The 67,500-nt window shown below is 43.0% G+C and overlaps 3 protein-coding genes and 1 non-coding gene across 4 annotated transcripts in view; 3 read left to right on the top strand and 1 right to left on the bottom strand.

The window, feature by feature from the left end:
- Positions 1–6,640, top strand: part of LOC145417406 (ectonucleotide pyrophosphatase/phosphodiesterase family member 1-like) — a 42,691-nt gene extending 36,051 nt beyond the window's left edge. Inside the window, exons 11-14 of the mRNA XM_080286085.1 lie at positions 1,336–1,548; positions 2,959–3,175; positions 4,850–4,991; positions 6,204–6,640. Of these exons, the coding sequence (XP_080142211.1) occupies positions 1,336–1,548; positions 2,959–3,175; positions 4,850–4,991; positions 6,204–6,347 (716 nt within the window). The 3' untranslated portion in view covers positions 6,348–6,640. The remainder of the gene's footprint in view (positions 1–1,335; positions 1,549–2,958; positions 3,176–4,849; positions 4,992–6,203) is intronic.
- A 5,890-nt stretch (positions 6,641–12,530) lies between these two features.
- LOC145417323 (cryptochrome DASH-like) lies at positions 12,531–29,331 on the bottom strand. The gene is made up of 13 exons (XM_080286002.1): positions 29,197–29,331; positions 27,193–27,285; positions 23,751–23,923; positions 23,167–23,275; positions 20,395–20,522; positions 20,076–20,224; positions 18,264–18,426; positions 17,527–17,652; positions 16,654–16,757; positions 16,133–16,290; positions 15,592–15,711; positions 13,817–13,990; positions 12,531–12,728 (listed from the first exon to the last, which is right to left on the bottom strand). Exons 1-13 carry the CDS (start codon positions 29,284–29,286, stop codon positions 12,621–12,623), a joined length of 1,695 nt encoding a protein of 564 aa, XP_080142128.1. The 5' UTR covers positions 29,287–29,331; the 3' UTR covers positions 12,531–12,620.
- LOC145417688 (5S ribosomal RNA) lies at positions 18,583–18,701 on the top strand. Its single transcript, XR_013900551.1, has one exon. It is a non-coding gene; the product is annotated as a 5S ribosomal RNA (ribosomal RNA).
- Positions 29,332–34,845: 5,514 nt separating the features above from the next.
- On the top strand, positions 34,846–55,398 carry LOC145417405 (epoxide hydrolase 1-like). Its single transcript, XM_080286084.1, has 10 exons — positions 34,846–34,891; positions 42,663–42,848; positions 44,754–44,932; positions 46,082–46,302; positions 46,850–46,982; positions 48,503–48,705; positions 49,813–49,975; positions 51,315–51,395; positions 54,471–54,575; positions 55,290–55,398. Exons 2-10 carry the CDS (start codon positions 42,663–42,665, stop codon positions 55,396–55,398), a joined length of 1,380 nt encoding a protein of 459 aa, XP_080142210.1. The 5' UTR covers positions 34,846–34,891.
- The last annotated feature ends 12,102 nt before the right edge of the window (positions 55,399–67,500 follow it).

Raw genomic sequence — 67,500 nt, 5'->3', positions numbered from 1 at the left:
AAGCCGCCTTTGTCCTTAACCAGTATCAATGCACAACTTTTATCATTGTTCTTAATTTCTGTTGCTGTAAGTGCAGACAAGCAGTCTGGACATGAAATATTTCTCTTTACCATTTTAACTGCATATCCGGCAATGTAACCTACTGCAGCTTCCTTATAATCTGACACATCTGTAAAGTTTGGACAGTCTACATAATCATGATCTTCTTGGGCAGGACTGCGAGGAATGATATCATATCTTCTTGCCATCATAATATCTTCAGTTTTATCCTCTAAAGTTTTCTTCATGACACTGCTAGATGTTGCAGATGTGAGCACTTCAGTGAGGTCTTGTGCAGAGACATTCCCGTTTGACGTTTTTATTTCATGCCTCAGAAGGAGTCTCTTGTATGCTGCCATGAGGTTTAACGCAGAAGGGTTATTTCGAAAGCCACCAGATGCTCGAATTGCGCAGAAAAAGAGTTCTAAGTTATCCTGTGACAGCTTATAAGTTAGAAAGTACTGGAGTGGCTTATTTACACCTACAAACTGTTTATAAAGTGCCTGAGCACTCTTAATGGCATCCAAAAACACAATGAAAGGTGTCTTTCTAGAAGTTTTGTACATGAGGATGTCATCAGAATTAGTGATAGTCATTAGATAAGCAAATGCTTGATCTAAGAATGACATTGAAACTACTTCTGTCTCAGGTTGAAGTGCTGCTTTCATTCCTCTAGCAAATTTGTTTCTCGAGTTCAGTACATCAAAAAGTTTATCAGCCATTTGCAGAAATTTAACTGTACCCTGACAATCCTTAAACTGTGGGAGATGTAATGAATCCCGACAGAAGATTAATGCATCTGCTACACTAGAACTCAGTGTTTGCGCAGCAAGTTTTACTTTCATCTTTTGAGTGTGCCATGAAAGATGGATATCCCTGAGTTTATTTCCTAAATGAAGGCCCTCCTCTTCTTGAAGTTGATGCAGTGCTTGAATATATTTCCATTCTATTTTATTTCCTGATCACAGAGAAACGAGAACATCTTGCCTGTTTTGAATTGAGCGTGAGACTGGGCATCCCAATATGGCCGCTGAGCCACTTCCGGTTGCGTCACTTTCAAACCAGGGTGGCGCACTCTATATGTATAACTCTGTGTTGCAGCCCCCCTAGAGCCCCTAGAGCTGTTAGCCTTGATGATCCCCGCTGTCGCCATATTGTAGCCTGCAGAACCGTTATCGTTGATGATCCCCTCTGTCGCCATATTGCACTATAGCCACGAGAGTCGGCATTCATGTAAGAGTTGAATATCTTGGTAATTCTCCCTTCCCCTCTCTTTTATTTATTTTTTTTATTCAGGTTATTCGCAAGAACTGAAGATTCCCCTGTGGACTAGTTTTTCTCTCCTCCCACGTGCTTCCGCCTCCGCCCGCGCCACCCCCATTTCCACCTCTGCCGTGTTCCCTGCTGCGTGGTTGCCTGATCCTCGGCTGGGCGCTACCAACACTCCCGCCTGCGCCTCCATCACCACACTGCCACCCAACACCACGGCACTGCCACTCTTCCCACACGGTACGTAAGTCAGATACAAAAACTCGCTCGCTTTTCCTGCCTGCTTCATGACTGCATCTTGAACGTTTGAGTGTGGAGTAATGTTTTCCTGCCTGCTTCATGACTGCATCTTAAACGTTTGAATGTGGAGTAATGTTTTCCTGCCTGCTTCATGACTGCATCTTAAACGTTTGAATGTGGAATAGATGAGGCGCCTCTCATTCTCTGTTTATAGGTGAATATATGCACCTGTTTCCACTGCATATCGCTCAAACATGTATGACATCCTTGTTAAGAGAGACAGGAGAGGCCTACGATCTTCTTTATCTGACAGCAAAACAACTCATGCCAGTTTTTAGTTGATGGTTTTAAGATAATGTTGATGTTTCAGGATAGTTTAGGAGAGTGAGAGACTGACGAGGAGTGTATGTGAGATGGAGGGGGTAGAGGGAGGGGGAAGCCGAGGATGAGATGGAGGGATGGAGTGGAGAGGTATATGAGAGAGGGGGGTGTGAACTGGGAGCGGGGCAGTGAAATGGCGGGGTCGACATGGAGGCGATTTTTTTGTGTCCACCCCTTACGGGATGAAGGCGTCTTGCAATAGATAGATGGATAGATGGTTTGTAGGGTATACAGTACAGCACAAAATACGAAGTGGGTATATTCCTGTAAAAAAAAAAAAAATGCCGATAAATTACGGTAATGAAAGCTTAATTCAAACCTATAAAGCGTCTGTTAACTGAATGAGACTATATGGTATTTAAATAGTACTATGTGGTATTAAATAGTACTATATGGTATTAAATAGTACTATATGGTATTTAAATAGTATACTACCTAAATACGAAAAGAATAGCGGAGGGTTTGAGATTTATAAACTGTTCGGCATTTATAACGTAGATAAATTTGACTACAGCCGTGAACATAGAGGTAGGATTAGGGTAGAGGCGGCGTGAGAAGGCTCCGGTGAAGCCAGAGAACTGTCAAACGGCCATATTGGTCAAGTCAAGAGGTCACGGCAACACCTACTTGACGAAGAAGAAGATTGCTGTGCACTTCTAATCCTACCTCTATGGCCGTGAAGGATTAGATATACATGATGTTATAAAACTGCAGTGCTGTTATTGGTTACAGTGTATGTGAGGAGTGTATGAGAGGGTGTATTGTGTTGAGGTATTATTTCCATGGCAGTGTACGCGGGGTGTGTATATTAGTGATATTTCTTGAAGTGTGTAATACGTTACTTCTTTAATAGTGTATGCAAGGAGTGGGTCAGAGGTGTGGGTGGTGAGGTGTGTCCATTGTTACTTCTGAAACAGTGTATACATGAGGTGTGTAGTGTTACTTCTAGAGTGTGTAAATGAGGTGTGTACAGTGTTACTTCTGAGACAGTGTGTACATGAGGTGTGTACAATGTTACTTCCCTGACAGTGTACGACAGGGGTGAGTCAGGTGGCGTAAGTAGTGACGTGTGGCGTCTGGTGAGCAACAGTGGTGTGATGAGTGACGCGGCGGTGGGGAGGTGGCGGGAGCTGACGGAGGTGCTGCTGCCCCGCTGGCTGGGGGAACACGGCCCCCTCAACGTGGTGCTGGGGCCTGTGTTTGACAACGATCGCGATGGCCATCCAGACTCTCTTGCCAACAACGGGTAAGCAGGGTTCGTCAGCAGTATGTAAGAACTCTACTTTGTCCTCTGGTTAGCCATTTTTCTACTCCTATGCCTTCCACTCTCAACACTGTCCTAGATCCAGAGACTGACTGCGACCGCGATGGCCATCCGGACTCTTACGAACAACAGGTAAGCAATATTAGCCATTATTTTCTGCCCCTGGTGGTGTACTGTTCTATTGTTATGATGTTCTGCTCAAACATCTCATTCATTCACATAAAATCGCCAGTCTTGTCCTTGACCACGACCACGAGGGGCATCCTGACTCACTGCAACAAACCCCCTCCCTTTTTTTTCCTTCTTTACATTTCACTCCACCACATCATCCTTACGTACTTCATAGCCACCTTGTTCCCGCCTCATCCTTGGACTTCATCTCTGGGTTGAAGTTCTGTAATCATGGTGCACTGCAGAAGGGACACCAGCGCATTTGTTCTCACTTAACAAGGATCCGTGACCCTTTCGGCTTGGTTGATGGGCAAACATTGTATTTTCGTTGAGTTAAGGAGATCTTTATCACCTCGTCCCTAGCGATTTAGGTTTGTCCATTTGATATCAGAACTCTTTTCCTTGCCTAATGTCTACTACTACTGCTACTACTACAACTACTGCTACTACTACTACTACTACTAAACATAGCAGGCTGCACATCCTGTTATTTGGTTGTATGGTTACCACCCAGCATTGTAAATGGTTTCCTGGGTTACAGAAAACCATTAGGCTTGTCACTCAGTACAGAGCCACCTGAATTGGAAAGCTGTGTAATAAGTAAAGTGACACGAAGGAAGGGATAAATAGGAAGAGAGGAGGGCAGATACAGGAAAAACAGTGATAAAGATGATGGAAGAAGTAGACGACACTATGAAGTGAGCGTATGATGGTCGCCACCACCTGTCACCATCATGTCCTGAAATATAGCATGCAGTATAATGACCAGCTGTACTACGCGGAATAACTCGTAAAGAAGAGGCGCCAAAAGGCCGCCTGAACCGACAGAATCTGATCTCTGAACTCAGCTGATGCCTCTGTCGTTATGATCTCCTTTTCGCCATCTTCATCACACCACCACCACCACCACCACGACGTTATGTGCTCATGATCTTTTCATCACCACCACCATCACCAAGTTCGATGCTCATGATCCTTTCACCACCTCCATCACCACCACCAAGTTCGATGCTTGCCACCTTCCTCGTGTGGCGTATGATAAACTGAAACTGAAATACGTAGACCAACATTACAAAATAATTCAGTGTCATGAAACCAATGGGAAACGGTGGGTCTTCACTGATTACATTTATGGACCGAATTTTTGTCAGAGTAGGTGATATATTACCATTCTTTTTTCTTTTCTTTTCTTTCTTTTTCTTTTTTTTAAATTTCTGTTTGACGCCTTAATATTAGATTGTAGTGTATGGTGCGTCTGTAAACTGTCTCGATATGATGATTATTATCGCTAGTATCGTTATTATTATTATTTTTATTATTATTATTATTGCTGTTATTATTATTATTATTATTATTGCTGTTATTATTATTATTATTATTATTACTGCTACTACTACTACTGTTTTCATTGTTATTCACTTCGCATTAGTCTAGATGAAAAAAAACAATACTGACTGTTATTCCGCTCCCCCTCCCCCGGTACAGAAGTCAGGTCACTCCATCTGACTACTTCATGGTGGTGACGGGGTGCCGAGACCGTGTTGGTGCCGTACACGTATGTCCTGAATACCACCTTCGCGCCATCGCATTCGTATACCCGCACACTCGCCACCCCTGGACCTGTGCTGTGAGTATTGTACATCCTTGTGTTAGTAGGTAGGGTAGGGTAGGGTAGTATAGTAGTGATAGTAGTAATAGAAGAAAAAGAAGTGGCTTTAATAGAGTATGGGCATTTTAGACAGTTTAAAAAGCTAGTGTTAGTAGTAAATGATTTTCTTTTCGTAACGGCCTATATAACTGAGACTATACATACATGCATACATATATATATATATATATATATATATATATAGAGAGAGAGAGAGAGAGAGAGAGAGAGAGAGAGAGAGAGAGAGAGACTGCAGTGCGTGCTTATCACAGTAAATTCAAGTCAGGTAATGTATGAGTAGCTGCAGTACCGTCAGAAGCGTAGCCAGGATTTCGGTAAAGGGAGGTTTGGGAGGGCTACCTCTGCTTTGCAGAAGTGCTAAGTGTCACGTATTACAAACGTTGGTATTAACCAGTATACTTTCATTTTCCATTTATGTCTGTTGCATTTAGTGCTCATACTTATGATCCCACAGACCCGTAGCCAGACTTTTCGAAGGGGGGAGGGGTCGTTTTCTGCTGAATCTGAACGTGCATAGCTGCCGACTGGTCAAAGGTCTGCTGTCTGCTTCCTGTGGGGGCCTGGGTGCATTCATAAGCGACGTTGAGAAGCACCACAGCTTCTGAACAACGAAGAGTGACTCTTTTTGCACTGATTAAAAAAGAAAAAATCAGACCGTGAGAAAGTGAACCTTTAGACAGGTGATGGGGGGGGGGGGACGTCCGAACCTCCATACCTCCCCCTCCCCGGGCTGCGGGCCTGTTTCTACACATATACAGTAGGCTAGACCTGTACGTAAAAGAGGCAGCGTAAATATTTTAGAAAGTATCATATATGGTGACGAGGAGAGTAAATGTGATAAGTTTGACAGAAAAAAAAAAAAAGTCAGTGAAGGCGGGTTTATGGTAGCTGGATTAGACTGATATACATAATCCTGTTATATCACATCCTCGATATTTTATGAAATTGTAAGTGGAATGGTACGAGCCTCTCCTAGCCTACTTCCTCCTCTCCCGGCTGCTATCTTGGTTATTATTATTATTAGTTTTTCTGTGCTCTGGTTACTAGGGAGTAAATAGATTTGATCAAGAAACAGAAAATAGTATTAAATTTATTTGTATCTTGTAGTCTACATGGTGTCACTGTATTTTTTTTTTTTTTTTCACTGATGAGTTGGCTCCTCATTGTCAGAACGCGGATGAGTATGCCAGGGAGTACAGTGCCAGGGTGAGAGACGTGGAGCTGGTCACTGGCCTCTCCTTCTTCACCAAAACCACCCTTCCCTACCGCCTGGCCATCACCACCGCCATCCACTCCAACCTCTGGCAGGAGTAGACCGTCCCTCCACCGTAGCGTCATCACCAGTGCCATCTACTTCGGCCTTTGGCACCACAAACCCGTCCTTCCACTCCCGCATCCAACCCCACCATATCGCCGTCACCACCGCCATCCACTTCAGTCATTGGTAGCACACGTCCATCCTTCCAAACACACACCCACACTTATACTCACACACACCGTCTACCTGTCACCTCTGCCACACACCCCAGCTTCAGGCATCATTAGCCCATCCTTCCGCCCACACCCACTACCGCCATCTAATCCTGTATCACACCCATCCCTCCCTCCCACACCACCACCCATCCCTCCCTCCCACACCACCACCCATCCCTCCCTCCCACACCACCACCCATCCCTCCCTCCCACACTACCACCCATCCCTCCCTCCCACACCACCACCTATCCCTCCCTCCCACACTACCACCCATCCCTCCCTCCCACCACCTATCTCCCACACCACCACCTATCCATCCCATCCCTCCCTCCCACACTACCGTCTGTCCACCTATCCCTCCCTCCCACACCACCACCTATCCATCCCATTCCTCCCTCCCACACCACCACCTATCCACCCATCCCACCCTCCCACACCACCACCTATCCACCCATCCTGCCCTCCCACACCACCATCTATCCACCCATCCCACCCTTCCACACCACCACCTATCCACCCATCCCTCCTTCCTACACTACCATCTATCCACCAATCCACTGTCATATGCCAAAGGTCACCCAAGGCGGCCGCGATTTTATTTTCTTTATTCTTCTGTCACAACCAATCACTGCTCTTTCCAACTATTTCAAATTTGCCGGTTTGTCCGTTCACTGCCTGATCCCAACGTTCATTAACCTGTTCATTTCGGTAACTTATTTTTTTTGTCCCATGTTGTTTATCATGGTACTTGAAGCCCTTTCACGTGACTTTAGAAACGGACTCCCGTGGGAGTTGTTGTATGCTGATGATTTGGTGTTGATTGCAGAGAATGAAAGGGAGGCGGAGGAAAGGTTTAGGAAGTGGAGAGATGGTATGGGGCAAAAGGGTTTAAGGGTAAATGCAGATAAAACAAAAGTGATGATATCTCGGGTTGGTGGCGGTACTGTCAAAGACGAGGGAGAGTGGCCATGTGCAGTTTGCCACAAGGGCGTGGGAAGTAATTCCATCTTGTGCAGTGTGTGTGATAAATGGGTGCATAAGAGATGTAGTGGTATCGGAGGTAGACTGCGAGATAATGCTGATTTTATGTGTACGGCGTGAGCAGGTGGAGATTGTCAGACGTGAAAGGATTGAACTTGCTGGTGAATCTCTTGAGTGTGTGGAAGAGTTTTGTTATTTGGGAGACATGTTGTGTGCTGGAGGTGGGGCTGGAGCTAGCTCTGTGGCTAGGGTGAGAAGTGGTTGGAAAAAGTTCAGGGAGCTCTTGCCTCTCCTGACACTGAGAGGGCTCTCCCTACGTGCTAAGGGGTCTTTGTATGCAGCATGTGTTAGGAGTGTAATGCTGTATGGCAGTGAGACCTGGACAGTGAAGGAGGAAGATATTCGCCAGCTCAGACGTACAGAAATGACAATGATTAGGTGGATGTGCAGTGCGTCCCTGCGTCCAAGGCCTGGAGGGGCTGGGTTTACAATGGAAGAGGTGAGAGGTGGGATGGGACTAGAGTGTATTGGTGTTGTGATGAGGAGAGGTAGATTGAGGTGGTTTGGACATGTGGAGAGGATGGGGGATGATAATTGGGTGGGGAAGGTGAGAAGTGTTAATATTGGGGGTGGGGTTATGAGGGGTAGACCGAGAAAGACATGGGACGAGGTCATTAAGTGTGACCTTAGGGTTAAGGGACTGAACAGGGAGGCTGCAATGGATCGTGCAGCGTGGAGAGCCGCCATTAGGTGACCAAGGCCGACACATGCAAGCATGTTGGAGCCTTTAAAAACGAAAACGATGCTAAAAATGATACATGATTAAAAGCGTTACGTTATTGAAAGGGTTGAATACCTCATTGTGTGTGTGTTTTACCGCATCACCATCTTCCACACCCACTGCACACCACCCTCCATCATGTACTCTTCCATGCAGTCTGTCCAAGCATGAATTTGTCCTCCTCCTCCTCTTTACATCATCTTCCTTTCCTCCTTTTCATCTCTGCATTTTTAGACTGTGCCTTAAATTAGGTAGTTTTAATACTGTTTTTATTACGATTAACACAGTACAAGACTATGCAGGCGGAATGTGCTTGCAGTTCCTCTTACTCTTGTTAGAATTGCTGTTAGGTTTTAATTTTTTTTACAAGAGTAGCCATCTAGTCTGTATAATTAGCCTTCATCCATCCATCACTCATTCCTTTACTGACCCACCAGGAGTGTAGGGATCCAGGGCTAGGTTACTCAGTCCAGATATTGATAGCAAGAGTGACAAGTTGCTCTTCCCTGAGTACCATCATATGAGCAATGAACCCCAACTGTCCCTCGGACTAACCTCAATGGGACACATCCACTTGGAGCGCCTTAACTTACAAGACTACCAGGCGTCCATTTGGTCACATGGTTGCCACCCAGTGTAGTAAAAGGTTTCCTGGGTTACAGTAAGCCAGTTAGCTTGTCACTCACTTGTCGCCTGAAGGCAGCACTACATTGAGTGAGGGGATGGTGGACGCCCTCACCTACCTGTATATTATGCTTTCCCATGTGGAAGTCCTCAGACAATTCTGTATGGCTCTAAAACTCCAGATTACTTATTTGAAATAAGTGTATTTATTTTTAATACAAAATAATTGATGTTTTAATTATGTGTGTTAATTATCAGTATTTGACAAGTGAACATAAAATAAATGTACCATCAACCTGTTAAGTCTCTTTTCACTGTAACCGCCACTGTAACATCAGACAATGATTTAAAATTACAGCTGTGGACATACATATTGATACACCACTACAGTACGTGACAGTGAACAACGATCTTCAAAAGCCAGTAATGTGAACTTCTGAACTCAACACACTTCAGTATATCGTGTAAGCATTTTATAATTGCACGACGAAGTGGAGCAATACAGTATATGAAAACATTTATAACGTTAGATATCTGAATGCAGTGAAGACAGAACCAAAGGCTAGAAGACCCTAAAGTTGTTCTTTCTCAAAAAAAGAAAGAAAAATTCAAAATAAGTTTGAATACATCTTTCTCTGCCTAAAGTAAACCAAACTTATAAAAGCAATGTGTCTTGACACCTTAAAATGAACAGACCTTGATTCTGACTTTCTTTTGTTGAAGCTTCCTTGGAATGAACACATTCTGCAGGCTTTTGGCATTTTTTTCCCCTTTCTGAAAAGAAAAATCTACTGCAGACAGAAAGGACACCTACTGCCTGATCCAGAATTAGACTCATGCCTGCTTTACATATTGTAATGACATTCATACTGGATGCGTATGCTATGCTAAGCTTGTGCACTGCCAGTATGCCACACATTAAATAGGACTTATCTGATCATCCCAAAGCGTGCGCGTGCACGCACGCACGCACGCGCGCATACACACACACACACACACACACACACACACACACACACACACACACACACACACACACACTCTCCTTTGAGCCACCAGGGTCTATATGGCTTGTCAGTTTTACCATATACTCCTATGTGCCCATTAACATATCTGATTCAATCATCACACCACAGAAAATTCTCAGGTAACCATTACCTTTTAATTCATGGAGGTATTTTAAGGATGCACAAAATCACTGGCCTCTACCATGATGACAGGTGAGAACAAACACTACCTATGTATTTCCACCAGGTTGTACAGAAGAGCTAAAAGAAATATTGGAGGGGACTGGAATCCTCTTGCATTATGATTTGACAAATGGATGTGGTGATGGAACTGCCCTATATTTGTGTTGCAAGAAACAAATTACATCCTACGGCACAGGAGGTGAGAGGTGCTTTGTACATATGGTATCCCTACTCCTCTAATTCAAGTTCCCAGAAAGATTACAGAGCTTTGATCTGAACCTTCCCACCTCAAATAACATGGAAAACTGGATTATAATTCTGATTATAACAAGGAAAACTGAATTTTGATGATAATGATGATGACAACAATGATGATGATGGTGATGATGATATTGATAAAACTCTGGACTGAAACAAAGATTCTCTAAGAATATGATGCAAGGCCTAGGATTTGTAGCATATTATAATACATTCTCACAATCTGGCCTTGGGAAGTGAAGAAAGTATATAACTGAAGAAACCCCAAACAATCAAGTGGTTTGAGAAGTGGGCTGTTGTATGGAAGCATGTGAGTTCAATCCCAGCGGAGGACAGGGAACAGTCCGAGGACTGAATCTGATAAAAACAACCCACTGATCTTCCACAAACCCCACTAACATGTTATATAAACACTGCTGCCAATACCATCCCATCAGTCCTGAATGAGTCAGCCTCACCATTTACTCTATCAGGATAGTGATTATTAACACAGAAGTGGTGACAAATGAAGGTGTGAAACATGGAAGAAAAATACCAGGCCTCAGGGAATAACCATCATGTCTATGTCCAAATCTTATTAAAAAATCAGTCCAGTATACAGAGCAGACCATGGTGATGTGAGTGGACCCGGCCTCATGTGTACGAAGGTGTCCACTCTACCGCACTACATGGATCAACCAAATCATCCTGCATTGTGGATAAACTATCTTGCAAAATTTGATGGAACAGTAGCTTTGGTAACGAAGATTCTAAAGCAATACGAGGCTGCAGCATTAGAAAAGCTCACATACACAGTTAGTGAGAGAAGACCTGAGTAGACAGTGAAAATTAATATCATGCAACATCTGTCATGAAAACCCTGAGTTAAACGACACAATCTGGTACATAATCCTTTAAAGTTAATACAGTGTTCAACACAGTACTGTACCTGTAACTGTCACCAACACTACATACTTTATGCCTTACAGCCAACACAACCTACACCCACAATAACATGCCAATATTACCAAATGACTCTAGTTACTTTGATACCCTTACCTCTAATACGCTGTGTTTCTCTTTCCTCACTCTCCCTATGATTAATATGCTACAGAATCTACATCATTCTTACAGCTGTATATACTCAGATCTCTCTGCAAACACAATTTTCAGGCCGAAAATAACCATATTTCTGCTAAAACTGTGCATCTCAAACTATGGTAACAGTGAAAACCAGTCCCATATCACCCCTGTTTACATATTTTCAAACATCCTAGGACATTACTCATGTGGAAAAAATATAATGAGATTCAGATTCAATGGTTCTTATTCTTAGGAGTATAATCCACCTCTAACCATCTCAAGCTTTGTATCATAAAAGTACGACATACATGGAGCACATTTGGTTTATCCTTAGACAATTTTTTTTTAACATAAAAATATATATACATGAAAAATCAGATTCAGCAGTTCATCCTACCTGAGTCAGTGCTTGGAAATACTTACAGCAAGGACTACCTTCTATGCAAATGGATAAATAGTATAAACAGGTCAATGATGTTACTGCACATCTTTGTCCTCATGAGCAAGTAGAGATCTAAGAGTATAAACAAACTGGTGCTAAATTCTACCCAAACTTTTAAACATGCTAGTTAGATTTATGCATCATACATTCGTACAAAATTACAGGATATGACAAATGACAGCGAGTACAAACCAGCTTGGTCAGCTAATAATACATATACAGTGACTAAGACTCATGCAAATAATAAACTTCACACATTTTTTTTTTTTTTTTCAGTTGTACTTCCCACAGGCTAATATCCTACTTTACTGTATACATCCCATACAAAGTTACTCCTTCACAAATATTACCTTCAACTACAATGGGTCATTATATGTCCCTCCTTTTTGTTATTATTATTATTATTTTTTGTTGCTAACCCCTTCAGCCTGATGATGTCAAGTCTTGCTTGTCTCTGACACTTTTACAGAACTCAGGGAAAGGACTCTTGCTCTGAAAGAGTTAATGAAGGCATTATCTTGTCTCTCCAGTTTGAAAGATCTCTTATTATCTGCATAACACTGTTTTGAGACAGCATAAATAAAAAGAATAACACATCTCCAGGCTGAAGAAGTTAAGTAACACAAGAAAGTCTTCTAAAGTTCTACTGATATCTATAAAGCTGATATGTATGTCAGTTTCCAGAACCAAATTATGTAAAGAAGGTTACTGTACGATACGATACTCAACTTTTACACAAGATGGTCACACTACCTTCCCATCCGACCATTTTAACCTATTTCCTTGGGGATGATTTGAAGTAGAAGTCAATCCCTCGTTGCTTTGGTCCCTGTCCAGTGTTATTCCACTTCCCACCTGCTCCTCTCTTGCTGCTGTTAGGTGTCTACAAAAGAGAAAAAGCAAATATAAACTGAGTGGTCTATTTCACTTCTATGCTTTCTCTACATTTTTGGATCCTGTTACCGCACCCTGTATTAAGGTGGGAATAAAGGCGACAATGACAAAGATGACAATGATGCTGATGGCTTGATAACTGAAGATGAAGACAATGAAGATGATGATGATGATATTGATGGACTGATGATTAACTGAAGATGATGACAGCAACAATGATGATGACATTGAAGATGATGGGTAGCTAGCAGTCAAAAACATACTAACAGTTGTGTACCACTTACTGATGAAAGGAGGAAAAGCATTCAAACAGACTGCAAAAACAGACGTATGCTATAAATTCACGGAATCTCTCTCTCTCTCCTCTACCTGGGTCAAGTTAGTGTTGTGAGGTAGGCAAGTGAGGCTGAGTGCAGGTTTGTGAATAATGATCTGAAGAGAAGAATTATAACAAGTCCTATGAATAACATTATATGTCATTTTGATGTTTCAAGCAAAAGAAAAAATAATAATAATAATAATAATGATCATGCATCAGGGAGAAAGCTATGGATAAGAAATTTGCATTTTAAGCACAAAAAAGTAGATAAACATACCATAACTGGTCTGTGTCTTGATTTCATAAAGCCATGAACTGTTCATAAAGAAAAATTATACCACCACCACCACCATCACCACCACTATATTTTTTGTCCCACCCACTGATGGAGTGAGGTAGGATCCAGAACACAGGGAAAGAGAAAGCACGAACGAGGATGAACTATCAACGGCATGCCAAGTGAAAAGGGACAGAAACTCATCCATATGCCAGTCAAGCCCAAGGAATCTTGGCACTACCTCACATACCTTGCTATCTGCACATCTCTCTCTCTCTTTTTGTTATTTCCTTTACATATGCATTTCACATATAAGTGCCATACAGAATCATATCCAGACATTAAAACTGAGTTTATATTGAAAATACATAATCTTTGGCCTGGGTCTGCTATGAATCCTATGCAGGTCAAGGTATCACAAAGGTGGTGAGGAAAATCCCTTCCCAACACTGTTATTATCCCAAAGAAATAATGAACGTACCGTCTTGTGATCATGCCGAGACCACTCTGGTGCCACCACTAAAGGGTTAGGGTAAGTCTCCCCAAGACTGACACCCGCATGTGACAAGTCAGCAGAAGTGACGCGCCATGGACAGTGAATAGCACCACCAGGGATACCCTTCAACTCTGGCACCCACAGACGCACATAGTCACCCTGGAACACAGGTGTGCTAAATAAAACAAAAGTTACAATACATGATTAATGGCAAAATGGAATTTACCTGCTGCTTATAAAGATCATAAAATATTTCTGGGGAGTCCGTAACCCAGGGACTGAGGCACTCAGAGATACAGTACTGTCCAAGGGGAAGTGAAAATTTTTGAGTTCATACATACATACATACTGTACTGTACAAACAAGCAGACAGTGATTCATGTTTGTATGGGTCAAACTTGTTAACCTAATGGCTGCTCTCATAACTGTACAACTTCTTGTAGTATCCAAATCATCTACTAACCTTGAGGTACCTTCTCCCACTTTCATCTTTTGCTTCATCCTGCCCTGCCTTGAGAGTTCTCCTTTCCCGATTCAGTTTTATGCAACATAACACAAAATAATTCTCACAAACAAACCTGTAAGCATCACTTCACTAACATATTAAAAATCTATTATTTCTGCTCATGAAGATCTCTCTCTAATTGGACACACTTTTTTCTTCAGCTTAGGAGAGACTTCTCTAACTGAAGGGGTCAGCTGTCTGAAGTTCATTACCGGACAGCACTGCACTTCTCCCAAAAATGTGTACAACTCCCCCTTCACAAACACAGAGGGGTCCCTTCACAGTACAGTATATAAAGGCAACATCTCTCTAATGTCTTTCTACCACTTTCAGATCTCATAATTCAGCTAGATTTTGCACCACCCCTCCTTCTGCATCATTTTTCTACCTCGGTAACAAACTCACCAACACACTCCATAGCTACAGTCACTATGGCAAATACTCTTAATTCTGGATGAACCATATGACCTCCCTTGTATAGGCCAACCAGTCACACCACTTTATCTTTTATGTACCTAAAACATTCCAAGTATAACAATGATCATGATACCTACCAGTACATCTTTTGCCATCAGCACTGTTCAGGTAGGGATTTAAGCTATAGTTGCTGTATTAATTATTCATCTTCAGCATCACCATTTACCTCCTCAATATGACACAGTATTCTTAATTAATTCTTGCTGCCTCCACGTGATTTGATCCAGCTTAAAAGAGGTTACTGGAACTATGGGGACAAATACAGCTTTCACTGGTCCCTTCACTACAACACGTGTTCCCAAAGATGAATATTAGTGTCTGGAGGCATCATGAATATCGCAAAAGAGTATGTCACTGAACTGAAGGGGCAGTTGTTGTTGATCATCCCCAGTCTGTCTCACCGAGCAGACTCATCAACTGCCTAGGGAACAACTACTACTACTACTGCTGCTGACAAGCAACTGCCCGTGTATGGTCATCCCATGTAGTGGACTTACATTCCCATGCAGCTGACAGTGTCACAAGACAGTGATGCATGGGAAGAAGTGTGAAGATTTGGTTCCTGGAGGGACACTGCATATGTGCCACTCCTCCCAGTCGGCAAGGGCACTACAGTGGGTTCCACATCACCTCACTATCTAGTAACTGTTTATGGTTAAAATACAATTCCTTCTAACCTGTACCAAACATGTATCAGTCAACTGTCAGTATCTATACTGCACTACATCCCAGTACCTATCAACACAGTCAGTCACACACAGGCATCCTAAGTTCTTACCTTAGGATCATAATCCATGGCCTGTTTCACCATGTTAAACTTGCGATTCTCTCTGGGGTCATTGCCAATCCCAGCAGAGTAGTTCCAGTTGCCGTAGTTGCTGCACACATCATGGTCCAGCTGGGGAGCAAAAGTGAGCCATCACCAACAAATGTCATCATTATTATCATGTGATACCCACCTCCTTCCTGGGAACCACCAACCACAGAACAGCTGTGACAGAAACATCTCTGGGGCACAGTCATTTTTTTTTTTTTTTCCTGATATAACGGTCATCCTTCAACCTCATTCCTCTATTGCAAACATACTATTTTACTCTTATCTTCCACTCTGTGTATGACGTTCATCTTTCAGTGTTAAGCTCAACCTCACTTCTACAGATTTTCTTTGGTACCTTAACTACAAATACAATATACGTTATTATCAAGCAAATATATTAACTACTCCATCAAGGACAGCACACACGATTTTTGGGTGTACGACAATTGAAACAGCTGAGATAAAAATACGAACACTATAAAGCATGCACGTGGGAACCCACCAGCTGAGACTCGAACCACTCTGCCCCAAGTCGCCAGTCCAGGCCCAGGTCCTTAATGAGAAAAGACGCAACATTCTGCCGTCCTCGGTTGCTCATCCAGCCAGTCTCTCGTAGTTCACGCATGTTGGCATCCACAAAAGGCACGCCAGTCTTGCCCTCTGGTGGTTAAGGGTAGCTGAATAACCTCCAAGATACCACAACAAATCTCAAAAGAAAAAATGATCAGGTATGTCAAGAAAGCTGACAGAGTGTGCTTAACCTCTGAACAGGATCACTGATTATATTTTTGCTTTTTGTCTTGATTTTTGTTCAGAATATGATTAATATTCTGAACTGGAGGACAAACCCTTCAAAGACCTTTTCATGACTAGGTTGCTCTTTTTAGTTGCATAATACTGTCTGGTGGCACCATGAATAAAATGAAAATTACATCCTAAGGCTGAAGAGATTAAAAGGTAATTCTGCAAGTATTTTTTTCCTACCAAGTGATTCCTACCTCACCTATACAGTCAACCACTCACCCTGCCATGCCTTGAACAGCTTGGGGTCCTGGCGCCACTTCATCTTCACACCCTTGATGCCTGACGGGTAAAACACTCGGTCGCCGTACTTTGCACACACAAACCTGCATTTGGAAGGAGACTTATTTTGATTACACTGCCCAACTATTTTATACTTTCTTGTAATACCCTGAACCTTCTTTCCTTCATCTCTCTTCCTTTTCTTGTGCAGTAATACCCTAAACCTTCCTTCCTTCACCTCACTCTTTCTCTTTCAGTTCCTCTTCTACTTTCATTGCCTACCCTTGTCCTTCTCTTCACTACTTCATTACCTCTCCTCACCTCTCCCTCCATTCCTTCCTCTTTGCACAGACCCCACTCTCTCTCTCTCTCCTCATTCTTCCCTCCCTCTCCTTCTCCTCCTCCTCTATTCTCTTCTTACCCACCTTCTCTACTCACTTCACTCCTCCTTTATTTTCTTTCCTTTCTACCATTCTTCATCTTCTTTCCCACTCCCTTTCTTCTCAGCCCCTACCTCCCTTTCCTTCCCCTCCCCCCTCCTCCTTCTCTCCTTACCCCACTCTCCCTGCTCTCTTCATCCCTCCCCCTTTTCTTTCCTTTCTACTCTTCTTCTTCCCCCTTCCTCCTCCCTCTGCTCTCATCATCCCTCCCTCCCTCTCCTCTCTCCTTCTCCCTTCCCCTCACTCCCATTCCTCCACTTCTCTTCTGTTCCTACCTCTCCCTCTGTTTTCTTCCTCTCTGCTCTTCTCTCCTTTTCTTTTCTTTCAACTCTCCTTCTTCTCCCATCCTCTCTGCTCTCCTTACTCCTCTTTCTCTCCCTTCCCTTTCTGCTCGCCTCACCACTCCCTCCCTCACTTTCCTCTCCCTGCTCACCTGAAATAGTCCCTCCATATCATCTCAAATACGACCCAGTAGGTACTCTGGTTTGCGGTTCTCTCTTTCTCATAGCGCTTCACCTCGGAGTACACATAACGTGGCGACAGACAACCCAGAGAAAGCCTGTGGTACAAAGTTAAAATTAATTGAACACATTCTTACATCTACAAACCAGTCAGTCTTAGTACTATACACATGTGAATCAAGACAGTCACATACGTTCAGTAAGTACAGTTTAACATGGAATGTTTGAGTTCTTGAACTCTATAACCTATGGATATAATTTTTATGTAACTGTGGTTAACACTGGATGATTTTATTCATCCTAGGAGACTCCCTCAGAGTGAAGAGATTAAAAACTGTATGGCATGTTCACATTAAAAAAAAAAAAAAAAAAAAAAAAAAAAAAAAAAATCTATCTACAGCCACAGTCCCAAAATGGGTTGTCAATATGAAATAAAAAATAAATAAGTAAATAAAGTCTAGATATTGATTTTTAAATAACATTCTTTAAAAATCAAGGAGGCTGTTTTCTTCTTGCGAGACTGGATGAAGGTCCATTCCACTACGCGTTTCTCTTTCTTGCTTCTGAACACTACCCACCCCATTTATTTAGTGAGGAATAGGTCATGATGATGACAGTGATGATGATGATGATTATACCTCTGCCACCACTGATAATGATGATGATGATAATGATGATATAATAAAAACAACTAGTAAAGCATTATTACCAGGGGCTAAATTTGGTAGAATATTTGTCCCCAAGGAGGCCGTTGCGAGTTTCCTTGTATGTGGCCACACAGTCGGTCTCCCAGAAGTACTCCTTTACTCTCCTCAATGCTTTGCTCTCACCTCCACTGAGGGGGAAGGCACTGCGTTTATCTACAGCAGTGTCTGGGGGGCATATGAGATATATCTGTATAAAATTACTTTCACAACAACCAGAAATATACCATACACTATAAATTTTTACCAATCAGTAAATGAAAATAAATTTAATTTTTATGCTAACATTGCATTATTTACAAAAAAATTCTCAAAGTAAATAGGCATAACGGCCATGCCACGTTGAGTACACCGCTTCCCATCTGATCAGCGAAGTTAAGCAACGTTGGGTCTGGTTAGTACTTGGATGGGTGACCGCCTGGGAACACCAGATGCTGTTGGCATCCCTATGTGTCAAGTGGGGTTGGTGGAGGATTAGTGCCCCTCCCTGTAAAACAATTAACTCTAAGCCCTTGACCACCCTGTTTGGGATACATGGCATCTGGCAATGAATGAATGAATATATATATATAAAAAAGGCTAGCTTCATCAGATCCAATGGATGGATATAATACAATTACAGTACTATAGTGTATGATATACAGTAATACTAAAACCACAGCAAAATGGAAGCAAGCTAGGAAATACTGTGTCCATGTACAGAACCACATCACACAAAAGATAATGTCGTATGAAGGATGACTCATACACTGTACAGACGAAAACAGCAGACCGATGAGGCAGCTTTGGCATGTAACTGAAATTAACCGAACCTGGATACTATGCAGCGTATTTCATTCCAAACTTCTCAGTGGGTCAGTGATCATGACAAATACTATCCGTTAAAAAAAAGTGGAGAAAATACAAGTGACAACATACAGAAGTCCCTCTCTTATTAGCCTTCCATCAAGCTATTCAATGTTCCTTCATCAGGAGTGCAGGAGCCTTATGCATATGAAATTACAGACATATACTTTTTCAGCTCATCAGCCTCAATTAATTAGTCAGAATGATGAATACCAATTAACAGGCAATACGATGATAAGACCAATTTCTGATTAATTACTGATTAATTGGTGTAACACTAATCTTCTGGTAGTTTACTCACACAGCTACCAGTTCAAAGTTTCTAATAAAACTGTTTGGAAGTAGCAATAATAAACCCCCCCCCCAAAAAAAAAAGAAATAACTGGATTCAAAAGGCTAACTTACTACACGTGGAGACTTATTTTTTTTTTTGTCTTACCATTTCCTGACAATTTTATTCAGTTTCAGAAATAAGTTCCGTGAGAGAAGCATGTTGAGTTACATACACAGACAAATGAGTTTGTGAGTGTTTTAATGTTGACGTGGAAGTGATTAAATGCACTATGAGAAATACTTTGAGATGGTTTGACCATGTGGAGAGAAATGAGAATGTAACACTGAGTAGAAAAATGTATCTGAGTGAGGTTGAGGGGGAAAGGGAGACCAAGGATGCAATGGAGGGATGGTGTGGAGATATGAGAGAGGAAGTTGTGTGTTGGGGGAAGGGCAGCCAAATGGCAGAGGGTAGGGTAATATGGATGTGATTTAGCTTGTGGCCACCCTTTACAGGATTAAGACATCTGTCTATAGACAGACAGATAGACTTCTGAAACTGGAGGACTTAGATATGGCCTATTTAAACCCAATCAATACAAGAGGCCTTTCTTAATTTGAATAAAACTGTCTGGAAACAATAATAATGAACTACACAAGATGTCATCAAATTCAAGGTGTCAACAATGGGCACTAACCTGGCACTCCAAGATCAGCGGGGGAGGGCAGGTCACCAGGGGAGCAGCCGGGTGGGAGTGGCCTGAGTGTGTCTGGCATTGACAGTGGTGGCCTGATACGACTCTGAGCTTCCACCGCCTTCCGAAAATTTGTGTACGTGTCGGGGACTCTGGGGAATAAGAGGAGCATGTGACCAGATGATACAGTCAAAAACAGAGAATGGTTGTTAAAAGGTGAAATGAGTGATGATGATGATAATGATGATGATGATGATGGTGATGGGGCTGCAACACTGATGACAATGCTGAACACACAAAGTCATGCATAGTCCACACTCACCTACTGACTGTAAATGGCAGGTCGTCTCTGTGATACAGCGTGGCACCCCAGATGGGATGGAGGGTCACACCAAGTTTTGTACAGCCTTCTCGCACACCCGCCTCCACATCCTTTTCTTCCTTTGTCACCTGCCATAGCAAAATATAGTAAGTCCTAATTACCAGCAGCTTCTTTATGCTCTTTCTTTTCCTTTTAAGCCATGGGAAACAATAGAAAAACTGCTTATTAAAATTCCATTGTTACCTATAAAACTGATCAGTTAGTTATTCCAATTTACTGTACCAAAAGTAAGGAAAAAGCTGTGACATTATAAACCACTTCATCCCTCACTTACAATCAGGACTCTGTATAACATAAAGTTACCAAGTGTTTACAATGGGAAGCAATACAGTTTAATAAAGCTGTAGCTAAGCTTCTTATTCATCTATTAACAAATCTACAACACTACCATCCATTCACATGATGTTGTGCTTCCTTCGTGTGACTCTACAATGAAAACACATCAAATGGTTTACTGCACTCCAAGAAGCCATTTACTATACTGAGCTGTAATCACACAGGCAATAAGGAACACCTGGTGGTCTTGTGGGTTGGGCACTCCAGCAAAATGTGGCCCATCAGAGTTTTAATACGAGGGATGATTAGGGTTAATTCACGGCTCTTGCTAACTGCCGATGGTTGAGAGCCATTTGGCTCCTAAGGTTTCAGATTTACGAGCCAAATAAATTTTTAGTAGCCAAACTGACTACGAGGCGAAATATTATATGAGTAATAGGTATATTTCTTTATTTACACATTGTGATGATTAGAATCATATCATGCAGTTTTAAACATTCACAATGGCAACAAGGAAGGAAAGACTTGATAATCGATCATAATGTGCTTTTTTTGTACATTTAAGTGAGATTTACTTATTTTGTAGTTTACTGGGTTTTGAAGTGGATGTATTTTCTCCTTGCCAAAAGGCGTCTTGCATGTAAAATTTGTTCACCGAAGGGAAAAAATACTCACATTTGCGAGCTGTGGCTCACCAAACAAGAGCCCTGATATTGCTCACATAATGCCATTCATGGTTGAGTGGTTACTCTCACTGTAAATGTTTTGAATAAGTCGTCTAGTCCTGGACCCCTACATACCTAATCAGTCAATGATTAACTGGATTATGATGATGCTGACTCATATGTACCATTTGACTGCTCTCTTATCATTGAGAGAATGTAAAACAACTGCTGTAGTACAATATACAGTACAGTAATCATTATAACTGCTAAGTATTACACAAGTTTAGAACATCATCACCATATCTTTGATGTCGTGCTTCCTCCTAGGAACCCCCGGGCAAGGGATGGTCATGACAAACCATTTTCACGCCACAGTAGACCCTCCCTATAACGAATCTCAACAGAATAGATTTCAGCTTTAACGAACACCTCACAGCCCACCAAACTTTTGTCGGCTATACCAAACAATGGTAGTTAAATGGGGCGCATCAGGCAGCCTTTCTGAATGCCTATGAGCCCACCGCACTATCTTCAGCTATAATGAACAATGGTCATTAACTGAGGTACATTATGCAGCCCTTCTGAACTGTTCCCCATGCACAGGGTGACTCAGAACAAAGCTGCCAACGTGATATTGTACTAGCCATGAAGAAGTGCTTTGAGATGGATGTGAAATACACTGCATGAGGGCAAAATTATGGGCCACGTTAGTATAAAATGGGTATACTTTCAATTTTTAGTACTACAGTACAATATGATATTGTACTCATTTATTTACGAAGCTGTACTTCAATTCCCAGCTTAAATTCCCACTAGAGGGGGGAGGAGGAGGAGGACCCTCAGATTTAACAACCTTTTGGCATCATCAAACTTGGCTTCCCCCCAATTAGTCAGTTACAATGAGGATCCACTTTGTCCTTATACATGCCTCTCATTCATACAGCCACTCCTCCTCTTTCCCTTCACACCAATGTACTGCTCCATTTTCTTCTTCCATACCACATACAGTTTTTCACTTTTGACAAACTTTCGCCTTACTTTCGAGGACTTTTTTTTTTGGCATCCTAGCTAGCTGTGTGTATTCCTTGCAAATGTCCATAAGGTGACATCTCAACTTCAACATCTTTAAGGTGATTGCTTCCTCATTCCTACAGTCCTTTCCTTCTTGAATAATCACTAATTTCTCTGTCATTTATGTCATCTATGCCACTTGTGAAAATAGCTGGCACAGAAAATGATAATATTCACAGGCTATAGCCTATACACCCACGTCATTCACTACTGAAATGTTAGTTCCCTACTACAGAGCCTGAAGTAATACACATTTATGTAGAGTTACTTCACCTCTCAATTAACCATCCAACCATCCATCCATCATCTAATCTTTAACTGCTGAGTCCAGGATGTCTTTTTCACTCTTGCCATTTCCATTTGACTTTATTTAGCATAGGATACACTTTCTGAACTGGAGGGGTAAGTAAATACATTAATAAACTTCAGTATGAGTAGCCTGGCATAAGCAGAATAAAATCATCTGGTTTCAACAAGAATAAACTAAAAATGATGTTACCCACACTCAAGAGATTTACTGCCCCATCAAAAGTGTAAACAGGAAGGTCTCAGCTACTCAGTCCTGACATTTAAAGTGAGAATGACCAACCACAAAGCTTGATATGGCTATGTACTGGTACACTTACCATATTCTCCTTACATGTTTCCAAGACACTTATATCAGAGGAGAGTACACTGAGACAGCCAGCAAAGGTCTTACCTCCTCTTGGTAGAAGACCTTGGTTGGGGTGGCAGGTGGGGTGACGTGGAGAGAGGTGAGTAGCTGTGGTATGACCTCCTCTGGTTGGCCCCACCGCACCACCAGGTCACTGGTGACATGACACAACCACTACATAAAAATAACAAAAGTACTGTACAAGACCATGATCATCATCATCATAACTCAATTTTCTATTAATCTATGAAGTGGGTGGGCTCCAGTGACAGAAAAAGCTGAAAATTAAATCATTCAAGCTCCCTGACTCCTAGTTCCACATCAGGCCCAATCATCTACGCATACAGTACCTGTCTAATATTTTTCTTTTTAAATGCACCTCATTCACACCTGCAGTCATTCCATCAACTGTTAATTTAATAATTAATATTCAGGTGAAATTCTTTTAGTATGTTCTTGCTACTACCAGATAATTTTATTAACTTAGAAGATGCATCTTGTATTCTTAGGGGTTTAAGGCTGTATTTTATTCCTCCAGTTTGAAAAGCATATTACTGCTTTGAAGACAGTATTAATGGAGTGAAAAAGTTGTTCCCAAGATGAACAGGTTAAAGTGGAACTGCACTCACCTGCCTTTGGCCAGCAAAACGTTCCTCAAATCCTGGACAGACTGAGCAATGAAACGGGCACGGTGGTGGGCAGTTTTGGGAAAGTTATGGTGGTAGGTGCCCTGGAAGTGGCGGGGGTCAAAGCAGTACAGAGGCAGCACCATCGTTGCCTGTTGGTGTGCCCTCAGTAACACCTACAGACACAAAGCCTTAGTGTTATCATTAATGAAAATTACGTAAAGAAAAACCAACTCTTGCTTAACATATGGAAAATTTATGTAAGAAACATACCACAATATTAATGAACCTCACAAAACAGCTTTCTACAATTTCAACTGTTGGCACACTCCCTGGCAGTGAGTGGGCAGGAGGAGTGGGAGGGAACGTGTCTGTCTGCTTGTGTGGACAAGTGCTGACACAGCTGCATGTAGCTAATACAAAACCATCCATTTTCGTAACATGCTCATAACACTTATGGATTTACCATGGCCAATGATTTATTTACGAGCATATTTGATGATGCAAATGCATGATCAATAATCAGTTCAATTCTATATCTGAGCTATCCCCATATTTAATGTCTTGTCCATTTTATACATAATTTTTGTATATACACCACACAAATGTCAGTTACAAATATCAAATTTCCAGTTTCTCCTTTTATGCTTAATGCTAGTGTTCATTTTAATGTTTGTCAAAGTTGCCACTGATACCATCAGTACATCTGAGTCTATATTTATATAGCGGACTGCATTTCTTCATGAACATGGTACAGTATAAAGTTATGGATTACCGTACTATGTAAGCTTTTCTGATATAGTATTCTTTGACTTAAAAAAAAAAAAAACAAAAAAAAAAAACACTCATGTTGTCACCATCGTCATCAGCCATTTGAGTGTCCACTGCAGGACCGGCCTATCCCGAACAAAGTGGGGACGATACAGCCAATGTATCTCTACCAAGTGGCTTAGGCTGTCTGGAAGAGATTGTATGTAGAGTGAGAAGTGCTTGTAAGTGCAATGAAGTGATGTCCTAATATTGCAAACCACAATGGTGAATGAATTTGGGACAGTGTGTAGGAGGAGGAAGCTGAAAGTTAATGTAAACAGAAGTAAAGTTATGGTGTTTGAGAGGAATGAAGTCACAGAGTGTGCAGTGAGGTTGGATGGTGAGGATATGGAGAATGTGAGTGCATTCAAGTACTTGGGTAGTGTGATGAGTAAGGATGGAACTTTGGGGGATGAAGTACGTGAAAGGGTACAGCAGGGAAGAAAGGTTGTTGGTACACTGAAAGCAGTGATGAGAAATAGGGAGGTGAGTATGGAAGTTAAGAAATCACTGCATGATGGTATTGTGATCCCTACCCTGACGTATGGAAGCGAGGCGTGGACCTTGCAAGAGAGGAACAAGTTAACAGTGAGAGCAGTGGAAATGAGTTACTTGAGAGGAGCATGTGGAGTGACGTGGAGGGACAGGTTGACGAATGAAGAAGTGAAGGAACGTTGTGGGGTAGATGTGGATGTGGTTGAAAAGATTAGGAGAAATACACTGAGGTGGTTTGGACATGTGGAGAGAATGGAGAATGAAAGACTGACTAAGAGGGTGTATGTAGGTGAGGTGGAGGGAGGGAGAGGGAGGGGTAGACCGAGGATGAGGTGGAGGGATGGAGCTGAGAGGTATATGAGGGAGGGGGGGGTGAGTTGGGGGGAGGGGAGTCAAATGGTGGGTGACAGAGTGACTTGGAGGTGTTTTGTCTGCGGCCACCCTTTGCTGGATTAGGGCGTCGGGCTATAGATAGATAGAGAATAGACAATAACTACTGTAACTCTTTGTCATAATATTTGCTTAAAAAGGATCAGTCTGTGAAGAACACAGATGGTAGATATATTATTGGTCTTCCTCCATGAACTCCTACTGCATTCTATTCCATTCTTAACCAAATTGTATCTGTTTCCAACATAAGCCACAAATGTTCTGATGCAATATATGGTACGACGTATGAAATGGTAGTCATGTTATTTCAAGGTTCTCAGCACTAGTAACTTCTTTAGTGGAGCTGGTGATTTTTACAAACATAAGATCAACCATTATTACTGTATTACGGTATTACTGTAATATTTCTCTAATATCTGATGATACTGCACAAACACAGTGCAAACAACTTACTTTTGCAGTATTATCACAACACTTGATTATGTTCTAATGACAAAAAAAATAACATAACTGCCATATGTCTCAGAGAGTGGACATACTGACTTAAAACAAGTAATAATATTTTACTGAACTAACTTGTAAGGGAAGATAATATTCAATTGGAATGGATTTTGATCTTGCAATAATAGTTCTAAAGTGGACACATGAGAGGCCATTAACCCTTTAAACGCGGATCGTCGCGTTTGTGACGCTCGGCAAAAAGGACATAACGGCGGAGCGTCGCATTTGCGATGCTCGGCAAAAAGGACATAACGGCGGAGCGTCGCGTTTGCGATTCTAGTAAATTTTGAATAACCGCGGGCAGGCAGGCTCCAGCTGGTATTGTCTATCAGTACCACCACCCTTTAGCTACTTTTAGCACACTTGACCTTTGTACCACTGACCTCCGTTGTTGCCAAGTATCGCGTTTTTCCCCCGTCCCCCCCCACCAAGGCCCCTGCCAGCCTGGCTGTGATACATGGCAGCGCTCTGAGTGCTCAGAACTGTAAATCTACGCTCTCCTCTCACAAGCAGTTTATGCTAATAGGAAACGCTTGTTTCCCCAGTTGTAACACTAGCTTTTTTTCTCACGGTTTGCCCCTGTTTAGCGTCAGTTTACCGCAGGCTTTCAAAGTGACATTATGGCGAGTTCTAGCTCTTCCGAGTCAGTGCAAGCGGCCGACAGGAACAAGAATAAAGTGACGGGCGTAACGCAGAATAAAATGCGCGCCGTGGTGATCTTTTGGGAAGTAATATGATTGAAAATAATGTAGAATACATGTTTTTAGCTGTGAAAATGGAAATGTTTGTTGAGTGACGGGAAGACCGCCACCGCACTGCATGTCGGCCGTACGCTCCGTTGATTTTAGCCTTATTTTCAGTGCTTATTGTACAAATACGGATTCCTAACTACCTTTACGTTGTAGTATAAAGTTTACTGTGACAGAATGAGGCTGTGGTAGAGGGGAAACCGGGCTGCTGGAGGTGTGAAAGTGAAGATTTGGTTACCCAACTTTGCAAGTCTCCACAAGTCCTTGGGTAGTCCACGAAGGCTCAACACCTGTCTCTGGAGAAAGCTGAATGTAAGTACTATCTGCCATACCAAGTATAATGTTCTAGGGTTAATCTCTGATTTTTGGCGAATATTTTCCTACAGGTACTCAGACCGCGATACAACCCCACCACTCAGGGGGGCGCGACTGTACACGGCCGCGTTTAAGGGGTTAACCATACTGTCATTGTACTCCACAAGTACAGTATTTTAACTTACCTCATTGTCATGGTATCGCAGGTCATTTCTCAGCCAACACAGAGCAAGTGATGATTTGTTTACTTCCATTTTTTGCACTCTGTATTCTGCCCTCTGAAATATATAAATTAGACATTTAAAAAAAATATATATATATAGGCTATATATAAATATTTTCCTAATCTGAATAAAATAATCTGGCATTAGGCAAAATAAAATACTAAAACAAAATCACTTCTGTAAGCATTAAAGTGTTCATGCACAGAAAGAAACTGTAAATACACACACAGAGAGAGCTATGCTAAATGTACAAAGCAGTTATCACACAAACTATAAACAGCACATAATACCTATAGCACACTATATAAAATATTGTAATAGCATGATGGTGGACAGCAGTGAAGAAAGCTCTTGTGCAGTGCCATTTACATACTTGTCATTTACAGGTGAGAAGGAAACTGGTGACTTGTATTCTGCATCTTTTCCATCCATTTATCATCCCTTTTTATCAGCACCAGATGCACCCTAGGTTAGGTCCAGAAATTTAAGGCAATGATGACCACTCACTCACCCTTCAGCAGCATTAAATAATCAATTAATCCCAACCCTCCTCGGCTCAAAGTTAGACCCTCACAGTCTGCTTCCAGCTGAAGCAATTTCAACTAAGAGGCCATGCAGGCATTCACCTGTTTGTGGTTCCCTTTAAACACCCTTTCAGTAACTATTCTTCCTTGTGTTTCAATCCCAGATTTTCCTTCTAGCTCAAAACCCTGCCCACTTTTGTTGGGATTCTGTACTTATGGGCAAGGAAGGGACATCACCTAAAAAAGTGAAATATCTGCACAAGAAATTATTACTGTATCACAGCTGTAAAATGTACATAGCCATGAATAACCAATGAAGTATAACCACCGGTAAAGGTCAATCTTCATGAGCTTTCTTTGGATTTTCACTACTATAAATGTTTTTTCCAACAGAATAGATGTCATCATGAAAGTATTGTGGTAAGATGGATTAATAATGGGAAATCTGTACTAATTTATGGTAATTCTGAATTTTTTAAAACTCTCAAGTCACAACCTTTAATTGCCATAGTTACTAAATGAGTGGAGGTGTAGCTGCAGCAATCACAAGTAAACAATTCTGTGCATCCTTTTACCTTACTTTGGTTTCTGCCATGACTGGTATTGCAAATATAACATCCAGGAGAGGACTCTATGTGAGAAGGAAACTGAGCTGAGTTGGTCAACAACCTAATCCAATATGGCTAAGTCATGTGCAGTGTTTATTTCTGTAGGTGTTCAAACCCCTATTTTGGAAAGACTACTGGGAAGACAAAGATTTAAAAAGAACTTTGTATTTTGTTAATTCCTGTAGGTAATCTAAGACTCTGGAAACAGTTTGCATACAATTCTCTCTAGAAATTGGAAGTCTACAAGATATCATTGTGATCTTGTGGAATCATGGTGGTTTCCCATATCTGACTCATGCAAATATGGAAGGTGTACTATACAGTATATTATTTAAGCCCTTCATTCTGAGTGGGTCCTTCCTTACGGTAGCTAAATAAAACTGTCTGGCATTGGTCAGAATACCATACCACACACACAAAAAAATATTCTTGGGTTGAAGGGATTAATGGATATTGTTGCTAATCCATGCACTCTGATGGGGTCTCTCCTAAACTTAAAAAACATTCTAGCATTAACCAGAAAAAAAAAAGCAGTGTACATCCTCTGGCAGAAAGGGTAAAGAAGGTGGTAACACCTTGGGGCTCAACAATAATATGCAGACTAACAATGTAACTCGGCGCACCAAGACCCAATGCAACTCAGCCGTCTTAAATAGACTTTTATTTCATGGATCGCACACGAGGCTTATCGACAGATAATATGTCAACAACCCTTGTTGTGCCTAATAATCTGACTCATCAAGCAAAAACAATTCAAGCTATATCTAATAACATGTAAGAAAGCAAAACTGTAGTTACACAATAAATTAACAGACCACGTTGCTGTACGTCACCTGAAGTCCAGTATTTGGCGAAACAGTTTTTTGGAACAGTATATTATTCCTCTTTAGCTTCACTACCCGACCACTACTCCGTCCTAACATACGTAATACAGAATATTAAAATAAAGTAATTCGTCTGAGCGACGCCTGAACTCCCGCCGCCTTCTCCTCAGCTGGTCTAGTTTACGCAAGAATGTCTTGCTAAACGAACTTCATATAGGAACCGCTTTACCAAATAACAAATTGCTCTGTAAAATCAACGTCGATGCCCTGGTTTTAATCACTACAAGATTAAATAAATTTATAGAATACGATTATGTATTGCTTAATATACCAAAATATGAAACTAATGAAGTTTTCCACAATCCCGAAAATTAGATTGACCTATCATGTTTACATCCGTGACGTCATAAAAACACATTACGCAAGCATCCATAGCCTCTATATGCACACTGGAGAGGCTATCTCATCAGCGAGCGTGTAACTTTGGCCGCCATATTGAGACACCAGCACTCGTCGGCTACATCATTGAAATGCAACTGGATCACTGTTCATAGCTTGCTGTTTCTGTTTCGCTGTTGCTTACAAAGCTAAGCAATGGGCCACGGCACTATATTTTCAGAAATCATTGGCTGATTTCAAAAGGGCGTCGGGTGTAGTGCTTAAACAACATCAGCGCCGCCCTGGGTCCCTGGCGGCGGTTACACAAACTACGCGGTGCGACCCATGAGAAAGTCTCTTCAAGTTCATACTCTAGAGCTAAGAGCTCAGTGATATGCATTAGGCAGTCGCTACTTGATGTAGGGGGTGGGGGGGGAGCAACAAAATAAGGGAATATAACAGTAACAGGTGGAAATACATCTATGAATTTACGAAAAGGAGACAAAGAACAAGAAAATAACTAGGATTTAATGAAAGTCTCTGAACACTGGAGTATTCAAGTTTCTTGTGCAGTTTGTGGGGAACCAACACTGAGCATTGTACGAAATTTGATTAGGATCGGAAAAATATATTCGTTTCATCACGGTCAGAACTACTGTCACGAAGGCAGGGTAAATAATTCCGACCATGCATTAGCGGATAGTTTGGCGGGGTAACCAATGACGAAACTAACTGCTGTTCAAAACAACAGGCTGAAGACAAGGCCACAAAGCGGGGCCAACTTTGAGCTTCTCGTGTAACCTGGACATTTGGCCTATTGACGTCAAACCTGGAAAATTTTGTCACGGACTCTGCGATAACAATTACGGTACTCGAATTATGGTTAAAGTCAGAGAAAAAACTCTTCGTGTCCGTATACCCGGAATTCTTCCCAAGACGGCACTGAAAATAGTTTGGCCTTGAAATAACGAACAATTTTCATCGCATTTTAACCGAATTTCGTGGCACTCACTTGATGTAGTGCTGCCTATTTTTTTCCTTCACCTTTGGGGACAGGATGGCTCAGTGGTAGAGAGCCTGACTCAAGATCGAAGGGTCGAGAGTTCGCGCCCCTTCCGGGTAGGTGCCCTGCTGGGAGACGTAGCGTTGTTCCGTCACCTAGCGGGGCAATATGATCAATCAAGGTCTACCTCGGAGAATTCATTTCTCCATATTGAAAATCCTCCCCCCCCCCAAAAAAAAAAAAAACTTCATCTTTCATTCTTTTTCTGTCTTCCCTCCTGTTCTCTCATCTTTCCTGTCTTTTTTATTACTCTTCTTTCCTTTTCAGGTAGCTTTACATTGAGTGACCATCCTATTGGTTTCCTGTAAGCCAGGAAACCATTTACAACGGTGGGTGGTAATCATAAAACCAACCCACACGTGTTCCCTACGTGTCAACAAGTGGGTTGACAGAGGGTTAGTGCCCCTTCCCGTAAAACCACTAACTCAAAGTCAAACGGCCACCCTTTAGGGAATTATGGTGTCTGGCTATTGATAGATAGTTCGTTGCTAAGTAGCCAGTGATGAAAGTGACCGTCTTGCAGAACAAAAGCTCGAAGATCAAGGTCACATGGCAAGGTCAAACTCATGCATGCCGTGTATCCTTGATCGCTGACCTGCTGTGCTCAAACCTAGTAAGGTTTGTCATAAGCGGTCTGTCAACCCCTCCAACAAATTTGGTTAAAATCAGAGAACTAATCCCTCTAGTATGGCCGGAACTATTCTTACCGCGGCAATGAGAACAGTTCCCGCCGTAAAGTAACGAACAGCTTTCATCCACTTTATCCAAATTTGGTGGAGGTGTTGCGGGGTGCCCCATGACAGCGTCGACTGTTTTTCTGAGGAACAGGTTACAGATCAAGGTCACTGCGTATGGTCGGTTTTGAGTTTGCATTGTCACCTTGACACAGGACCTATTGTGCTCAGACCTAGGAAGTTTTGTTATGTGAGATCCGTTAACACTTCCTCCAATTTTGCTTAAATTCGGAGAAAAACGATTCGTTTTAGCATGGCCGGAACTATTCTCACGGCGGCAGTGAGAAAAGTTTCGGCCTTGAAATAACGAAAAAATTTCCCGCAATTTTAACTAAGTTTGTAGCTGTTGTGGGGGAGCGCCAGTGTTCGAAAGTCGGAGGAGGGAAAGGGGGTTGACCTCCTTATGTATTATGATAACCCATGGATCTACAGTAGACTGCAGGAGGACCACTGTAGGCCATAAAAAAGACTCCCCTCAAATAAGATGTGTTGATCATAAGGGGCGCACTTATTTTCATATATGACTATTCTGAAAGGAATAAAGACATAACCATAATTATCTTGAAAGTTGGAGACACAGGACTTCACTTGCAACCTATTATTGGTTTTGGCAGGTTACAGGAGCTCACTGGTGCAACGCTACACCAGTTTAATTGTCAGTTCACCTTGGAAATTACTCTCCCACTGAATCTAGCTGGAGACTCATGCTTCTTAACAGCAAAATACGATTATTGCTCTTAATTCTCTTTGGTATAGTTATAAAATGCATCCTTTATTTAATATGATCATAATGTACGTAAATAATATATATATATAGGAAAATAGTAAGTATGATTCGCAAGGATGAAAGCATGTAACCAGCAGAGTTTGTGTGTATGTGTTGGGGTTTTTACTCGACTTCCACACCATATTATCAGCCACTATATACGTGTATATATCATCGTCAGCCTTATCATGCCACTGCAGGACATAGTGCGCTCTCAATTATCTGGTAGGAAACAGCCAATATACCCCTCCTGGCTGGCTTATGTCCATAGTGGGGTGGGGGGGGGAGTACTTTTAGTCTGATGGATGCTAATAAGTCCTTCCAGTACTGTTGCACTTACCTAATCTGGTCCTACTAGGTCGATGCAGTGCTCAAGGCTGCTCATCACTATAAGGTAGCACTTGACAAGCTTGCCCGCAAAAATTTGCGGGACTAACTAATAACCTTTCCACCTCAAAATGTTTGCAAAAACAGTACCGTTATTCTTGTTTCCATACCGTTATTGAGTCCACAGCAACCAATTCTGACCAGAAAATATATATATATATATATATATATATATATATATATATATATATATATATATATATATATATATATATATAAAATCGCATATTTTCGCGTGTTGCGATTTCAGATAACTTCTCACCGTCGTGCGCTCTTGTGAAAGAAATGCACAAACACACAGACACACACATGCACAACGTGACTCTCTCTCTCGTGTATACAGTGCATATATATATATATATATATATATATATATATATATATATATATATATATGTATATATATATATTATATATATATATATATATATATATATATATATATATATATATATATATATATTGCCAGATTCCATAATCCTGTAAGGGGTGGCCATTTGACTTTGAGTTAGCTGTTTTACGGGGAGGGGCACTAGCCCTCCACCAACCCACTTGCTGACACAGGGAGCACGTATGGTTTGCTATATGATTAACATTTTTCTGACCCTCCTTGGACTTACCCTGACCTAATGCAAAAGAATTAGGGCTTTATCTCTCACCGCTCTTGTGAAAGAAATGAACAAACGCACAGACACATGCACAGCTTGACTCTCTCTCTCTCTTTCTCGTATATATAGTATATATATATATATATATATATATATATATATATATATATATATATATATATGTGTGTGTGTGTGTATGTGTGTGTGTGTGTGTGTGTGTGTGTGTGATATTAAACGAAAATTACGTCATAATACATTCAGGGCTTCTTTACCTTGAATTTTTGCACTGAACCTCTGCTCTGAAGACCGAACCTGTGACTTTGCCCTCTGACCCTGACCTTCGACCAGTTGCTTCCACAGTCGACTAAATAAAAAAAAAAAAAAGAGGGGGGGGGGAATGCTAACCTTGGCCAAACTTCCCTTTTGTCTGCACCCGCAGGGAATATGGGGTTATCTGGCTACCACCAAGCGTGGTAAATGATTTCCTGGTTTACTGGAAATAATTTGGCTTATCCCTCACTGGAGTCACCTAAAAATAACACTATCGAGTGAGTGGACGGTGGGCACCCTTACCCATGACACATTATCTATCTATCTGTCTATCTATTGCCAGACACCCTAATCCCGTAAGGGGTGGCCACAAATCGCCTCCATGTCGCCCTGTCCCCCGCCATTTTATTGCCCTACTCCCAGCTCACACACCCCCTCTCTCATATACTTCTCCACTCCATCCCTCCATCTCATCCTTGGCCTCCGTCTGCCTCTCTCCCCCTCCTCCTCACTCACGTACACTCCTCGTCGGTCTCTCACTTTCCATCCTCTCCACATGGCCAAACCACCTCAGTGTGTTTCTCCTAACGCTTGCTATCACATCCACATCCACACGACAACGCTCCTTCACTTCCTCATTTGTCAGTCTGTCTCTCCATGTGACTCCAATAGCTCCTATGACACTCAGGTAACTATCATGTGGTGTTGAATTGATTATTCTTTATATGAGAGACTCTTCGGACTGGAGATGTGAAATACAGACTCCCGTTCTGCATAGGTCCAGGCCGGGAAGCAGTATTTGTCTTTGCATTGACTACAGTGAGAGAGAGAGAGAGAGAGAGAGAGAGAGAGAGAGAGAGAGAGAGAGAACGCCCTCAAACAACGAAACAACGAAAGCTCACGTTGCCTAAATCTACAACAACAACAACAATGACAACAAGCACTTTAGATTTTACATAGCACTTTCTTCCAGATTATTTAGCATATTACGACCACGACCACGCCTTGTAGCCTAACTGTGAAGGCATTCATAAGCTTTCTTGAGCCGAAAATGCGTACAGTGTTTGTTTATACTCTTATTTTGACTGATACAACTACCAGACACTTCTAAATCAACATACATCGAATATTTAAGTCAAATCCAACAAAATAATATACTTTCATATATCATTAACTGTAGTGAAGACCTGCTTATCGTAGAAATGAGTTTAAATTGTGGATAGGCCCCCCGCTGGTGAGTCTTGACAAATCGGCAACTCTCTTCCCCTCTACTATATCCCGCCTTTAGGGCTACACCGGCCTCGTAGACTCAGGGAAAAGTGACCCTTATCATCCCTCGGGGGCCCTCAGTCGCCGAGAACGTAGGCAGCATCAGGAGGGCTAACAATACAACAGCAGTCAGGGTTCGGTGTGGCTGTGGCGAGGGTGGGTTTGGTGGCGAGTCGAGAGATTTAGTTGGCTGGCTCGACTTTCATTTCATCTGCATCTTTCTCCCAGGGTAGGTTATATTCGGCTACATTTCAGTGTTGTTCATGTTACTTTTACTTTTTGATATATCAGGTACGAATCATTGTAATAACTGAAGTAAATGCTGAATAACGTACTAATCAGTGCTAGTAGTTACATCCTGTTTACATAATGTAGGGGAGTGGTGGTTTATTATATTATATTTCATCATCATTTATGCTTTTAGGAATCGGTAAAAAAAAAAAAAGTGTATTTGAATGTTTATGCGTAGGAAAGCCATAGTTTGCATTATTTCCAGATTATTTTTATTTTTCAGCGACGAATATTAAGTGCCATACACCCCTTCAGCAAATAGAAATGGGGTAATGTACGTTTAGTAGATGCAGTATATACTATAAAATATAAAGGAATTCATAAGACCATACCACATACAGGAGAGAGAAGTATCACTAGAGCTGTTTCTAAGAGACCGACATCTATGGGTATATTTTTTTTGTTTATCCCTTGAGGGCAGGGCGATTATAACCGAAAAGTCTTAAAATGGTTAAAGTGTATTATTATTATTATTTTTTTCCCGTCGTATTCTACCTAGCACAGACTTTGTAACACCTTCCCAGGCCGTTTATTTTGCATTTTTCAAAGCTATTCTTTAGTAGGCTATATATATGATACATTATTGTTGATACAAAAACTGTACACAACATTGCATGCGAGAAAATTAGGCCTATGGCATTAACCCAGGCAATTCGCTATGGAAGATGTGCTACGAAATAGATGCCGACAACAGTGGCACACAATATTCTTCTCGACATTATTTTTTCATATAATACAGTATATTTTTTAACACTAGCCGGGAATCGAACGCGGGACTCCTAGACACGAGGCACTGTCGCTCTATCACGACGGGGTAGAAGCTATGCCTCCTGAATTATGAAGAACTGGAGACCGATTTCCGGCTACATTGTTAAAAACTTTCCGCAAAGGTACATGCGTGTAATGTGTGTTTTTCCAGCAAACAGTATACTGTAGGTAATGCGCATTGATTATAACGTGCTAAATGCAGAAAGAAATTGGTAAAGAAGACGTAATGGAGAAATGGAAATAGGTTTATATTTTGTTGGAGCTTTTGTGCCTTGGAAATATTTGCTGAAGGTGTGTGGCAAGATCCCCCACCTTCTTTTGTTGTACTGTATGTGTTGTGTGTTTTAAGTGGCTCTGTACTATGACGATCCCTAGTTTCTATACCCCCATAATGAGGAGAGCAAGTGCAGGCAGTTGCTATGCTTTACCCCCTCCCCCCCGGCTTGAGGGAAGTCGAGGCCAGGACTGAAGAAAGGAGAGGACACGATCTAGCAGTGTGTGTGATCATGATGACTGGCTCGCACACAGCCCAACTTTGCCACTGACACCTACTACATAAGTAGCCTTGAAATATGATTGAATATTTTGTCATGATATGCAGCTGAAAAGGAAGGCATTGTATCACTTAATAAGCTTTTTAAATCTTCTCAATTTCCCATGCACCATGTGAACACGATTGCTGTCCGAACTATCTTTTTCCGAGTACTCATAGTACTCTTGGAACATCAGACCCACCACCTTCTTTTGTTGTATTAGCACTCAGTACCTTCTACAACAATAAACATATCAGTTCAGTTCAATTCGATATTTGCATAATGGTAAGACCATGATATTACTTTTTGAATTAGTTGCTTTACTTTTGTAATAATCACACACCACGAAGCTGCTTCGAGAGTACTGTGAACACACGGGAAATGATAGTTTGGACAGGAATTGTTTACATGATGCATGGGAAACAGAGAAGCATTCAGAGTGCATTAAGTGCTATGAATGCCTCCCTTCAGTTGCATTTCATGAAAAAATTGTCATGTTTCATAACAGCTTAAGAGGTAGTGGTAGGCGTCAGTGGGAATGTTGGCCTTGATGTTGAACCAGCCCGTCATCATGAACTATCACACTGCTTGACTGATAGTGTCCGCTCGCCTGGCATTCCTTCAGCCCTGGCTTCGTCTTCCCTCAAGCCATGAGGGTAGAAACTAGGGATCGCCATAGCATTATTGTTAGACCTCTTATGGACGATTTAGTCTGTACATTAAGCTTCAGCATTTTCATATGTTATTGATGGAACGTAAATTAAAACGATATAGATAACACACAAAAGAATGTCATGTTAAATTATGCAAACTGTCTCAAGGGGCTCCAACCATCAGCCAGGCACACAGTCGGGATAATTGTTGTTGTTAAGCGCGTATTCTCGTGGGGTAAGAAGGCTCCCTAACACTTCTTCCTTAACGATTTATTTTCAAAACTACTCATTAATAGCTACTGGTTTGCTTATGTCTTTTCAGTATCGACATAGGTTGCACGAATAACGCACATGAATATAGTAACGGGGCAGAATCGTAAATAAAGCGGTAAGGATGAGGTGTTAAGTAAGCTCCCTAACCGTAATATACCTCCCTAAGGCTTTCCGCTGCTATCCCTTTATGGCTTATATTTTCAGTTAATATACTCCTCACCATTTAAAAATATGCACTGTAATGCTGCGTCAGTATTTTGGGTATATTTGAATCCGCGTGAGATTTGTACGTCTTTCAAAATTCTGATATGGCTTAATGCAGAGTATTTCACGATAGGCTGTGTGTTTCTCTGCCCCATAAACTTGGCATAAACAAAAAGAATGATTGCATACAGGGATAGCAACCGAATATGCGGTGGGTTCCGAAACGCAGAATAGTCCTACAGTGTTCCTTGTAGCTACCCAAGCACACAGGTAACAGTGAAGTGCTCGCGATAAGAGGTGTGTTGAAGGGCATAGATAAGGAATGATGATGATAGCGGATATGATGAAGAGAGTTACAGAACACACACACACACACACACACACTGATTAAATTTTGATCCTGGTCTGAGTTCGAGGTCCGGATAAGGACTTTTTTGTTTGTTTATCCGCAAGGTATCTTTAAAAAGTTATTGTTGAGTAGCCCCGGTGTGTGTGTGTGTGTGTGTGTGTGTGTGTGTGTGTGTGTGTGTGTGTGTGTGTGTGTGTGTGTGTGTGGCCGAGTAGACCCATCAACCGCAGGCAAACAATCGCCCTTGCAGAGGAGCCCCGTGCACTGAACCAATGTTCCCTTACGGCAGACAGAGCCATGCCACAGCAAGGCACTGGGAAGTGTTTAAGTTTTGTTCCCGGATGAACTCCACATTTGCGTCTCCACCCAGTTAACAGGGACATCATAGTAGCCTACACATCACCCCGTTATTTGGTTACATGGTTACCACCCAGCGCTGTGAATGGTTTCTTGAGTTAAAGGATATCATTAAGGATGCCACTCGGTGTAGAGCCACTTGAAATGGAAAGGAAAACAATAAGAAAGGACAGGAAGATAGGATGAATTAGGAAGAGATGAGGGCACACACACACACACACACACACACACACACACACACACACACACACACACACACACATACACACACAAAATGATAAAGGTGATGGAAGAAACAGGCAGCTGTACATGGAGTGGATGCTGTCCCCCTCCCCTCCCCACCACCACCAGAAAACATGTACAATAATTCGCATAAATCTGTAAACATATTAGTGAACTGACAAGCATGTTTCACGGCTCCAGTTTTAATGTTTCACGGCTCCAGTTACAATATTTCGCAGCCCAACGGTTTAGCGCACTCCAGGATGACGACTGGAGTGGAGGAACTCTCGTATGGTAACAGTGCGTGTCATGGCCAGAAGAGAGACACAGCAGACGGATGCAGTATGTGGCCATTCTCTCAAAGTAAAGACAATATCCTTTCTTTACATATTCTTTTCTCTGTGTGCAGGTGTAAGTAGTATAAGAAAAGGGAAGGAATTGTATAGTTTTTAATAGATATATACATTCTGCTATATTTGTAGAGAAAAAAGAGCTTACTGTAAAGATGGGAATATAAGTTTTTGAATATTGAAGATGATGGATACTAAATGGTAAATGCGACTGAGACTTTACTGTTATAATTATTCGTTAGAGACGCTGATATGTGTGTGTGTGTGGGGGGGGGGATATCCTGAATTCGCCCCTGATACTGTAGTGTTAATCGTTTATTGTAACTCGCCATTCAAGTTGGAGAGATTATAGTTTTACGCCTCTACCCCTATTCTCTAACTTGGCGTAAAATTGACATCTCTCCATCTTAAATGCTGGGTTGTAACAGTAGATAACACTAGAATATGATGCTGTTCACGAAGAAGCGCTATAGAAAGGATGTACGGTAGAGCAGATGCAATCTTCCTGTCACTGAGCTACGTTAAGTTGCAAAAGGACGAAGAACTGGGCCAGGTTAAAATGGAAATAGTATAGTTAAAGGGAACATGGTGTAGTTACGTAAAGTTTTGTTTGTGAATCCCGTCTCAGGACTTTTACCTTTTTTGTGTGTGTGAGTTGCGCCAATCCTGTTTACGCGCAGCTTTTATTTACGCTCAGAATGTTTATTTTGAAAATCGCCTGGTACCGTTTATATTATTTACATTCCTGACCTGCTTTTTAGCGTATTTTGTTTATTGTATCTTGTATTTTTATCTTCGTTTCTAGTATAGCTTTAAATTTTCAGGATTCAGTTTATGGCTGGGCACGGTTTTGTAGTTTTTCAGGCCTTAACCTCCGACCCCCACTGACGAAAGGAATCCCGCCCGACTGGACTTATAGCAAGGCACTTTCCTTTTTTTTTCTCTCTCTCTCCTCCCTGTTTTTGGGTACGAGGAAAGCACTGGTAGGGTATGTTTCCTTTTTCGGCCCAGTCTCTCTCTCTCTCTCTCTCTCTCTCTCTCTCTCTCTCTCTCTCTCTCTCTCTCTCTCTCTCTCTCTCTCGACGCCTTCATGCAGTGGCACTAATATAACCCAGCTGCTCTCCTGCCCGGTTAATCATAAGTCCCCCAGCTCCCTCCCTATCCCCCGAAATGAGGATGGCGGGCTGCAGGAGGAGGGCAACTTCAGCCTGCAGTCCACCGGGTTTACGTTCTAATGAGCCTGGGGTTGCAGCTACTACTACTACTACTACTACAGCTACTACTACAACTACTACTATTACTATTGCAACTACTACTACTATTACAACTACTACTACTACTACAACTACTACTACTACTGCTACTACAACAACTACTACTGCTACTACAACAACTACTACTACAACTACTACTACTACTACCACTACCACTGTTACTACTACCACTGTTACTACTACTATTACTATTACCACGACGACGACGAAACTACTACTACCGCTACTACTACTGCTACAATAATTACTACTACTACTATTACTTACTACTGCTACTACTACTACTACTACTACTCGCTGATTGGAGGGAACGCATACCGTGAACCGGGATAGTGAACCAATCAGAGCGCAGCCTTATCACGTGACCCGGGACCTGACCTTAGGCTGGGATGTGATAGGTCAGAGTTTCACCTAATATGACCTTCCTCTGAAACTTGACAGCGATTGAAACGTGACCCCGAAACTAGCCGGGGGAAACTTTGACCCTACCTCGTGTATTTTTCATCTGCCATATCCTTCTTTCGTGTTGCTGAGGGATCGCTCAGGTTGCGAAAAGTTTCACTGACGAAGTGGGTGGTTACTGTCCCCCTTGAGCAAGGGGACGGGTGTGTGGGTGTGTGAAGGTCACAGCCTTGCCCTCAGATCGGACTATATGAGCTCTCGGCTCCCTTCCGGGAGGGTAAAAGCTGACGATCACGACCATGAAGTGATCCTGACCGACCCGGTGAATTACACACACACACACACACACACACACACACACACACACACACACACACACACGGACGGACGGGACTTTCGCTGAAGAGGATTGTTTTGAAATGGAGGGAGGGAGTGAACGAAATTTTTGCGACCGACTGTACAGCTTTGGATGACGGGTGAAGAGGGAGGGGTGGAAGGGAGGGGGAAGGCAGGGGGGGGTAAGGGAGGGGTGGAAGGGATGGGAGAGGCAGGGGGGGGTAAGGGAGGGGTGGAAGGGAGGGGAGAGGCAGGGGGTGGTGAGGGAGAGGTGGAGTGGAAGCAGACAGGGGTGGGGTGAGGGAGAGGTGGAGTGGAAGTAGACAGGGGGGAGGGGGAGGGAGAGGTGGGGGGGAAGCAAGCAGAGGTGGAAGGGAGGGGGCAGGCAGGGTGGAAGGGAGGGAGGAGGGGGGTTAGGGAAGGGAAGGAAAGGAAAGGAAAGGGACGGAAAGGGAAGGGAAAGAAAGGGAAGCTACGGGAAGGGAAAGGGAAGGGAAGGGAGAGAAGGTTAGGGAAGGAAAGGAAAAGAAGAAGGGAAGGAAAGGGAAGGGAAAGGAAAGGGAAAGGAAGGGAAGGGAAAGGAAAGGAAGGGAAGGAAAGGGAAGGGAAAGGAAGGGAAGGGAAGGGAAGGGAAGGGAATGGAAGGGAAAGGAAGGGAAGGGAAGGGAAAGGAAGGGAAGGAAGGGAAGGAAAGGACGGGAAGGGAAAGGAAGGGAAAGGAAAGAAAGGGAAGGGAAGGGAAGGGAAGGGAAGGGAAGGAAAGGGAAGGGAAGGGAAAGGAAGGGAAAGGAAGAGGGAAGGAAGGAAGGAAGGAATAAAGGAAGGAAGGGAAGGGAAGGGAAGGGAAGGGAAGGAAAGGAAGGAAGGGAAGGGAAAGGAAGGGAAAGGAAGGGAAGGAAAGGAAGGGAAAGGAAGGAAGGGAAAGGAAGGAAGGGAAAAGAAGGAAGGGAAGGGAAAGGAAGGGAAGGGAAAGGAAGGAAAGGAAGGGACGGGAAGGGAAAGGAAGGGAAGGGAAGGGAAGGGGAGGGGAAGGAAAGGAAGGGAAGGGAAGGGGAGGGGAAGGAAAGGAAGGGAAGGGAAGGGGAGGGGAAGGAAAGGAAGGGAAGGGAAGGGGAGGGGAAGGAAAGGAAGGGAAGGGAAGGGAAGGGAAGGGAAGGGAAAGAAAGGGAAGGGAAGGGAAAGGGAAGGGAAGGAGGGAGTAAAAGTGGTCGCTTTGTTTACGTCTGAAAGGACTGGACCTTCATCTCGAATATTAAGTTGTGGTTGCATAGAATTCGATGAAGCTGAGGTATGAGATAGGAATGAGTCTCCTTGGTTTCTAGTCAAATCATCCCTCCAATCTGTCTACACTTGGCCATCAACTGAGCGGGAAGTGGTTAGGGATCTCTGTCTACAGGAAACCATTTGGTTTGTCACTCAGTGTAGTCACCCATAGGCAGAAGGAAGAGGAAAGAGTGAAGGAAAGACAGAAGAGGGAGTGTAGTCACCCGTAGACAGAAGGAAGAGGAAAGAGTGAAAGAAAGACGGAAGAGGAAGGAAGAGAGGAAAGGGCAGACACCCAAAGCAGCACTACTGTACATCGAGTGAGTGGATGGTGAGTGCCCCCACCTAGCACCAGGTTAGGTATTAGTAAAAACTCCAACAACCTCTCCTTCATCCAATATATTACCAATATGCCGGGAATCGAACCCGAGACTCTCAGGTAAGAGCCAGGCAGCATACCACTACACCACGACCAGGTAAAACTTACCCCACATCGTCACAATCTTGCAACCAATGTCACTCCGCCCCCCCCCTCCCCCCTGTGGGCCTGAAGAGGCTGAGATAACCCCCTGGCACTCGGGCAAGTAGATGCTTTTAATCTATCTAGTGGTATGCTGCCTGGCTGTCACCTGAGAGTCCCGGGTTCGATTCCTGGTATGTTGGTAATATATTGGATGATTTTTCCTGTGTACAGTACAGGTTTCTCTCATCAACCCCTCCTTCAGATGGCTCGGTTGGGCGTGTGGGCGGTGGTGGTGGCCGTGGGCGTGGGCGTGGCGGCGTGGTGGCGGGCGTGGAATACGGAGCCTGACATACCCTACTTGGACCCAGACCCCTGGTGGGGCCCGAGACGCCCAGGACACACGCAAGACACATCCATCAAGCCCTTCACCATCAACGTCTCAAAGGAGGTGGGTGGAGAGGGAGGTGGGTGGGGAGGGAGGTGGGTGGAGAGGGGCTGGAGGGGTTAATCGTCTGTCTCTTCACTCCGAGGACGCTGTATATATTCTTGCTACACCCAGACGGTTTTCTTCAGCTGAGACGGGATTTTTCAAACTGGAGGGGTTAGATGTGGCCTTAACCCCTCCGGCACTATATACCTTTCGTGAGCTGAGTAAAATCGTCTGGTGGGGGAGTAACTCAACTAAGAAATACTTAGTTGGACAGAAGAGGTTAACTTGGCCTAAAATTGCCGTCCTGCTGAGCCATAGTCACGAAGAAGTGCTGTGGGAACGATGTAGAGGTGCAGCATCATATTATCCCGCAAAGCAGTATGGTTACAACTAGAATACGGTGCTAGTCACGAAGAAGTGCCATGGAAAGGATGTAGCGTAGTAGCATCATCTTATTCTGCCACTGAGCAACGGGAAATCTGTTGCAAAGGGACTGAACGGCTTATTGATGTGGATGGTAACGCATTCAAGCCTTATCAGCCTCTTGACCTCTGCTCAGGATGTGGTGTTTGGTCTGGCGTGCTTGGTGTTTGGTCTGGCTGCTTGGTGTTTGGTGTGGCTGCTTGGTGTTTGGTCTGGCTTAGATGGTGTTTGGTCTGGCTTAGATGGTGGTCTGGCTTGCTTGGTGTTTGGTCTGGCTTAGATGGTGGTCTGGCTTGCTTGGTGTTTGGTCTGGCTTAGATGGTGGTCTGGCTTGCTTGGTGTTTGGTCTGGCTTAGATGGTGGTCTGGCTTGCTTGGTGTTTGGTCTGGCTTAGATGGTGGTCTGGCTTGCTTGGTGTTTGGTCTGGCTTAGATGGTGGTCTGGCTTGCTTGGTGTTTGGTCTGGCTTGCTTGGTGTTTGGTCTGGCTTGCTTGGTGTTTGGTCTGCCTTGCTTGGTGTTTGGTCTGGCTTGCTTGGTGTTTGGTCTGGCTTGCTTGGTGTTTGGTCTGGCTTGCTTGGTGTTTGGTCTGCCTTGCTTGGTGTTTGGTCTGGCTTGCTTGGTGTTTGGTCTGCCTTGCTTGGTGTTTGGTCTGGCTTGCTTGGTGTTTGGTCTGCCTGCAGTAGATGGTTTTTGGTCTGGCTTGGTTTTCTGTTCATTTCCAACAGTATAGATGACAACTCTAGGATGGAATTGCACTAGATCTGGAATAAGGCCTGGGAACCATCAGAGGAACGAATAAATGTTGAACAAAAAGGTCAGAGGTAAGTGTCAGAAGGAGGGCTGGCGCTGCCGTGCTGTGCGCTGAGTTATCTTGGTTCCCTTTTTTATTTATTATCGCTCCGCTCTTACAAGGTGGAGCGATAATGTTTGCCCGCCTGTGTGTGTGTGTGTGTGTGTGTGTGTGTGTTCCCATTATATCTCATGAACTGCTTGAGCTATCAACATGAAACCTTCAGGATATTAAGATACGGCCAATATCTTGTGCTTGGCCAACAGCATATCTGGCGGGCGATTAGTATTCGGCTCCCGAATGCTTTTCTTTCTTTTATTTATATAGTTTATTTCTGTGTGACATATTTACAGTAATCAATAGAAAGCAGGTTGTAGATTCACAAGCAAACTTTCCATCAATTTATTCTCGTAACTAACTGATTTTTCCCTCGGAAACAAAATTTGACCAAAGAGAGGACAATGGCGATAAAATAGTGTATATATATATATATATATATATATATATATATATATATATATATATATATATATATATATATATATATATATATATATGTATGTATGTATAATATGAAACACACAACAGAGAAGAGAAGGAAGGTTACTCTAACGCATAGGGAGGAATGAGGGATATGGCAGGCAGGACACGATGCAGACAGGTGAAAGTTGTTGAACTTTTACCCGTGATTGTACTTTGCCCTTTGCAGGCACTGGATGACCTGAACGCCCGTCTGGCCCTGCCTCCTCGCCTGACTCCCGGCCTACATGACGCCGCCTCCACGTATGGCATCAACGCGGACACCGTCAACGCTGTCGTCGACCACTGGCGTTACAACTACGATTGGCGCCAGAGGGAGGCCAGGCTGAACACGTACCCGCACTTCAAGTATGTTCATCAGCATCACCTGCCCAGCCTTAAATATAGGTCCCCTTCACCACATACCCAGATATTTTTCTTACCTAACCCTATAGTAGATTATCTTGCATTGGTGTTTGAATACGGAGACAAAAAATTTACCGTCTTTTCCACTGCCTCTGCCTCACACTTGGGGCACGTCCGTCGCTTTCCTCCCTACATCATATACGAGAGAATTATCCCCGGGTGGAAAGGCATGTCAGGTCTCTCGCGTGGGATTAGCAGCCAGCAGAGGACAGCGAGATGAGAAAGTGAAATATTGGGCGAACTTCTCTACCCTGCTGCGTTAAAGGATTTCCCGCCAGTAAAGGCCAGGAGTACATACACACAGCCATACATACATACATACATAGCCATACATACAGCCATACAACCATACATACACCCATCCATCCATACATACACACATTCATACATACACACATACATATTTATAGTAAGGAAATTATCTAGATAAATTTTAGTAAATAGGCTACATCTCCGAAGAAGTGAACACTCTTAGCCATTTATTTGTTCACTTAAAACATTACTTACATTCTCTTACTCTTTAAAATGAAGACGGAAGTGGGAAGATGGCTATTTCTCTCTCTCGTTCTCGTAGGACGATGATGGAGGGTCTATTTTTCTTTCACAGGACGAAGATAGATAGATTTTTTTTTTCATAGGACGAAGATAGATAGATTTTTTTTTCATAGGACGAAGATAGATAGATTTTTTTTTTCATAGGACGAAGATAGATAGATTTTTTTTTCATAGGACGAAGATAGATTTTTTTTTTTATAGGACGATGATAGATTTTTTTTCATAGGACTACGATAGATTTTTTTTTTATAGGACGAAGAGAGAGAGATTTTTTTTTTATAGGACGAAGACAGATTTTTTTTTCCATAGGACGAAGATAGACTGAGGAGGAGACCGGGGATGAGGTGGAGGGATGGAGTTTAGAAGTATATGAGGGAGGGGGGAGGGCAGTCAAATGGTGGCTGACAGAGCGACTTGGAGGCGTTTTGTTTGCGGCCACCCTTTGCGGGATTAGGGCGTCGGGCTATAGATATGATAGATAGACAAAGACTTTTTTTTTTCCAGGAGGATGATTAAGGGTCTGTTTTTCTTTTCCAGGACGAACATAGAGGGTTTGGACATCCACTTCCTCCGCGCCAGTGCTGAGAAGGGCCGAGCATCTGTCCCTCTGCTACTTATCCACGGGTGGCCAGGCTCCTTCGTCGAATTTTATGACCTCCTTCCCATGCTGACCCACCCCCCAGAGGGCAGCGTCGCCTTGGAGGTCATCTGCCCCTCCATCCCAGGCTACGGGTTCTCGGAGGCGCCGGTCAAGCAAGGTCAGTGTGTCCGTTATGGTGGTTAAACGGTAAACGGTCCTTGAAACGGTAAACGGTTTTGGAATAGTAGTCTTGAAACAGTAAAGTATTGAAACGGTAAACAGATTTGGAATAGCAATTTTGAAACTGACAAATTGGAACGGTAAACAGTCCTTGAAACGGTAAACGGTTTTGGAATACTAATCTTGTAACGGTAAGATATTGAAACGGTAAAGTCTTTCAAACGGTTAACAGTTTTGGTATAGTAAGAATAATTAAAAAAAAAAAAACTAAGATATTGAAACGGTAAACGGTCTCGAAACGGTAAACACTTGAAACGGTAAAGAGCTATGAAACAGTAGTCTTGACACAGTAAAATCTTAAAATGGTAACGTTTCAGATGGCTTGATTTCTCCGTTAACGTATTTGTCAAACTTTGAAAAGATTAACGTGTCTCCCTCTGCATAAATAACGATAGTCATTTAATTATAGTATTTTATTTAACATGTTATTATCCTCACTTTGCGTAAATAACTAGATTCTTTGTGATTTTTTTTTGTCTGCGCAGGGTTCGGACTCATGGAGACGGCGCAGGTGATGCTCAAACTCATGAAGAGGCTGGGCTACGAACGCTTTTACGTGCAGGGCGGGGACTGGGGCGCCATGATTGTCACGAATATGGCCACTATGTATCCGGAAAAGTGAGTCCAGTATTAACCACCCAACACTGTGGCTCATGAGTCTGTGTTTATAACTCTGTCTGTATCTGTAAATCTCTCTCTATATCTCTCTCTGTCTCTCTCATTTGTCTGTGTTTATCTGCTTTATATATATTTATCAATCTGTCTTTCTGTATATTTGTCTGTCTGTCTAATATATATATATATCGATCTGTTCGTCAGGTAACGGATACCAGAGCACTGTTCAAAAGGTCAGGATGCAGTATTCCCAATATCTTAACTTTTTTATTATTTATTTTTTAGTTAGGGTGCCATCAGCCAAATATCTCCTGAGTCACGAAATGAAAGAATCATATTTCTAAAATTCTTGCAGGTGAGATTAAAGAAAAATTCTAAACACCAAAATCAAGATGTGTATGTGTGTCTGTGCGTTTGTTCGTTTTTTTCATGGGAACGGTAATAAAAACAGACCTAATTCTTTTTACATTACGTTGTGGTAAGTCCAGGGAGTGTCAGAAAAAAAAAAAAAAGGAGAATTGTACGCGACGCGACAGCGCGAAATTGTCGGAAATCGCGACAGGCGAAAATGTGAAAATCATTTTTTAGACTTTCTGGTGAGTTTGTCAGTGTGCGTTTAATAACGGTATGCAAAGATAATGGTATCTGCAAACATTTTGTGATGGAAAGGCTATTACTTAGTCCCACAAAATTTTGCGGGGAAACCAGTCATTAATAAAGTCGGCCTGTTTCATGTGTTTTCATAGAACTAGACAAAAGAATGAAGTAAGGGTGGGTAAAGAAAATCATGTGATAAGTTTCGGGACAGTATTACGAACTTAGTGACTTTCTTCCTCTCGATGTGCTGAACATCGTCTCCTAACTTTGAAGATATTAAAGGTAACGTTTTTATTAACTTTATGAATGATCGTATATGTAAACAACGTAGCTACCCCTTCTTATGTGTAACCAAGCCTACCCCTCGTAACAGTAATGCACACATCTTTAATTTTAAGGGCGTCCTGTTGACCCACGGTGGATCCTGCATAGTCTGTTTCCGCTGGTCATTATCGGATTTGAGATCAGCTCCCTCCCCCACCCCATTTCTAACATTGCTGAGGTGTAAGGCGCAGAATAAATGAATAAATCGTTAAGATAACAATGTTAGAGAATCCCCCATCCAGTTTAGAGTACAATGCTGCGGCTCAGACTGGGTCGCCTGCCCTTCTTGGTTTATATTTCTGCCTCCTTCACACATCGTTATCGTGTGCTTTTTTTCTCTGACAAATTAGATTTCACGTTATAATTGATTCCTAGTTCATTTATGCATTTTCAAGCATATCTTCTCTTGTTGATATTGTTTCCTTATCACCACTTAACTCCTATGACGCATTTTGTATTTTGTATTTGACTTTGGCTGTTAATTCTTTTACATGCTTTGTTTGTGTAGGCTGTGTATAATTTGTTTTTGTTATTTGGATGACTGTGGTACCGTATTTATTTGCGTGCAGTTATATACCTCAGTTGTTTATTTTCTGGTGCAGCGTGCTTGGCGTTCACGTCAATATGGTTCCCGTCAATACTGGTGGGGTGACCTTGAAGTTGTTGGCTGGTGCGGTGCTGCCGGCGGGGCTGGTGGTGGCGCAGAAGGACCAGGACAAACTGTACCCTCTGGGGGAGCGGCTGGCCATGATAATGCGGGAGATGGGATACGCCCACATCCAGGCCACCAAACCTGACACTGTTGGTTGGTTTGACTCTGTTTTCTTTCTTGATAGGACAGACAGAAGGAAACAAACGATAATACCTTCAAAATTTGTCTCTTCTAAACAAAGTTGAGCAAAAGAAAATCAAAATTAAGAAAACTATAATTCAAGGGGCGTGAACACGCGGCATTTCAAAGATAGGAAGTACAGGTCGTAGGAGAGGTATAGCAAGGGACTTAATTCAAGACATGACCAGCGTTGTGTGCAGAAAGAACTCTTTTTTTTTTTTTTTTTTAGAAGAGGTGTAGGTGGTGAACCTAGCCCCCCGTCCCAACCCACAAATATAACAGGGCAGGGTAAGGTATGAGTATATCGGGAGAAACTAACACTTTATCAGTTTGTTCCTATCCCGTCAATTCCTTAGCAATGTTATCTCCATACTTCCATACTCCACATTCTCACACCCTTCTATACCCTTTGGGGGAGGAGGATGTGGTGTGCTGAGGGCAATGTAGTCACCATCCCTGTCTGGCTGGTGATTCTGCGACACCGATGGGTGCTGTGCCTCCTTCAGTTATAGCGCAGGTGCCCAGTTGAGATGCCTGTAAGTTCGTCTAGGGCTGAATCACACAAGAGACCTGCACTATGTCAACTTGTCGCTGGAGAGGGACGTCTTCCCGCGATGGCGCCGATGCACCTTGGTGGAAGACCTGCCTGAATGCACAGGCGTCCCTGAACCCCCCCCCCACCACCACCACCACCACCATCACCCCCACCTTCCTAAAGTAGGAGGGAGGACTATAGCCTGAATTTCCTGCGTCCACTGAGTTCATGTCCAGATAAACCTGGCCTTGCAACTTTTGCTGTTGCCACCATTATGGCAGTCTACATCATACACAACACTCGTCTGTGCTTAAAATGCATCTAGTCTTCACTTTATACGATGCTGTAACTTTTTTATGGTATTTTTTTTCCTGCCTGTATGCTGTGGAATCTAAATTAGTTGTTTACCTTGATTCTCATAATTTCACTAAAGAAAATCGGCCATTTGATTGGGCAATAGTCTCCCCGGCCACCATTCCCCCCGAGTTCTGCCCCGTGCACCGTGCCACGCTCAGGCCACATTTCCGTATCCACTTTGTCCCCAGGTGCTGCCGTGAACCAGAACCCCATCAGCCTGGCCGTCTACATAATAGAGAAGTTCAGCACGTGGACCAGCCGGTGCCACATGACACTCCCTGATGCCGGCCTCCTCAGCCAAAACTTCCCCATCTCACTCGATGCCATTTTGGACAACATCTGCGTCTACTGGTTTGTCACTTAGCCTGGGTGTTACTTTGTAGTCTCTCTCTCGGCCTCCTGCATTCGAGCCTTTGTTCCTCCTAACTCATGTAAAATACTGGAAATATTTTCGACGTATACTGTACCAATAATTGTTGTATAAGGCTGTAGATATTTTTGTAAAGAGAAACTAATGGTAATGGAAGGAAAGTCTTAGACCTGATGTACGCCGATGTTGCTGTGTTACTTGCAAATAATGAACAGGATTTTTTTGAATATCTGTGAGCAGCGTGGAAAAATAGAGTGAGACACAAATTAGTCATGACCTACACACACGGGACAACAGCTGGCGAGTAGTGAACACTGGTGGGCGTGTAGGGCTTAGTGTAGCTGCCTTCAGGTCCACAGTTCCTAGAAGACAGACCCACCCTTGTAGAGTAGCAGGAAGGCAAGGTTGAGGGGAGTGTAGGTGGAAGGGTGGCTGTTGTCAGAGAGGCTGTGAACATCAGATGGAAGCGGAGAGGGAGAGAAGTATGGGTGAAGACAGCGAGTGGGATTTTTGAACGACATACAATCAGTTCCCTCTCGTAACTCACATTTCTTTTAGCAGGAAGGACTGGAGGAGTACAGAATTACCCCATTTCTTGTTCTTCCCGCATAAGAGAAGAATTTTCCTGTTACTTTGTTTTACAGGAAGGACAGAGAAAGGAGAATGGTAAATCTCACCGTGTTAGTTGTTCTGACTACAAAAACAGAACTTAAACTACGAGAGAGTGTTAATTGTGTTTAAGGGAATGTGGGTCCAGAGATACAGTGGTAAGGCGAGGGAGGTGGGGCGATGAGGGTAGAAGGGTGATGGTGTTACCGTAACAGTGTAGGTCTAAGAGAGCAAATGGCAAGTCTGGTAAAGGTTCAAAGGGTACATAAGGGACGATTTGCTAGTTGCGAGGTTAGAGACTGTCTTGTTGCTGCCGTGGGTGCTCCCCTACAAGTACAATTGGTTTCATGTAATGGGAACAGGAGGTGGTATATTCAGGCATAATTTGGCAGCCACTTTAACTGTCTGTAGTTTCTGTCGTCCTGATATGTGGTAACACGAGAAGAATTCCTTGGGGAGCTTGTGGTGCGACGCGAGGCAGTGCTTGGTTGTGCCGTGTTGTTGTCTAGATTGCTGTCGTGTGGTGTCTTTGTCCACTGCACGACACTGGCAGTATTAATGACAGTTATCTAGTGCCCAAATACCACTCTGAGTTGCTTAATCCACACCTTAGTTGCAGTTTGAATTTGCCTGTGTTACGGTACCTCTTGTCATTGTCCACGTAGTGATGGAGGGCTGTGACTACGGTACTAAGTTTGTTAATATTTTCAGGTTCTCAAACTCCATCACGAGCAGCATGAGGTACTACGCTGAGAACATGAACATTCGGTCCCTGACACATAATGTTGACAGGTGGGTATATAACATCTCGAGTTGGCAGTGTGATGTTGGAAAGATTATTACGGAGAGCAAGGCGAAGGAATCATTTTTGCTAAGTGTAACATATAAAAATCCTCACCAGTTTCATTGTTCATAACCATCCTGACACAGCTTCTTTATCTATCTATCTGTCTATAGCCCGACGCCCTAATCCCGCAAAGGGTGGCCACAGACGAAACACCTCCAAGTCGCACTGTCACCCACCATTTGACTGCCCTCCCCTCAACTCACTCCCCCCTCCCTCTTTTATGTATGGAGATATTAGACATTAGAAAAGCGAACAGTAAGACTTTAGTTGTAGAGGCTAAGTAACTGAGTCGGTGCTGTTGGAGAGGGACGCCTTCACGGGATGGCACTGTTATAACTGGACATCTCTGGTGCCAGTTATACAAATGTTCCTCAATCCCCTCTGCCCCGAAAGGTGGATGGTGAACTGCAAAACATGGGCGATTTCTGTTCGCAGTTCGAGTTTACGTCCAGATAAACATGGAACAACAACAACAACAACAACAACAATAATTACTGCAACCAAGTGGAAAGATTGTTAATATACCCCCATCAACTCCACTGTCACTACCACCACCACTATCACCACCACCACCACTGTCACTAGCACCACTGTCATTACCACCATCACCACTATCACTGCCACCACCACTGTCATTACCACCACCACCACCACCACTGTCCCTACCACCACCACCACTATCACCACCACCACCACTATCACCACCACCACCACTATCACCACCACTGTCACTGTCACTACTACCATCACCACTATCACCACCACCACTGTCACTGTCCCTACCACCACCACCACCACTATCACCACCACTGTCACTGTCACTACCACCATCACCACTATCACTGCCACCACCACTGTCATTACCACCACCACCACCACCACCACTGTCCCTACCACCACACAACCACCACCACCACCGTCACTGCCACCATCACCACCACCACTGTCACCACCACAACACCATTACCACCACCACCACTGTCACCACCACCACTGTCACCACCACCACTGTCACTACCACCACCACCACTGTCACCACCACGAACACCACCACCACCACCACCACTGCCACGGGTTCGGAAGTGAGACAGGTAAATAGACAGTTAAATATGAACTACACCTATGACATACAGTAAATACCTTGCTAATGAAAGGACATACCTCACCTGTTAGTTATTCTCGTCTCCACCATATAATTTCCTTCAACTTTGGCGAGATATCTTGTATGTACCTGAGGGAGACTACACCTAATCCCTCTAGCTAGAAATCTATCCATCTTTTTATCTGTTGCCAGACGCCTTAATCCCGTAAAGGGTGGCCACAAACAAGTCGCCTCCATGTCTCCCTGTCCCCCGCCATTTCACTGCCTTGCTCCCAGCTCACACCCACCTCTCGCTTATACCTCTCCACTCCCTCCCTCCATCTCATCCTCCCTCTCCCCCCTCCATCTCACTCAAATACACTCTCCTCGTCAGTCGCTTACTCACCATCCTAGAAAACCCTGGAGAGAAAAATCGTCTGAAGGTAGGAAAAAAAGAAATAGCTAAGAGGTTAGGGTAGGAATAAACCCCCTGACTCCAATGACGATTTTAAGAGATTTTTTCACACACTGGAGGGGGTTTGGACACAGCCTCCCTTTTCCCTTTGAGTATTTGTGGGTTTTCTTTAGTATTCCGGGAGATTCGTCTGTTCCGTCGGTTTGAAAATTTAACCTCCCTTCAGTTCCGTGACGTGTTTATTTATTTTTAGTTATTTATTTTGATGTTATTGCCACCTCCAGACGGTTTTCCTCAGCTTACGGATGGCCTCTTGTAGTGGGGGAGTTAGTGAAGGCTGTAGTTAACCTCTTCACTTTGAGAAATCTGTATAATGTTGTATAAATGTTGTATAAATGTTGTATAATGTTGAATAAAATTGTCTGGAGTTGGCGTAAATATGATACGTCAACGGACTGAATTAGTTATAGTAGTAGTAGTAAATTAGTAATAGACAGTAGTAGTAATAGTAGTAATAATAATAGTAGTAGTAGTAATAGTGGTAGTAACAGTAGTATTAATAGTGGTAGTAACAGTAGTAGTAATAGTAGTAGTAGTAGTGGTAGTAATAGTAGTAGTAGTAGTAAGTAATAGTAGTAGTAGTAATAGCAATAGCAGTACTAGTAATACTTGTAGTAGTAGTAGTAGAAGTAATAGTAGTAGTAGTAGTACCCCCAGGTTCATTTGAAACGTGAACCCGGTGGATTGCAGGCTGAATGCTTGAGATGTAGCAGTAGATCAACACTAGAATTTGGCGCTAGTCACGAAGCAGTGCTATGGAAAGGATGTAGAGTGGCAGTACCGTCCTTTCCTGCCACTGAGCCACGTGAAATAATCAGAGGGAAGAAAAAGTGTACCAATGTAGGGGTGGAAAAAAGACTATATTGCCAGACGCCTTAATTCCGTAAGGGGTGGCCACAAACAAATCGTCTCCATGTCGCCCTATATACTGTCCTGCAATATATTGGGGAAAATAATGCATAATTGCTTTACTGGTACGAATGAAACTTAAATGGGTAAATTTTTGGTAATTTGCAGTTGACTGAAGAACGAGAAGAATGTCAGTGAACACGTATGTACACACACACACACGCATACACACACACACACACGCACACACACTGTCTATCTATGTTTGTGTGTGCGTGTGTGTATTTTTGTATATCACTCCATTTGTCTTCCTATACGTGTCCATCTATCTCAATGTCTCATCTATGTATCTATCAATCAGTCTATCATTCTGTGTTTTGACTATCTATCTGTCTGTCTATCTATATTATAATCGCCTTGTTCCCTCCTGTGTCTGTGTGTTTGTGTCAATTTTTCTATATCAAATCATGTGTCTAACAATGCGTCCATCCATCTCTTTGTCTCATCTGTTTATCAATCAATCTCTCTATCATTCTGTTTTATGTCTATCTGTCCGTCTATCTGTCTAATTATCTATCTATCTATCTATTATAATGCCTTGTCTTGCCTCTGCAGCGTCCCGTGTCGAGTGCCGGCGGGTCTGGCAGTGTTTCCCAAAGAACTTCTAAACCATCCCAAGAACTTCGCAGCCCACAAGTTCTACGATATTGTGTCCTACAAGTAAGAACGTTGGAGCACACTGTTTGATTTATTTAGATTCTGACCCTTTACCTGGCGTCTCCCGTCAGACAAATCGCCCTCTCGTAACCTTAGTGATATAGGGACAGTCAGCCACACTTGCGCCTGGGACGGTGTGTGTAGTGGAGGTCTAGCTACACTTTCCGACGTTCGTGCATCAGTTCCTTCGTCTATCCATGATCAAGAGAGAGAACTTGTCTGTTTGTGAAGGATGTGGACTGCTAGAGAAGGGCAACTGCAGCTACTACTACTACTACTACTACTACTACTACCACCACCTGTTCACCCGGCATTTCAGCTGCGAGCCTAGAATTGTTGTATATCGTATTCAAGGGGAGGACTGGAACAGCTAATAATAATAATAATAATAATGATAATAAAATAAATATAAATGTCTCCAGCTTCGTCATGGCCATCTCTGCCAGAATGATAGCAGATGATGATAATGGTGGTGGTGATGATAATGGTGATGGTGGTGGTGATGATAATGGTGATGGTGGTGGTGATGGTGGAGATGATGATGATGATGGTGAAGATGATGATGGTGGAGATGATGATGATGGTGGCGATGATGATGATGGTGGCGATGATGATGATGATGATGATGATGATGGTGGTGGTGGTGGTGATGGTGATGACTCTTTTATATTGATAGGCAGTATATATATATATATATATATATATTTTTCGTTTCAGTGAGCAGCCAGCAGGGGGACACTTTGCCGCTATGGAGAGGCCGGAGTTGGTGGCCAAGGACCTCCTCCAGTTCATTAACACAGTGGAAGGACGAGGGAAGAAACATTAAATGATCTTAGATATTCAAACAGGTCATAAACATTTGGAAAGACTAGGAAAAAAACAATAAACATGGTATTATTCTAGTTCATAAACAAATTAAAACATCTTAGGTATTCAAACAGTTAATAAACATTTGGTAAGACTAGGAAAAACCAGTATACATCTTCGGTATTATTCAAACAGTTAATAAACATTTGGAAAGACTAGGAAAAACCAGTATACATCTTCGGTATTATTCAAACAGTTAATAAACATTTGGAAAGACTAGGAAAAACCAGTATACATCTTCGGTATTATTCAAACAGTTAATAAACATTTGGAAAGACTAGGAAAAAACAATAAACATGGTAATATTCTAGTTCATAAAGACATATGGAAGAACAAGGGAAACACCAGTAAACATCTGTATTATTCACACTTCATAAAAATTTGGAAAGCCTAGGAAAAAACAATAAACATCTTCGGTATTATTCCAACAGTTCATAATATAAACATTGTGGAAGGACGCAGAGGGAAAAAACGTTAAGCATCTTTAGTATTATTCAAACTTCATAAACATTTGAAAAGACTAGGGAAAAAACCAATAAACATTCGGTATTATTCAAACAGTTCATAAATATTTGGAAAAACTAGGAAAAACCAAAAAACATTCCGGTATTATTCCACTTCTTAAAAGGAAAAAAACAATAAATATCCGGTATTTTTCCATTTCATAAACACTGGAAGGACGACAAGAAAAACCAATAAACATCTTCGGTATTATTCAAGGAGTTCATAAACATTTGAGAGGACTAGGAAAAAGAAATAAACATCCTCGGTATTATTCCAACAGTTCAAATAAACATTATGGAAAGACGACGAGGAAAATCAATAATCTTTTGTAGTGTCTCCGTTTCGGCCCATGATCGTTTCGGACATGAGCCTCTACTTCGGTCATTATTCATCTGCGGCGAAAACAATTAGAACGATGTGTTTGAATTGAGGAGACAACGTCGTAGAGTAAATCTAAGTAATCGTGGGGAATTATGGGTAGAAAGTCGTATTTTACCCATCGTTTTGTGTACTGATTTGCTGTGAACTGTCGAAACGGAAGAATTAAAATCACATATATATACAGTATATATAATTTATATTTTGGGAGGGAAACCCAAGTTCAGATCTGGTCAAAATTAAAAAAATCCTGTCTGTAGTTGATCAGACGGGAAAAAAAAAAAAAATATGCCCACTTACGGATAAATCGTTTGTTGTGGAGATAAAGGATGAGAACTCCGAGTCGAGCCGAAAGAGTTGTTTCCTGAATAAACAACTTTTCCTGATAAAGATATAATTCTTCCTGTGTATGGGTGTGGGAGTGTTGGTGTGGGTGTGGGTGCACGAACTCTCATGTGGGCATGTGGGCCACATATTAGTTTTACTGCATTATACGAGTATGTCTTGTATATATATAGTACCGTATGTAACCCGTTCCTGTCCTTTCCAGACGATTTTATTCAGCTTTGAAGTTTGCCATAGTCGTGGGAAGGGTTAGTAAAGGCCACACCTAACATGAAAATTCTCAGCTAAATTGGATTTTTTTCGGATCATTATTATTATTAATATTATTATTATTGTGTGTGGGGAAATGAATTCCCTGCGCTAGGACTTAATAGATCATATAGCCCCGCTGGGTGACGGGAGAGCGCTACCTCTCCAAGCTGGGCGGCTACTCGGGCGGGGTGCAAACTCTCGACCCTTCGGTCTCTAGTCAGGCGTTCTACCACTGAGCCACCCTGCCCCCTACTCTGAGGTCAATTAAATCGTGAGGATATAGAAAAGAAAAAAAAAAAAATGCCATCGGATTGAAACGGCCAACTCAGAATTCAAGTAATCTTGTTGAAAACCTTAAGATCTTCGGAACCCGGTAAACATTTCATGAACAATTACATTCAAAACCCAGTAAGATCTTTGGAAACCTATAAACATTTCGTGATCAGTGACATTTGAAACCCAATACACACGTCGGAATATTAGGCACCTTATATACTGTTTATATATATATATATATATATATATATATATATATATATATATATATAGCCTTTGCTTTCATCTCTGACGTACGGTATATCAAAATTATCTTCGGGCAGAGAAATGTCAAGCCTCCTTCCCCCTAGGAGTATTAGCCACCAAAGAAAAGGATTAAGCAAAAGAAAGATGATGTAAAAAATGGAGACATAAGCCACCCCAGGAGACACGCAAAAAATGAAGGAATATTAGCCATCCGAGGAAAGAAGATTTAAAAATGAAAGAATATTAGTCACCAGAGGATAAGGAGAATAAAAAAAATAGGTGAAATATAAGGCGAATATTTGTCCTTACCGGTCACTTCTGGTCAAAATATTACCCCTTTCAGCAGCAGCATTTATATCGGTGGATTATTTCTTCGTCCAGACTGTAGTTTCAGAAAGACCACTGATACTGAAGTCAGATTATTATTCTTGCTACCAGCAGATTTTTTTTTTTTTTTTTTTTTCATGGAGACGTATTCCGGTTCGAAAAATCTATGGTACCGTAAAATAAAAATAAGCGTCTAGATGTAGCAAGCGCAAAATTGAAACTACATCATAGGACTGAAAGAGTTAATGAAAGCAAATACCTCACCATTAAAAAAAAAAAAAAAAAAAGCTGAATCAAATCGTTAACAGTAGCGTGAATAAAGTTGAAGTGTTAATGGCAATGAAATTATAAATGTTGTGACGAGGCCGTGCTAATAATCACTCAGTATTTACAGTTGTCTAAGGCGTAGCAGTGAGTGTACGGGGAGTTTTGTTAAAAAGATAATAAAAATAAATGTTAAATAAATAAATAAAACTGAAATTTGTGTTTTAATATGAAGTGTGTGCGTGTGTGTGTGTGCTGGTTGCTTTATTTTGGTTTTACGGACACAAAATGACAGCATTTGAAGAAATTAATCGCTAATATTAGCAAGGGCGCGAGTTTAGAGGGAGCTACCTGCGCGAAAGAGAACAGCAAAGAAAGGTTGCAGTTAGTGTACGTAAAATAAGAGCGGCGACAAAGAGGAGGTGTGTGCGAGAAAGAAAGAAAGAGAAAAAAAAAAAGTCCTGTGATCCCCACGCTAATGTACGGAAGTGAAGTTTGAACTAAGCTGGAAGAAGGCAAGTAGAGAGAGAAACAAATGAAGAAGTTTAGGAATGTTGTGGTGCTGATGTGGATGCGGTGAAAAGCGTTGGAAGTCTGAATCAAATGGAGAGTATTCTGGTGCGGTTAGGAAGCTTACTAACGCCTCTTCCTTCGGGGTTTATTTCTGATTCTGCTCCGTTATTATATTCATGGGTGTTATTGATGCCATTTGTGTCGATATTAAATAGATATAAAGACGAGGATGTTAATGGGAGGTGTGGAAAATAAATCATTAAGGATGAGGTGCTAGGAAGTGAGTCAGATGGAGGGAAAAGGGAGGAAGGGAGACAAGATGAGGTGGAGGGATAGTGTGGAAATGTAGCCTATATGAATGCAGAGGAAGGGCAGAATAATGGCGGAGGACAAGGTGACATGAAGCGATAATGTTCATAACCAACCACTTAAGCTGGACAGTTCGGTTTTTTAGCTTCCTATTCTCCGTCCGGCACAACCACTAGCCTGATGCTCATTTGTCATCCTTTTCGGGGGTTGACCAGCAGATATCCTTGCTTCACCGTGGATAATCTTTTGCATCAGAGACTTTTACACATGGCGAAACTCATAATTGCATCCTTGGCTTGGAGAATGTCAACAACCAAACATGATAACAAAAGACAAGTATCAAAGAAATGAAGAAATACCCAGTCAATGTGTTCAAGCTCGATTTTTTGTCTTTTCCGGTTTGAGATGAATTTCATTTTCGTTTAGTCAGATTAGGAAATAAATAGAAATTCCACCTGACTGGATGAAAACTCGTGTAACTTGCAATACTTTGGTGATAGAAACTCCGTGTACAAACAGCTAGATAAGGAGTTTATTACGAGCTCACAACAAAATAGTCTGCCCTTCTTGAGTGTCTGCTCCGACCTGATGCAGTAGCGCCGTCTTCCCAGGCTTGGACTCTGGGAAAGCGTGCTAGGTCAGCAAGTTTAGTGGGGGCATGTACGCATTGGGGGGGGGGGGCATATATACATCAGGGGTAGACATATTGTAGGGGGGTACACTACTCCCCCGGGTAGCTGAGATGGTGTCTCCTGACACTAGGAGTTATATGGTGTTTGATTATATTATTAAGGTAGGGTCGGGGAGGTTTGTACAAGGGATAAGTATGATACAGGGGCAGTAGGGGAGACATGGCCATGTTTAGGGGAGGGAATTAGAAGGATATATACATAGAAGATATACAAGGATTAATAGGTATGTGTCCAGGAAGGGTCGAAGGTATACATAGATATAATGAGGATTACACAATAATATCCTGATACATGATAAACAAGGAGTAGATATGAGAGTTCTTTTGTTGTTCTTCGTTCATTTTTTTTTTTTTTTTTAGTTTCTGTAGGATACACTGTCACTCAATAATGCATTAAAGAAATACCATCATTTTCTAGGAGGAAGAGGTCCGTTCACAGTTTGGTTAATTGTCAGCTGGCACTGGTAGTCACTGAATGTGAGGGCACTAAGTACGGGGAGTTTCTACGTCGTGTGTAGGGCGTACTATGCCTGTAGCGACTCTGATTTCTTGGAGTCGGCGTTCCATTTTCCTGACGCAACAATGCACTGCACATATGATGAGTAGAAAATCTATGAAAGCGATAACCACAGGGGGAAACACAACTGTTGGATGAGCCCAGGAACGGCTGAAGGCCAGAGAAAATTGATCCATAATGAAATCACTGTCATTGAGCAATGTTAGCATGCGCAAGTTAGGGGAGGTGATGGTAATGTTGGCAGATGGTAGGGTTGAAGGCATGTCGATTGGTTGAAAGATGTCATAGGAGTGTTTACGGACAGCTTGGTGATAGCGAGTGGCGTAAGTGATGACGGACTCTGATTTGACGGTACAATAGTCTGGTGCTTTGTAGAGACCACTAGAGGGGACGGATCGAACCGAAGAACCAGGACACATGATTGTGACAGAGATGGGAACAGCAAAGAAGAAGTACTGGACATGGTTGAGGTGAGCATGGTGGACCTGGAGTGCAGGAGCTGGTACAAAGGAACAGGCCGAGTAGATGGAATGGTTGCGAACTAAAGTAGACTCACAGGGTGTAGCGCTGCTAGGGAAGATAGCGAAAAGGTGGGCAGCACAGAGACGAGAGGTCGGAGTAAGGGAGGAACATTTCTGGAGGTCTGTGGAAGAAAGGAAGGCAACTGAAAGATGATCATGGGAGAGGAGGAAATATTCTGAAGGAACAGATACTTGTAACAGGGAGTTGTTGAGGCGGAAAGGGAAGGGAATGATGTGAAAAAGGTTAAAGGTTATGGCAGAACGGAGAGGAATATGGACGACGACGTATGTGGTGAGAAGAGTGGCTTCGAGAACAGGATAATAATATTCGAGGGAGGAGTAGGGGAGGACTGGGGATAGACCGAAGGTGGAGTGAGCCCATTCCAGGACAGAATGGAGAGCTGAGACAGGTACGAAGTCGGCAGTGACACGTCCATTTATAGCATCGACCAGGATACGAACCAAGGTAGAGACTTGAGACAGGAGAGAGTCAATGGCCAGTTGGAGATTATCCATGTTGAGTTTGAGGTAGAAGAACTGAGAGATAACGTTGAGATCTGAAAGGTGTCGTTGTAAGATATCGGTGAAGTTGTTTAGAGTGGCCGTGACGTCATTTAGGTGGGTCGTAAGCTTCTGTAACATAGTGTGTTGATTTTAATGACTCGGCGTTGGGATTCTAGGGCTGAAGCTAAATGAGCGAGATCAGATTTGAAGCCAGAAATGTCACGGGCTGTAGCAACGCCAAACAAGCCACTCAGAATCTCACCACCGAAGTCGAATAGACCTCGTTTCACACGAGAACGACCAACGGGTGTCTGAATGGAAAATGTCATTGAGCTCAGTGAATCTGTTACTTATGTATTGCAATTGCCAGGAGAGTGGTAGGAAAAGGTTATAGAGATACTGATTTGGGTTGTGTGTCCCCATGATGGCCGTGAGATGGGTCTTGATTCTGTGGAGCTGGTGGGCGTAGGCAGGTAGGGCAATGGCTACGTCGGCCAGGGGCGCAAGATCGTAGCGCAAGGAGACTAGTTCGTTGATAAGTATTACCTCGCCTCCTGAGCCGACCAAGGCCCCGGGACGTACTCCACCATCGTCCTGACCCGACCCAGACCCCAGGAGGGTCAGCACTGCCAGCAGGTAGACCGCTAACATTGTACCTAGAAAATCAGGGTAGAGTTAATGGGAGAGGTCTGGAAGAGGTTGATGGGCAGAGTGCAGTTTGGACCGATATTGATTGGTGGATGAATGAGTAGGTGGAGGTGGAGATGAAGGAGACGGAGGGATAGGTGGAGATGGAGTAGACTGAAGGGTGTGTGGAGGGGAAGGGGGGTCAGGAGGTTGTGTAAGTGACTCTTCCAACACGAGGCCACGGGGTGCTCGCTTTAAGTCATCGACGTGGACCCATCTGGTGTCCTTAGTGGACAGGTCCTGGAGGTGAAATTTGTTGCCTTGTTGAGTGAGGACGCGGTGGGGCCCTGTAAATTTGTCATCCAACTTAGTGGAACGCGTATGGGAATGAGCAAAGACAAGATCGCCTACATTGATAGTGATAGGAGAGGTGGATTTATGTTGGTGCTGCAGCATGTCCTCCTGAGAGGAAGCCAAAGTGGATTGGACATACTGGTGGATTGTCTGGAAGTTGGCCAATTTTAGTTTAACATAATCATCCATGTTGTAGATGGGTTCTGGCTTTGAGGATAAGAGAGAGTATGGGAGGTCCTTGTCAAAACCAAAGAGGACGAAGAAGGGAGATTCAGCAATGGATGCATTGATGGAGCTATTGATTGAGGATGCCACTTGGGGAATCCAGTCATCCCAGGACGAACTATGGGAGCCTAGATGTCTGAGGCACTCTAAGATTTTTCGGTTGTGGCGTTCTACAAGGCCATTGGAAGCCGGATGGTTAGGCACGACATTGCACTTACTGATATGAAAGTGGCGACAGATCTCATCTAGAAGGCTATTGTTGAACTCTGTACCGTTCTCAGTAAGAATGGTATGAGGGGTACTGAATGGGCAAATTACGTGATCTACAAAGGCACGGGCAATGCTCTTCGCGGTCTTGTCGGAGAGGGGTACGAGGACACAGTAGCGGGAGAAGTGGTCGACCGCTACGAACAAGTACTCAGCACCGGATTCCGTGAGAGGTAGTTTTAAGAGATCGATTGAGACAGTTTCCCATGGTCATGACGGGATTGGGTATTGTAAGAGTGGTGCAGGTAAGCCGGTTGATCCTTTGTGGCGGTGGCAGGAGAGGCAAGAGTCACAGTGGGCATTGATATCGTGGCGCATGGTTGGCCAATAGTACTTGAGACGTGCTTGGCGCAAGCATCGGTCTTTACCTGGATGGGAAGCTTGAGGGGTATTATGAACAATGTGAAGAACCTTTGGTATCAGGGCAGTGGGGACAAGTTGGCGTACTTCACGATTGGGCATGTCTTTGCCTGTTAGTAGTGTTTTCCTGTACAAGAGATCATCATCTAGCATGAACTCATCTAGTGATACTGGCAGAGTAGGTAAGGTCGAGGCATCGCCAGATTCTAGGAAATAAATGACTTTGGACCACATGGGGTCTTGGCGCTGAAAATTTCGAACAATTTCTGACTTTAGTGTAGTGTTTTCAGTTACTTCAGGCTGCAGTGATGTTATAGCTGCTGCTACGTGACGTGAGAGTGCGTCTGCGACTACATTCAACTTGCCTGGTACATATTGAAAAGTGGGATTAAAGTCCTGGATGATGACGGACCATCTAGCTAGCCTACCTGTTAGGTTGCGGTTCTTGAACAAATCACATAGTGGAAGGTGGTCTGTTTGGATATGCACTGGATAACCATAGACTATATCTCTGAAATGTTTCAAAGACCAGACTACCGCTAGCGCTTCGAGATCTGTGACACTGTAGTTACGTTCAGCGGTTGTAAGGGTGCGACTAGCATACGCTATTACACGCTTCCTTGATGCTTCATCGAGTTGCATCAAAACGGCACCAAGTCCAGTGCCTGAGGCGTCTGTGCAGAGAAGAAAGGGTTTGGTATAATCAGGGAATGCTAGAACTGGGGCATTTACAAGAGCTGTCTTTAGCTTTTGGAAAGCCTGTGACTGGTCGTTAGTCCAAACAAAGGGCACATTCTGCTTGAGTAAGTGGGTCAGAGGAGCAGCGATCTTTGTGTAGTCTTGCATGAATCTACGATAATAGCCACTGAGGCCCAGGAAACTTCGTACAGCTTCGGTAGTGGTAGGTTCTGAGAAGTTACTGATCGCCTTAGTTTTATCCTCATTAGTATGAATGCCTTGTGCATCTACGACATGGCCTAGGAATTTGATTTTCTCTCGCAGGAAGTCACATTTACTGAGATTAATTTTCAGGCTTGCGAGCTGGAGGCGTTCAAAGACTTGCTGGAGTTTGGTAAAATGGTCAGGGATGGATTTACTCACAACAATGATATCATCTAGGTAAGCAAAAAGAGAGTGTCCCATCATACCGCTGAAGACTGAATGGATAAGTCGCATGAACACGGAAGGAGCATTTCTCAGACCAAAAGGGAGTCTCTTAAACTGAAAATGTCCGGAAGGGGTGCTAAAGGCTGTAACTGGGCGAGAGGACTCTTCCATTTCGACCTGCCGTACCCGCTGAGGAGGTCTAAAGATGAAAAGACTACGTTATTTTCACCAAGGGATTCTAGCAAATCAGTGAGGACGAGTAACGGGAAACGATCTGGAACGGTGACAGAATTGACCTTACGATAGTCGACTACTGGTCTAAAGTTGCCGTCCTTCTTTGGTACTAAGAAAAGTGGGCTATTCCATGGACTGACGGAGGGTTCAATAATGTCCTGGTCTAACATGTTCTGTACCATTTGATCTGTTTGCTTTCTCTGGCTGTGAGGAAATCGATACGCTGGTATGTAAATCGGCTGAGTTCCTGGTAGTAGTTCAATCATATGTTTGACAAGGTCTGTTCTGCCCATCGGTTCACCGGGTAAGGCAACCACGTTTCTGTACGAGGTCAGAAGGTCGAGGAGTTGAGGCGTATTTTCTGGGAAATCCGTGCCAGTGAGATGTGAGAGCATATCGGGTGAATATGTCGGCGCAGATCCCGTAGAGTTAATAGTACATACACCGATTGGCGTACTATCATCAGTCTGAATAGTAGGAATTGAGGTATCCTGGCACATCTTTACGGCCGCTGGGTATACTAGGAAGTCTCCAATCTTTACACCACTCTTAAGTTTTAGTGGAACATTTGTGACATTGAGCAAGTACAGGTAGCATAAACTGTCCTCTAAGACTGTACACCACGCTGACTCATAAGTCAAACCATTCACACAACACGTCTCAGGTAGTGTTAGTACATCCACTCCTTCTTTCGCACCAGCAACACAAACAGAGACTTTGGTGAACTCACGCGGTAACAAAATTGTGCACGTATTCGTTACTGCACGTTTCGTCTCTGCGTGTTGGAGAAGATCATTCACACTGTGTGAGGTAGGTAACTGAGACATGTCTGAGTCAGCGATAGTGTTGTCGGGAGAGGAGGTAAGAGCCATTTCCGAAGGCTGAGAGGATGTAGCAGTAGACATGGAGGAATTTATGTCCTTACTCGCAGTCAGTAAAGGAATGATCTCTGTATTCTTAGATGATGATGGTGGTGGTTTGGGCTGGGCTGGACTTTTTGGTAGTGGTAGGGACAGAGGTAACTGAAGGACTGATTTGATCGTAAGAACAGGACGAGGACATTCCATACTGTATACTGGGAATCCAGAAATGTCTATACTACCACAGGCAGGTAATAATGCAATGGAGTGTTGTGCCATGGTGGAGAAACCAATAAGGGCATCTGCGGGATACTGCAAGTCATTAGTGACATGAAATTCAATTGGGATAGGGGGCAAATCTCTGTGTAGTTTGACTTCTAGGTGACTCTTCCCTTAACCTTAAACTCTGAGCCTTCGACACCACATAGGCGAATGTCTGGTGGTTCTAGGAAACTGACGTGGTTGTGATGTCGTTGAATAAGATGTAAGGAATTGTCGGAGATCAGATTTACTATAGATCCTGTGTCCAAGAAGAATGACGTTGGTATGTCATGACTGCTTCCGAGAATGACTAAACCCGAGGATGTTATGGGACCTACATGGCGGATGGGGAGTTGGGTTTCTGGTTCTACGTGATATTGGGCCGATACGGGCGCGGCGCTTCCCCCAACTGTTGGCGGTTGAGGTGACGACATTCCTCGGTGGTGTGAGTCGTGCTTGATTTGTGGTATTTGCAGTGTGGACGACGTGAGCGGGAAGGCGTACGCTGTCTGGTTTGGGAGTGAGAACGTCTGTATGTACGGTCGCAACTGGATTCTCGATGTCCAGGATTACCACAGTGCCAGCAAAGAATCGAAGATTGTCTGTTCCGTCGGACGCTAGATTAATCACGATGGCAGGTCTACCGCGTGTGGTGGGACGGGAGCGAGATTTGTCTGGGGTAGTGGAGGTGTGACAGACTGAGGAGGCCAAGGGTTGGGTGGTGCCCTGACGCGTGTAGTTCAAACCTGTTCTTTCATGAATGGCTTTAGGGACCTGAATAATTTTATCTCCTGGATTGAAACCGATTTCCAAGGCTAGCTCTCGCTGTTTAGGAGTAAGCCAGTGAAGGAATCTCAGGTAACCAATTAAGTCAGCAAAGTTGGTGAGTGAAAGCATTGGAACGCCATTCTTGTCTTCTAACCATTTCGTGCCTACCAGTAGTTGAAGCATCTCGCTACTAGTTGCTTTCATGGCGGCGGCAGCTTCGCGGAGCTTGGCATGTTGCGCTGGGACTCTCAAGTCCTCATCCATTTGGTTTAGGAGATTAATGAATCCTATGAGAGACGCGGTATTTGCATGCTGGCAGCAAAGGCTGATGAATTCCGTACGAAAATCAGCAAAGGTATTAATGCTATCGAAATGTCCTGCACGGATCGTGGATCCGATGTCCGATTTGCCGTGGTGCAAGCGACCCATGAGGTAGGCTTACTTTGAGCGATTCATCGGTGATCTGCCGATTGTGGATGTCGGTTTCGACTTCTCTGAGGAAATCATAGACAGACCAAGTTGGGTCCTGGCCGGTAAATTTGGGACGATTGGCATCGTCGAGATAGATAGACTGTGGAGGGTTGGCCATGGCTGGAAGTGCAGAAGTGGCGGTAGGAGAGGAGTGGGAGAGAGAGAAGGTAGTGGTAGTTAAGGGCGAGCAAGACGGGGTATGAAGTGAGGCAGGATGGGTAGTAAGTGTTTCTGCGGGAAGTGAAACGGGAGTCTCAGGTACAGGGCGGTGGTACTCTTTGCCACTTCGTAAATGAGTGATCGTGTTAGAGTCGGCAGACGGTGTATGATCAGGTGATGTTTCCGGGTCGAGAGGGCTGGTGTTAAGCGGTTGATGTGGAAAGTATGACATTTAATGCGGCAATGGAAGATGAGATGAAGGATGAAGATGGATATGTAGGTGGAAATGTATAATATAACAATGAGAGAATGTAAGACACGAGTAGGTGTGAAAACGAATGAAGGTGAGGGGATGGATGGTTTAAATAAAAGGCGAAGGATGAGATGGATAATAAATAACGTAGGTGAAGATGAAAACGGGGTAATGGAAATGAGATGGAATATTTACAATATCCAATCTGTAGAGAAAATCGAGGATAATCTCTATAGAAAGGTAAGGTATACTATAGTTACACAGTAGAGACGGGATTGACGAGATGTATGACGTACAAGTGTGGCTGGGCCTAGCAGGTCTGGGGCGGGGCAGGCGGGGCGGGGCGGGGTGGCGGTGGAGAGACAGCTGGTCGGAGAAGAGAGTGGCTGGGGACGAGACTGGAGCGATATGTTGGATGAGTCTTAGAAGATGGGGAACTTCTCGCTGGGCTTAAGTCGAGACGGGAAG

Source organism: Coenobita brevimanus, chromosome 110, assembly GCF_032717465.1.
Source record: "Coenobita brevimanus isolate Jiangsu-jjx chromosome 110, ASM3271746v2, whole genome shotgun sequence".
NCBI lineage: Eukaryota > Metazoa > Arthropoda > Malacostraca > Decapoda > Coenobitidae > Coenobita > Coenobita brevimanus.
Note: the sequence above shows the minus strand (reverse complement) of the source record. Positions and strands in the feature narration are given on the sequence as shown.

What these genes read in the sequence shown, in the direction of transcription:
- LOC145417405 (XM_080286084.1), top strand. Translation starts at nt 42,663, where the DNA reads ATGGCTCGGTTGGGCGTGTGGGCGGTGGTGGTGGCCGTGGGCGTGGGC. An exon ending in GCCACTATGTATCCGGAAAA is followed by an intron (nt 46,983 to 48,502) that starts GTGAGTCCAGTA and finishes TTTCTGGTGCAG; the next exon opens with CGTGCTTGGCGTTCACGTCA. An exon ending in GACAACATCTGCGTCTACTG is followed by an intron (nt 49,976 to 51,314) that starts GTTTGTCACTTA and finishes TAATATTTTCAG; the next exon opens with GTTCTCAAACTCCATCACGA.
- LOC145417323 (XM_080286002.1), bottom strand. Translation starts at nt 29,286, where the DNA reads ATGTTAGGACGGAGTAGTGGTCGGGTAGTGAAGCTAAAGAGGAATAAT. An exon ending in ATATGGAGGGACTATTTCAG is followed by an intron (nt 16,758 to 17,526) that starts GTGAGCAGGGAG and finishes TTCCAAATGCAG; the next exon opens with GTTTGTGTGTGCAAAGTACG. An exon ending in GCTGTTCAAGGCATGGCAGG is followed by an intron (nt 16,291 to 16,653) that starts GTGAGTGGTTGA and finishes CTTAACCACCAG; the next exon opens with AGGGCAAGACTGGCGTGCCT.